The sequence below is a fragment of the Nerophis ophidion genome, linkage group LG09 (assembly GCF_033978795.1).
Source record: "Nerophis ophidion isolate RoL-2023_Sa linkage group LG09, RoL_Noph_v1.0, whole genome shotgun sequence".
In the NCBI taxonomy this organism is placed as follows: Eukaryota; Metazoa; Chordata; class Actinopteri; order Syngnathiformes; family Syngnathidae; genus Nerophis; species Nerophis ophidion.
In genome coordinates, this window is record NC_084619.1 from 69,064,936 (window position 1) to 69,121,838 (window position 56,903).

General features: G+C 40.5%; 2 protein-coding genes across 6 annotated transcripts in view; one reads left to right on the top strand and one right to left on the bottom strand.

Moving 5' to 3' along the window:
- The window catches only part of LOC133559676 (C-terminal-binding protein 2-like), a 127,337-nt gene extending 118,808 nt beyond the window's left edge, over positions 1-8,529 (top strand). For all 3 annotated transcript variants that reach the window (XM_061911666.1, XM_061911665.1, XM_061911667.1), the window contains 2 exons: positions 1,239-1,319; positions 7,811-8,529. In XM_061911666.1, coding sequence (XP_061767650.1) covers positions 1,239-1,305 — 67 coding nt within the window. In that variant the 3' untranslated portion in view covers positions 1,306-1,319; positions 7,811-8,529. The remainder of the gene's footprint in view (positions 1-1,238; positions 1,320-7,810) is intronic.
- A 6,945-nt stretch (positions 8,530-15,474) lies between these two features.
- Positions 15,475-54,236, bottom strand: LOC133559688 (ubiquitin thioesterase Zranb1-like). Of its 3 annotated transcripts, none has more exons than XM_061911683.1 (10): positions 53,948-54,236; positions 46,102-47,091; positions 35,714-35,901; positions 31,754-31,907; positions 29,505-29,576; positions 25,286-25,484; positions 21,781-21,901; positions 21,543-21,672; positions 19,315-19,544; positions 15,475-16,668 (listed from the first exon to the last, which is right to left on the bottom strand). In XM_061911683.1, exons 2-10 carry the CDS (start codon positions 47,024-47,026, stop codon positions 16,450-16,452), a joined length of 2,238 nt encoding a protein of 745 aa, XP_061767667.1. In that variant the 5' UTR covers positions 47,027-47,091; positions 53,948-54,236; the 3' UTR covers positions 15,475-16,449. The 3 variants fall into 3 exon arrangements, with proteins under 3 accessions (XP_061767667.1, XP_061767669.1, XP_061767668.1); XM_061911685.1 differs by having other exon boundaries at positions 15,475-16,702; XM_061911684.1 differs by lacking the exon at positions 53,948-54,236 and adding an exon at positions 52,622-53,427.
- Between the last annotated feature and the right edge of the window lie 2,667 nt (positions 54,237-56,903).

A 56,903-nucleotide genomic window follows, 5' to 3' on the forward strand; every position in this document is an offset into this window, starting at 1 on the left:
TATAAAAAATAGAGGCAGCTCACTGGTAAGTGCTGCTATTTGAGCTATTTTTAGAACAGGCCAGCGGGCGACTCATCTGGTCCTTACGGGCGTTGGTGACCCCTGCTCTGTATCACCTTGAAGTTGATATAAAGTAAAACAAATAAGGTTTTATGCCTTTTCTGTCAAAGACAACTTTGTTTTTTTTATAGTAACACTGAAATATGCAGTATTTAGATCGATCGATAGATAGATAGAAAGATACAATAGTAAAGTATTTAAACATGATGTTGTGTAGTATATAACACACTACACTGTGGTGCGTGTTAGTCAACACAATAGTCAAGTATTTAAAGGTAATGTATGTTATAGTGTATATTATTCAACACAATAGTCAAGTATCTAAAGGTAATGTATATTATAGTGTATATTATTCAACACAATAGTCAGGTATGTAGAGGTAGTGTATATTATAGTGTATATTAGTGTAGACAATAGTCAAGTATTTAGACTAGGTAGTGTATATTATGATGTATATTAGATAGATAGATAGTACTTTATGGATTCCTTCAGGAGAGTTCCTTTATTTAGCAATTAAAGCCCTCAAAAATCAATAATGCAGGACACCATTGATTTTAATTATTTAATATTTTTGAGTAATCACAGTGAAAAGTTAAATAAAATCCTACTAAATATATTTGAGATCCGAAAGGTTCCCCACTCATAAAGTGATGCATTTTTATTAGTTTTTTTTTTTTACTTTTAACACTTAAATTTCAAGATCAACTTCCGATACATCTGTCGATTTTTAACTTTTAACTATTATTTTGTTTGTTTTATGCTCTTTTGTCAAAACTTCGATGTTTTTATATGGCAACCACACAACATATGCAATATTTTTTTCCACATAAAACATTTTAAAGTGATCATTTTTAAGTAATAATTGATTATATATATAGATTTTTTTTTTTTTGAGCAATGGAAAAAAAAGAAAATAAAGACAAAACGGGAAAAAAAAGAGTCAACATTTCCACTTTTTCTCATTAAATTTCCCCTCATTCCACTTTTTTTACATGTTTTTATTTTTTTTTATTTTTGCAATAGTATCAATTATGCAATTTTTGCAGAATGTGTGGCGGGCCGGTACAGGATTATCTGCGGGCCGCAAATGGCCCCCGGGCCTCACTTTGGACACCCCTGACCTAACGTGACTTCCTGTGATGTTGACAGAAGTGATTGTAACTACTTCTCTCACACAGCCGAGTCAACCAAACCATGGTGCACGCCATAGCCACAGGGGGCGTGCAGGACAAATTGTATTCCTAATTCCTCTCACGCAGGTAAATCTATGATGATGATGATGATAAAGAATTAAGTAGTCGCTCCTAAAATATAAGTGCTTTCCCTCACCTTTTGTTCTGTGTATGACCTTTCCCTGCTTTGTACTAGTAGTAGTAGTATTGGGACAACTAGCAAATGTCCTTGAATTAGCCGCCAGGTATGTAATATGTGCCTGCCTTGAATTACTGCCGGTGTCAAACTCGTTCCCAAAATCTATTAGCGCATGCTTACTTTTACCGCCGGGTCAAAGTCGTGACGTCACAACCAAATTTCTAGGTATAATGATTGATGATGAATTGAACTGGAAATCTCATGTAAAAAATATACAACATAAAGTAGCAAGAAATACGTCAATAATGAATAAAGCCAAGTATGTTCTAGACCAAAAATCACTTCATATTCTCTACTGCTCACTAGTGTTACCATATCTGAGTTACTGTGTAGAAATATGGGGAAATAATTACAAAAGTACACTTCATTCACTAACAGTGTTACAAAAAAGAACAGTTAGAATTAAAGCTGCAAGCAGCATTGGTCGGATCCGCCTTTGGCTGCTGCCCCCGAGACCCACGGCCGGATAAGCGGTAGAAGGCGCCTTGGAGCCACTATTTTGAGAATCTAATGCATTGTGAAAGTAATGCAGTTGTTGTATTGAAGTGAAAATATCAAACTTCCTGTTGATTTTTGCTAAAGTATGTTAATTATTAAAATGTAGGTCTAAGTGAGACCTACATAGTGTTTTTTGTTTCATGTCTCTCTGACATTCCTACCGGAAGTTACAAGCAGTTTTGTCTGTTTACTTCCTAGGAGCAGTTTGTCCGTGTTGTATTCCTAGGGGGGCGGTAGAGCACAATTTTGAGTTTTGAGGTTAGGTTTTTTCATCAGATCGCAATTTTTGCCAGACCTGATGTGTGTGTCAAGTTTGGTGAGTTTAGAAGCATTTTAAGGGGGTCACATAACAGCTTAGAGAGGCAAAAATGACATTTTTTAGGAAACTTTGCACAGGGGTTCTTTGAAGGCGCGTAAAATCAAAACCTGAGAACTTACCAAAACTCTGTTCTATACTTTTAATCAGAAGGGTTCAATCTCTCTCCTGTGCGAGTTTGAAGCCAAAACAACAAACGCACTCAGAGGAGATAATGTTTGAAGAAAGGTGACCGGTTTTTACAAAACTTTTGTTTTGAAGGGGGGATTGCAAACTTCCTGTTGATTTTTGTTGGGGGTTGTCAATCTATGAAATGTAGGTCTAAGTGAGACCTACATAGAGGTTTTTGTTTCATGTCTCTCCGACATTCTTACCGGAAGTTACAAGCAATTTTGTCCGTGTTTTCTTCCTAGGAGCAGTTTTTTCAGTGTTCTATTCAAAAATAGTTTTGGGGTTTGGTTTTTTTCATTAGATCGCAATATTCGCCAGTCCTTATGTGTGCGCCAAGTTTGGTGACTTTCGCAGCATTTTAAAGGGGTCAAATTACAGCGCAAAGAGGCAAAAATGGCCTTTTTTGCAAAAATTTAATTTTGAAGGGGTTTTTGCCAACTTCCTGTAGATTTTTGCTGAAAGAAGTGAGTGTATGAAAATTGGGTCTAAGTCAGACCTACATAGGAGTTTTTGTTTCATGTCGCTATAACATTACTAACAGAAGTTACATGCAGTTTTGTCTGTAATTTTTTCCTAGGGGGCGCTAGAGCGCAATTTTCTTTTTGGGGGATTGGTTGCTTATATGTTGGGAAGGTTTGCTATACCGACGTGTGTGTCAAATTTGGTGTGTTTTGAAGCATGTTAAGGGGGTCAAATTACAGCGCGTAGGTGCGGAATAATAATAAAACACAGCCGTTTCAATAGGGTCCTTGGCCCATGGCAAAGGACTCCTGTGGAATCCTTTGCCATGGGCCAAGGACCCTAATAATACATCATGTTGGATATAGAGAAGATACAAACCCTTTATTTATTGAATCAAAGATACTGAAATTCCACGACATAGTGGAATTGCAAACAGCTAAGATTATACACAAAGCAAACTATAACCTGCTTCCCAAGAATATACAAGAATTCTTCTCAACAAAAGAAGAGAAATATAATCTTAGAGAAAAATGTAATTTAAAACATTTGTATGCACGTACAACACTTAAGACCTTCAGTATATCAACATGTGGAATTAAATGATGGAATGGATTAAGCAAAGCAATCAAAGAACGTACTAATATGATCCACTTCAAGAAACTCTTCAAACTGGAAGTGTTTACACTATGATAAACATTCTGATATTACTCAGCCATTCATTCTCAAAATAATCTGACTTATCTCATCGTATGGAGTAAAACTTGCTTCACCAATTATTTATTTATTTATTTTTATCGTGATTACTTATTACTTAAGGAGTATACATTGTGAACACATTGAGAACAGGAAGTGAACAAAAGTGTTATGTAAAAGAAAAGGGGTAGGATTAAATAGGCTCTGCTTCTTCCTACTCCTTTTCCAACATGTTGAAAAGAGGAACTGGAAATTGTGATGTATCATGTTGGATGCTTGCATGTTCCAAATAAACTCAAACTCAACTCAACAAGTGACGCTTCCCCTGTCGTCATCTCCAAAAAGGCAGAGGAGTTTTATTTTGCTTTTATTCTATGTAAACCAGGGGTCTTGTTCCACAGCCATACAGGTCACACTGATGGTTGTGATATAAGACACATTTTTGCAACTCAACGCCAAAAAAACGGAAATGCTGATTATCGGTCCTGCTAGACACCGACCTCTATTTAATAATACAACTCTAACATTTGACAAGCAAACAATTAAACAAGGCGACTCGGTAAAGAATCTGGGTATTATCTTCCACCCAACTCTCTCCTTTGAGTCACACATTAAAAGCGTTACTAAAACGGCCTTCTTTCATCACCGTAATATCGCTAAAATTCGCTCCATTCTGTCCACTAACGACGCTAAGATCATTATCCATGCGTTTGTTACGTCTCGCCTCGATTACTGTAACGTATTATTTTGGGGTCTCCCCATGTCTAGCATTAAAAGATTACAGTTGGTACAAAATGCGGCTGCTAGACTTTTGACAAGAACAAGAAAGTTTGATCATATTACGCCTGTACTGTATATACCTATTCATACATATATACTTATACTGTATGTACCTAATATACATATATACCTATACTGTATATACCTTTATATACATACATATATACCTATACTGTATATACCTAATATACATATATACATACATATATACCTATACTATATATACCTTTATATACATACATATATACCTATACTGTATATACCTTTATATACATATATACATACATATATACCTATACTATATATACCTTTATATACATACATATATACCTATACTGTATATACCTATATATACATATATACATACATATATACCTATACTGGCTCACCTGCACTGGCTTCCTGTGCACTTAAGATGTGACTTTAAGGTTTTACTACTTACGTATAAAATACTACACGGTCTAGCTCCATCCTATCTTGCCGATTGTATTGTACCATATGTCCCGGCAAGAAATCTGCCTTCAAAGGACTCCGGCTTATTAGTGATTCCCAAAGCCCAAAAAAAGTCTGCGGGCTATAGAGCGTTTTCCGTTCGGGCTCCAGTACTCTGGAATGCCCTCCCGGTAACAGTTCGAGATGCCACCTCAGTAGAAGCATTTAAGTCTCACCTTAAAACTCATTTGTATACTCTAGCCTTTAAATAGACCTCCTTTTTTAGACCAGTTGATCTGCCGCTTTTCTTTTTCTCCTCTGTCCCCCCCTCCCTTCTAGGAGGGGGTCCGGTCCGATGGCCATGGATGAAGTACTGGCTGTCCAGAGTCGAGACCCAGGGTGGACCGCTCGCCTGTATATCGGTTGGGGACATCTCTACGCTGCTGATCCGTCTCCGCTTGGGATGGTTTCTTGTGGACGGGACTCTCGCTGCTGTGTTGGATCCGCTTTGAACTGAACTGTGTTGGATCCACTATGGATTGAACTTTCACAGTATCATGTTAGACCCGCTCGACATCCATTGCTTTCGGTCCCCTAGGGGCTGGGGGGGGGGGATTCTCCAAGGTTCTCATAGTCATCATTGTCACCGACGTCCCACTGGGTGTGAGTTTTCCTTGCCCTTATGTGGGTTCTTCCGAGGATGTCGTAGTCGTAGTGGTTTGTGCAGTCCTTTGAGACATTTGTGATTTAGGGCTATATAATTAAACATTGATTGATTGATTGAACTTTAACACTCTTACTAAAATGCGCCTCACTCTGTGAACCCACACCAAATAAGAATAACAAACACGTTTCGGGAGAACATTGGCTCTGTAACACATTATAAACGCAACATAAGAATTACCCAGAATTCCAATGCATCCATGACTCGTGGCTATATTATACACCCCGCTAGCACACAGAAGAATTACCCAGAATTCCAATGCATCCATGACTCTTGCCTATATTATACACCCCCCCCTTCGCCTACACTGTGGGTCGGTTGAGGTTGTCGGGGTTGGGGGCGCGTGTATAATATAGCCAAGAGTCATGGATGCATTGGAATTCTGGGTAATTCTTATGTTGCCTTTATAATGTGTTACAGAGCTAATGTTCTCCAAAAATTTGTTTGGTGTGGGTTCACAGAGTGTGGCGCATATTAGTTAGAGTGTTAAAAATGTTTATATCACAACCATCAGTGTAAAAGGTATGGCTGTTGACCAAGTATCCATTGCAATCTCATATGAGAAGCAGCGATATGCATGCGTCCGGCCGGCACGCAGATAGCGTTGTGTAAAGGTGGACGTGATGACATTTTGTAGAGCAGTGCTCGCCAACCTCCGGACCGTGGCCGCATAAGATTTTTAGTTTTTTTTATCACACTCATTTTTTTACTGCATGCCATTGGTAAGCGCAGGGTGAGAAGAGGTTTTAAAATTATTAGCGCCTGCTTACTTTTACCGCATTCCTTGATTAAGTGCAGGAGTGAGAAGATGTTTTAAATTAATTAGCGCCCCGGCGGCTATTCAAGGAAATACGGTACCCTATTTTTCCGACTATAAGGCGCACTTAAAGGCCTCCTGAAATGAGATTTTCTTATTTAAACGGGGGATAGCAGGTCCATTCTATGTGTCATACTTGATCATTTCACAATATTGCCATATTTTTGTTGAAAAGATTCAGTAGAGAACATTGATGATAAAGTTTGCAACTTTTGGCGCTGATAAAAAAAAAACCTTGCCTGTACCGGAAGTAGCAGACGATGTGCGCGTGACGTCACGGGTTGTGGAGCTCCTCACATCGGAACATTGTTTACAATCATGGCCACCAGCAGCGAGAGCGATTCGGACCGAGAAAGCGACGATTCCCCCATTAATTTGAGCGAGGATGAAAGATTTGTGGATGAGGAAAGTGAGAGTGAAGGACTAGGGGAAAAAACAAAGACCATACAGTGGGAGCGATTCAGATATTATTAGACACATTTACTCTGATAATTCTGGTAAATCCTTTATCTGCTTATTTTGTTACTAGTGTTTTAGTGAGATTATATGGTCGTACCTGTACAACCTGAAGGTCGGCCCCGCACCTTTCTTCAGCACCAGTCGACGGGTGGTGGCGATGCCCATTACTGCCCTTCGCAAGGGACCCTCTTCGAAACACGATCTTTCGAAACGATGGCTGCATAAATACACTGTACTTTATGTGTGTGGTCCAATCCAACCGTGTTCACTTGACCGCTCTGTTGAATGAATGAATGAATTATATTTATATAGCGCTTTTCTCAAGTGACTCAAAGCGCTTTACATAGTGACACCCAATATCTAAGTTGCATTTAAACCAGCGTGGGTGGCACTGGGAGCAGGTGGGTCAAGTGTCTTGCCCAAGGACACAACGGCAGTAACTAGGATGGCACAAGCGGGAATCGAACCTGCAACCCTCAAGTTGCTGGCACGGCCACTCTACCAACCGAGCTATGCCGCCCGGTTCCATAGTAAAGCTTCACCGTCATCTTTCGGGAATGTAAACAATGAAACACCGGCTGTGTTTGTGTTGCTAAAGGCGGCCGCAATAGGATAGGGGGCGCTAGAGCGCAATTATGAGTTTTGGGGTTTGGTTCTTTTATTAGATGGCAATTTTTTTGCCAGTCCTGATGTTTGTGTCCAGTTTGGTGAGTTTTGAAGCATGTTAAGGGGGTCAAATCACAGCTCAAAGAGGCGGCGGTATAATAATAATAAAACCTTAGAAATACAATAGGGTCCTCTGTCCCAAAGAGACATTCGGTCCCTAATAATAATAATAAAGTGACTCCTTTAATGCGACTTATATATGAAAAAAGCTCGGAAATTGCCCATCCATCAACAGTGAGTCCTATGGTCCGGAAAACACGGTAATTGATTGATTTATTCGTGTGTCCCAATATTTTAGTATTATTTGTGATTCTTAATTTTAGAACAAAAATCCCTAATCATTTGTCTTGGCTCTCAACAGGTTGGTCCCCAGGCCGATGGAGGGCCTGCTGCCCGGGGGGGGGCCCACGGTCCACGCCCCCCAGGCCGCCTCCCCCAACCGGCCCTCCTCCAAGCACGGCGACCCCACCAGAGAGCACACGAGCGAGCCGTGAGGGCCGAGACCCCACCGGCATGGTCCCCCCCCCCCTCCTGGGGACGATGGAGGACACACAGATGAGACTGTCAAAGCCCCTCCCCCCCCCCCGTTCTGTCTTCTTGGACTGACGGGAAGTCCTTTTAAGGCTTTCCTCCCCCTTCATTGACAACGTGTTGTTATTTTTGTTGTTTCTGTTCTCTCTGCTAATGTTCCATGTTTTAGCTGCTGTGTCTCCCTCTAGTGGACGGATGCGTCATTGCACTTCCTTACTACAGCAAGTCAGCCTTTAAAATCCATAATGAAATGACGGCATTTGTTGGTGACGTCACGTCATGACGCGTCACGTGTTCTGGATATTACGCCAACCTGGATTTATTTTGTCTTCCGTCGTTTTCTTGTTTTGTTTTTTTTTTGTCCGTTTGTGTTGACGTCCCACATTTTGAGTGCAGTTTGAGTGTTGAATGTTCTCGTTTCCTTCTAGTTTCTTCAATTCTTAGCACTTTTTTTTTCTTTCTGTGTTTTGTTTCTTGTACAAGAAGGTGAACATTAAATTACACGTGCAGCTGGAACAAAAACAAATAAAACGTGCTGTCTTGATTGATGTTTTGTAGCTTAGCACTTGTGTATTATTATTATCTTTATAAAAATAATATGTTTAATGTACAACTCTGGTATTGCATCACTTTAATATGGTAGAGATGTAACAAATTACTCAATATTACCTCAGTCAGACAATTAGGGCCCAAAAAAAAAAATCAGCTCTGGAGTACAGTACTGGACAAAAAAATTAAAAATAAACCACATAATTATTAGTAGCTTTAAAAATGATAGTAAAAAGTACCATTTTTGAAGCTACTAATAATTATTGTGCGGTTTATTTTTGTTTTTGATCAGTACTTAGGACTACTGTGCTCATGTATATTAAGGGTGGTCAATATGGTGGTAGTTTGAGGACCAAGGTTATTACTTGAATCATTAATCAATTTTTAAAAAATCAGCTCTGGAGTACAGTATTGGACAAAAATAAACCGCACAATAATTATTAGTAGCTTTAAACATAGTAAAAACTACCATTTATAGCTTTAAAAATGATAGTAAAAACTACCATTTTTGAAGCTGCTAATAATTATTGTGCAGAAACAAAAACACGCTAATTATTAGTAGCTTTAAAATTGATAGTAAAAACTACCATTTTTGAAGCTACTAATAATTATTGTGCGGTTTATTTTTGTTTTTGATTAGTACTTAGGACTACTATGCTAATGTATATTAACAGTGGTCAATATGGTGGTAGTTTGAGGACCAAGGTTATTACTTAAATCATTAATCAATTTTTTAAAAAATCAGCTCTGGAGTACAGTATTGGACAAAAACTAAAATAAACTGCGCAATAATTATTAGTACCTTTAAAAATTATAGTAAAAACTACCATTTATAGCTTTAAAAATGATAGTAAAAACTACCATTTTTGAAGCTACTAATTATTATTGTGCAAAAACAAAAATAAACCGCACAATAATTATTAGTAGTTTTAAAAATGATAGTAAAAACTACCATTTATAGCTTAAAAAATTATAGTAAAAACGATGATATTTAAAGGTACTAATAATTTTTGTGCAAAAATAAACCGCACAACAATTATTAGAAGCTTTAAAAATTATAGTAAAAACTACCGCTTTTAAAGCTACTAATAAATATTATGCTGTTTATTTTAGTTTTGATCATTACTTAGGACTACTATGCTAATGTATATTGACAGTGGTCAATATGGTGGTAGTTTGAGGACCAAGGTTATTACTTGAATCATTAATTAAAAAAAAAAATTTCAGCTATGGAGTACAGTATTGGACAAACACAAAAATAAACCGCACAATAATTATTAGTAACTTTAAAAATGATAGTAAAAACTACCATTTATAGCTTTAACAATTATAGTAAAAACTACCATTTTTGAAGCAACTAATAATTATTGTGCAAAAACAAAATTAAACCGCACAATAATTATTAGCTTTAAAAATGATAGTAAAAACTACCATTTATAGCTTCAAAAATGATAGTAAAAACTACCACATTTGAAGGTACTAATAATTATTGTGCAAAAATAAACCGCACAATAATTATTAGTAGCTTTAAAAATTATAGTAAAAATACAATTTCTAAAGCTACTAATAAATATTGTGCGGTTTATTTTTGTTTTTGATCATTACTTAAGACTACTATGCTAATATATATTAACAGTGGTCAATATGGTGGTAGTTTGAGAACCAAGATTATTACTTGAATCATTAAACAATTTTTTTTTAAATCAGCTATGGAGTACAGTATTGGACAAAAACAAAAATAAACCGCACAATAATTATTAGTAGCTTTAAAAATGATAGTAAAAACTACCATTTTTTTAGGCTACTAATAATTATTGTGCAAAAACAAAAATAAACCGCACAATAATTATTAGTAGCTTTGAAAATGATAGATAAAACTACCATTTTTAAAAATGAGCTTTAAAATGATAGTAAAAACTACCATTTTTGAAGCTACAAATAATTATTGTGCGGTTAATTTTTGTGTACTTAAGAACACAGTATTTAATTTGGAACCATGTGGATTTGTACAGAAATAAAAAAAAATGGGTTTAGCAGCCCTAAATGGCAAAAACTAATTATATTTATTTACATCAATTGACACTACTGATCAATTAAAGCACCGATATAATACGTAAATATAGAGTTAAGTGCCTCGTTTAAAAAAATCATGACATAATATGGACAGTGGCGCCCCCTCTGCATCACGTGACAAGGACCAAAAAGTGAAATTGTGGCGATAATAATGCCTGATTTTTTTCAAATCTACTTCTTTTTGCTTTGTATAATTTTGTTCTTTTTCACCAAGAGGTTAGTCATTCTTTTTTTTAATACAAAATGTTAATAAATACATTCAAACGCGACGTCGTAAAACTAAAAAAAAAAAATTGCTAGAAAGGAAGTGACGTAGTCAGGTCTTCCTTTATTGGACAGGCCAATCGGGCCAAATCTCGCGAGACTTGAGTTTCAGGCACTTGAAGAAGGAGGGAAAGTCTTCACTTGGCGGGCAATTTAAAAAAAAAACAATTAAAAAAAGCGACACGGAAACAAACTGGTAAGTCTTTGTGAAATACATCTATTTAATATATTCAGATATCATCACCTGGTTGTTATAGTATGACTGAATGTCAACTTTGTGAATTATGGCCGTGCCCTGGAAACTTAAGTGCAGTAACACATAGTCTGGCCGCCATTTTGCTCGCCAGTAAAACGCAGTAAATGTTCGCTGCCAACTGCTAATTAACGTTGGATTTAGCGCGAATACAAGCGGTAGAAACAGAGTTGAGGAGTGCTCCACGGTTATGTCCACTCGGGTATTCCACCCTGTGAGGGAATAAGCGGTAGGAAATGGATGGATGGATGGACTTTAAACAGGCGTCGTGACAAATTGTTTATCGCTGAAATGTTTTGTAGCTGCGGGAGCGCGCATGGAGGCGGAGCTTTTTGCCTTTTTCTTAATTGAATAAACCTTTATTTAAAAACCGCAACATTTACAAACAATGGAGAAATAATTATATACAACATAAGTACAAAAACAATACAAATCAGCGCCAAGGGGTTGTAAGCTCAATAAAGTAACTAATATATATATATATATATATATATATATATATATTTTAGGGGTGTAACAGTACACAAACATTTCGGTTCGGTATGTACCTCAGTCACGGTTCGGTTCAATATAAATTGTTTGGTTATTTATTTACCAAATTTGTAAACAATGGCTTTATCCTTTTAACATTGGGACCACTATAATAATTCTGCCCACGTTAATCCACATTAAACTGCCTCAGCGTGTTGCTCAGATTAAATAAAATGACAAAACTTTTCTTCGAAATATAAAAAGTGCAACATTAAACACTTTCAAGTCAACTCATCATGCTTAATTTATTACAGCATTTGGGAAGCCTGTAATTGATTTTTATTATGCAAATGTTATATTTGTATCAACATGTGATAGCAGGGACCCTGCCATTCAAACTAGGCTGCTACATTACTAATGATTCATGTAACTATAGCTGGAAAAATATAGTACAGTAGAAATAGGAGAGACTATTCATCCCTGAACACAATGGAGTTCATGTAGGCTTAATGATGCACTTACATTATTATATACACTATCACAGACACAAACTCTTCATTTGACATAATGTCCTTTTTTGCTGCTTCAACACACCTCAATCAACACTGTCCGTAACACACACACACAGCAGAATGAGCTAACGTTACGCTAAAAGCTAATTAGCCTTCACCTCAAGCCAGGACTGCGAGCGAGCAGAGCTGCAGTTTGTTTCCAGAACGTCAACAGGCTCATGGTGATGTTTAGAAAGTAGTTGACTTAGAAGTGTTAAGTATAATTTGGGGAGAGTCCGCTGACCACATGCGGTCTGAATACGCACTGCTGATTGGTTTGTTACCACTACGGTTGTAACCAATCAGATGGTTGTGTGGGAGGGACAATGCTGGGTGCTGTGCAAGAGGCAGAACGGAGCGGAGCAGCTTATTAAGACTTTAGCATAGGCTGCTACTTCATATGTACTCGTTCGGTACTACTCCGCACCGAACCGTAACACCCGTACTGAAACGGTTCAATACAAATACACACATATATATATATATATATATATAATCAGGGGTGTGGATAAAAATCGATTTGAATTTGAATCGCGATTCTCACGTGCGATCCAGAATCCATTCTCATTTTTAAAAAATCGATTTAAAAAAAAAAAAAATTTTAGCATTCCAACAAAACAACACACAGCAATACCATAACAATGCAATCCAATTCCAAAACCAAACCTGACCCAGCAACACTCAGAACTGCAATAAACAGAGCAATTGAAAGGAGACACAAACACGACACAGAACAAACCAAAAGTAGTGAAACAAAAATGATTATCAACAACAATATCGATATTAGTTATAATTTCAGCATAGCAGTGATTAAAAATCCCTCATTGACATTATCATTAGACATTTATAAAAATAAAAAAGAAACAATAGTGTCACTGTGACTTACACTTGCATCGCATCTCATAAGCTTGACAACACACTGTGTCCAATGTTTTCACAAAGATAAAATAAGTCATATTTTTGGTTCGTTTAATAGTTAAAACAAATCTACATTATTGAAATCAGTTGATAAAACATTGTCCTTTACAAGTATAAAAGCTTTTTAAAAAAATCTACTACTCTGCTAGCATGTCAGCAGACTGGGGTAGATCCTGCTGACATCATATGTATTGAATGAATACAGAATCCTTTTGAATCGGAAAAATATCGTTTTTGAATCGAGAATCGCGTTGAATCGAAAAAAATGATTTATAATCGAATCGGGACCCCAAGAATCAATATTGAATCGAATTGTGGGACACCAAAAGATTCGCAGCTCTAAAAATATGGTAAATTGCAATAATTTAATCTTAAAATGTAGTGTATATTACTGCAAATGGAAAAACAGTACTGCTGTTATGGTAAAACAAAAAAGTTACCATAATTTTACTGTAAATTACATTTGTTTTTTTACTGTAAGTTAAAAAAAAGCTAATTTACAGTAAAATTTGGCACGTGAGCTGCCTTTTATTTATATATATATATATTATTTATTTTTATTTTTACCGCAAATCAACAAGTGTAGATTTTTGGGTGTATTACTGTAAATGCCAAAACGGCCCCACAGTTTTACAGTAAAATAGTTTTTTTTTTATTTAGAGAAAAATGCTTTCAAAACCACAGTGAATTTCACTATTTTACCAAGAATTCTATTGCTACTTTTACATTACACAATTTGATGGATAACTTGCTCTGAAATCATTATTATTATTTATTTCTATTGAAATAAATGGTTTGAAAATATATTTGTGCATACTTATTTAACATTTGCGGTTACATGGAGTACATATATATATTTTTTTCTAAAAATAGAAAGAATATATTTAATAAGAACATTTGCAGTACTTTGATAGATATTATTTCTTTTGGCCCTTTCGAGGGCCAAAAGAAATGAGCCGACCCTGGGCTTTGAGTTTGACACCAGGGGCCGTATTTATCAAGTGTCTTAGAGTGCCATTTTACACTTAAGTCCTGAGAATTTGCGAAATTTAGTCCTACTCTCAAACTTAAGAATAAAAGCTATTTATCAACTTTCTTAAGTCTAAGAATCACTCCTACTCTCCACGATATTTAAGAGACTTTCAGAGGTGTCCTACTGTAAGTGGTTAGGAGTTGCCAGCGGGGGGTATGAGAGACGTGCGCGAACATTCAGGGAGTGGAAGGATATTAATATTTATAACTATTTATAAATATATTCAACAATATAAAACATATCAAAATAGTTAAAATATTCCACAACTAGAAAATTCAGTTGGAAAATTTGAATGGACTGTTTTTGTATTGTGAGACTTTTCAATCTAAGGTTGAATACTGACTTCTAGGCACTGACATTTTAAGAATTAAACGCACATGTTAAGTGTGTTAAGTGCACCAATAAAGTGCACATGTTATGTGCACATACTGTATATAAGTGTGTAAATCAAGTGTAAATATATAAGTGTGTACAATAAGTGCATAAGTGCACAAGTAATGTGTAAATACATAAGTGTGTAAAATAAGTCCTCCAACAAAGTGCACAAGTTATGTGCACTTGTATAAATGTGTAAAATAGGTGCACCAATAAAGTGCACCATTATAACTGTGTACAATATGTGCATTATTACATTTTAGAAGTCATGTGCACATATATAAGCATGTAAAATATTTGCACAAGTTGTGTGCTCATATAAGTGTAAAATAGGTGCACACGTGTGCTCACATATGAGCGACAAGTAAGTGCAAATGTGTTCATATAGGAGTGCAACATTAGTGCACAAGTTGTACGCACACAAATATGTAAAAAAAAATTTAAAAAGTGCACAAAGGAGTGCTAAAACTCCTAGCTCTGAGATTTTTAGGATAAGTTAGGAGCTCTTTGAGAGGATTCTCAGAATCTTTCATTTTGTTTTGTATTATTTTGTAGTTTATTGTCAAAATATACACTCCCATTGTCCACTTAAATATTTCTAAGATATTTCTTTATTCTTAAACAAGGTATTCCCTTCCGTGATTGGTCATTTCTCTGGACACAGAAATGACGTCACCTAAAATTCCGCTTACGGTACATAGTAATGTCGTAATTCAGCTCTTAGTGTGACACTTGAGATTCAGTCCCACACTTTGCTGAAAGTGTGAGTAAGACGCTTGATAACTAACTGTTAAGTGCAGCTTTCAGCGAAGAATTTCTTTACTCATAAGTCAACTCATAGCAGACTTCTAAGGAGTAATTCTAACAAGCTTGATAAATACGGCCTCAGAGTTTTACTTTGTAGCCCTCAGTGATGAGTTTGGGTGGCTAAAAGCGTGATTGTGGTGGTGTAGGACACACAACGTTCGCTGGAGGGTGCATGGAAAAAAGAGTAATTGAACAGTTGAAACATTGAAAAATGTTTTATTTTTGTCCTTGATTTTTGCCACGTCTTTGTTACATGTCGTATAGTCAGGCCTCAAGTCCCAAACAAAAATGCAACTATTGCATAAATACAAAGCAACATGAACCAAATAAAAGGACATTATGCTACAAGATGGCGACAACAAACCAAACTTTCACAGCAAAACCCAAAAAAACTGAAGTGTTTTAAATCTGCTTTGGTTTTTTTTATGTGTTGAAGAGAATTTTCACACAAAAAGACAGATGACCTTTAGTAGAAGATTAACATGGGCCTCCGGTTCCCCTCCAAAAAACCGAAAGAAAAGCACCGAGTCGCAGGCTTGAGGTACGAATAAGACGCAAAAGTAAAATTTTTACCTTCTTTCTGTGCAACGTGTCTTCATAAAGATCGAGTCAACAAAAGAAGCAGGAAAACAAACAGGAAGTAGGTCAAGTACAAACAATAAACAAACAGGAAGTAGGTCAAGTACAAAAAATAAACAAACAGGAAGTAGGTCAAGTACAAAAAATAAACAAACAGGAAGAAGGTCAAGTACAAACAATAAACAAACAGGAAGAAGGTCAAGTACAAACAATAAACAAACAGGAAGAAGGTCAAGTACAAACAATAAACAAAAAGGAAGTAGGTCAAGTACAAACAATAAATATGTGGAATAAAAGGAACAAGATAGGACGTCCAAAAATGACAACTAGTGCGAGTCCACTTATGAATAAAAAAAAAAAAAAGGGAAATTGTCCCTTCTTCAAAATCTCCATTTTAGATTTGATATTGAATAATCCATGTGCAGAACAACTTTCCCAAAAATGGCTTTGTCCAAAAGACGACAATTTGGAAATGTGCTTTGTATTTGGAGTCAGTGCGCGTACGACCTCATGTATGCTGCTGGTAGAAACATGCTTGGTACATTCTCTCTTGCATCTCACCACTTTGTCTGTGTCAGGGAAAACAACAACCCGGGTCACTCGTCCTCGTCCTCCTCCTCCTCCTCGCCGTCAGACAGCGAGGCGCAGGCTCGGATCTGCCGGTAGCGGTCCAGCCACTTCTCCACCATCTGCGTCACCAACGGGTGGTCACGGCGCCGCGAGCTCTTCTGCAGCGCCACCAGGATGCCGCCGTCCGTCACGCAGCAGTCCAACCATTCCCTCAGCAGCTTCTCCTGCTGCTCCTCGTTGCCCATCTGGACAAACACCACCGTCAGGTGCGTGCCCTCTCTATTCACACACTTCCACAAGTCAGTGCACTTACACACTCAGCATGTGGCGTAAATATGTTACCTTTGAGTACACATTATTCAGTCAATGCATTTTCACAATCTGCACTTTGAGTACGTTCTATAAGCAAATATTTGAAGTCTATGCACTTCCATACTTGTACACTTCCACTCTTACGTTTACATTTTTCGCACATACTTAACTACTCACAGTTACACACTTATGTAATTTCATACTCAAACAAAGCATTTTGGGTACATACTATCAAGTGAATGCACTTACAATCTGACTTGCGTTTTGAGTACGCACCAATAAGTCAATGTACTTACACACTTATGTTTAGAGTACATACTATTAAGTGGATACTTATTTTTTGAGTACATACTATTAAGTGGATACACTTACACATTTATGTTTACATTTTTAGTACAAACTTAAGTACTCACAGTGACGCACTTATGTCATTTCATACTTAAAGCATTTTGGGTACATACTATCGAGTGAATGCACTTACAAACTGACTTAAGTCAATGTACTTACAAACTTATGTTATGGAGTACATACTATTAAGTGGATACACTTACACACTTATGTTTTGAGTACATACTATTAAGTGGATACACTTACACACTTATGTTTTGAGTACATGCTATTAAGTGGATACACTTACACACTTGTGTTTTGAGTACATGCTATTAGGTTGATACACTTACACATTAAAGTATACATTTTTAGTACATACTTAAGTACTCACAGTGACACACTTATGTAATTTCATACTAAAAGTATTTTGGGTACATACTATCAAGTGAATGCACTTATATACTGACTTCCGTCTTGAGTACATACCAATAAGTCAATTTATTTACAAACTAATGTTACAGAGTACATACTATTAAGTGGATACACTTACACACTTGGGTTTTGAGTGCCTACTATTAAGTGGATACACTTACACACTTGGGTTTTGAGTACATACTGTCAAGTGGATACACTTACACACTTATGTTTTGAGGAGTGAAGTGAATTATATTTATGTAGCGCTTTCCTCTAGTGACTCAAAGCACTTTTACATAGTGAAAGCCAATATGTAAGTTCCATCTAAAACAGTGTGTGTGGCACTGGGAGCAGGTGGGTAAAGTGTCTTGCCCAACAACGGCATTAACTAGGATGGCGGAAGCGGGGATCGAACTTGGAACGGTTGCTGGCATGGCCACTCTACTAACCGAGCTATACCGCCCCATTTTACATAGAGTACATACTATTAGGTGGACACATTTACACACTTTTGCTTTGAGTACATACTATTAAGTGGATACACTTACACACTTATATTTTGAGTATATACTATTAAATGGATACACTTACACACTTGTATGTTGAGTACAGTATCTGCAGGTACACACCAAACGTGTATACACTTGCTTTACATGCTTATGTTTTGGTTTTGAGTGTATACTTAAATATTCAGTGATGAACGTATACACTCATACTTGCATTAGCGTTTTGACAACATACGTAAGAGAATGTACTTTAGTACTCAAATGTCAAGTTTTAATATGGAAGGGAATTCACTTACAGTATGCACTCAAATACTAAGTGGAAGTATGAAAGTGTATAAATATAACTACTTACTATGTACTTAAATGCCAAGTATGTATTCAATTGTTAAGTGTAAGTGTATTTACTTACAGTATGTGCTTACATGCCAAGTATGTACTCAAATGTTATGTGTAAGTGTATTTACTTGTAAAGTATGTAGTGTAAGTAAATACACTTTCATACTTACATGCTAAGTATGTACTCAAATACTGTGTAAGTATTAAAGTGTGTAAGTGTATTTTACTTATGTGCTAAGTATACTGAAATGTTAAGTGTAAGCATAAAAGTTTGTAAGTGTATTTACTTACAGTATTAGATGTTAAGTAGGTACTCAAATACTAAGTGGAAGTAGGAAATTGTATAAGAGCATGGACTCACATGTTAAGTATGAAAGTGCATTTCCTTACAGTATGTACTTACATGCCAAGTATGTACTCAAATGTTAAGTGTAAGAGTAAATGTGTGCAAGTGCATTTACTTACAGTATGTACTTATATGCTAAGTATGTCCTGAAATACTAAGTGGATATACAAAATTGTATACAAACATTTACTTACAGTATGCATTTACACTTTACATTTTAGTATACTTAGCATGTAACTATAAAAGTGTATTCATGCATTCACTTACAGTATGTACTTAACTGTTAAGTATGTACTATAATGTTAATTGTAAGTATAAAAGTATGTAAGTGTATTTACTTGTGTGCATACTTGGCATGTAAGTACATACTGTAAGTCAGCGGCGGCGGCGATGACCAAGAAGAACGCGGAGTAGGAAAATAATTACAACACTTTATGTACATATTTATATAATATTTACATATTTATATAACATGTAACTACAAGCTCCATTCACAGACAGAGTCCCATTGCTTTTATGAGCGGTCGAGCGAGTCAAAAGCCGGGAAAAAAAATATATATATATATATATTTTTATTTGTGGCGGCCGTAATTCTTTGGTGGCGGGCCGCCACAGAATGTGTGGGAAACCCTGGAGAGAGTTCTTACCTCCTGCGCTGACAGGAAGTGAATGTGAAGCAGCTTCCTCTCGCTGTCCACCAGCGGCAAGAAGGTGACGGTGACGTCGTCGTCCGTGTTGAGGTTGGCGCCCGCGCCGCGATTGTCGAAGCCGTCGTTCTCCATGGCCACCAGCGCCGAGAAGTGTCCGCGCGTGTAGCCCAGGGCGATGGGACTTTTCCAGCAGAAGCTCTGCTCCCACAGGAGGGGCAGGTACACACCTGAACACGTTGGAAACACTTTGTTTTTTGCACCACCTTGGATGGAGATTAAGTGCAAATCTCTCCTTGGAAAAAAAAACTATAAATCTATCAGAAGCCTGAAGAAAGTCAGTTTGGGAAAATACGTGAAATTCTGTTTGTTTTATTTGGAATATTGACGTCTTTTGGATGAAGGTGGCTAAAGCAAAGTAGTTGTTAGTTTTAGCTGCGATAATAAAAGGTCTTAGCATCACTAACTGTTTACTTTTCAACTGATATGGCACCAATTCCCGGTACCTGGGAATTGACACCAGTACCAATTTGATACTTTTGAACATACAAGCAACTAACTTGTGCAAACATGGTATCACTGTGGCTATTACATTCATAGTACAAACCCTGTTTCCATATGAGTTGGAACATTGTGTTAGATGTAAATATAAACAGAATACAATGATTTGCAAATCCTTTTCAACCCATATTCAATTGAATGCACTATAAAGACAAGATGTTTCAAACTCATAAACTTTATTTTTTTTTTTGCAAATAATAATTAACTTAGAATTTCATGGCTGCAACACGTGCCAAAGTATTTGGTAAAAGTCATGTTCACCACTGTGTTACATCACCTTTTCTTTTAACAACCCTCAAAGAATGTTTGGGAAGTGAGGAAACTAATTGAAAGTGGAATTCTTTCCAATTCTCTTTTTATGTAGAGCTTCAGTCGTTCAACAGTCCGGGGTCTCCGATGTCGTATTTTACGCTTCATAATGCGCCACACATTTTCGATGGGAGACAGGTTTGGACTGCAGGCGGGCCAGGAAAGTACCCACGCTCTTTTTTTTTTTTTCGAAGCCACGCTGTTGTAACACGTGCTGAATGTGGCTTGGCATTGTCTTGCTGAAATAAGCAGGGGTGTCCATGAAAAAGACGGCGCTTAGATGGCAGCAAATGTTGTTCCAAAACCTGTATGTACCTTTCAGCATTAATGATGCCTTCACATATGTGTAAGTTACCCATGCCTTGGGCACTAATGCACCCCCATACCATCACAGATGGTGGCTTTTGAACTTTGCGTCGATAACAGTCTGGATGGTTCGCTTCCCCTTTGGTCCGGCTGACACGATGTTGAATATTTCCAAAAACAATTTGAAATGAGGACTCGTCAGACCACAGAACACTTTTCCACTTTGCATCAGTCCAACTTAGATGATCTCGGGACCAGAGAAGCCGGCGGCATTTCTGGATGTTGTTGATAAATGGCTTTCGCTTCGCATAGTAGAGCTTTTACTTGCACTTACAGATGTAGCGACCAACTGTATTTAGTGACAGTGGTTTTCTGAAGTGTTCCTGAGCCCATGTGGTGATATCCTTTAGAGATTGTTGTCTGTTTTTGATACAGTGCCGTCTGAGGTATCGAAGGTCACGGTCATTCATTGTTGGTTTCCGGCCATGCCGCTTACGTGGAGTGATTTCTCCAGATTCTCTGAACCTTTTGATGATATGGAGCGTATATTTTGAAATCCCTAAATTTCTTGCAATTGCACTTTGAGAAACGTTGTTCTTAAACTGTTTGACTATTTGCTCACGCAGTTGTGGACAAAGGGGTGTACCTCGCCCCATCCTTTCTTGTGAAAGACTGAGCATTTTTTGTGAAGCTGTTTTTATACCCAATCATGGCACCCACCTGTTCCCAATTAGCCTGCACACCTGTGGGATGTTCCATATAAGTGTTTGATGAGCATGCCTAAACTTTATCAGTATTTATTGCCACCTTTCCCAACTTCTTTGTCACGTGTTGCTGGCATCAAATTCTAAAGTTAATGATTATTTGCAGAAAAATAAAGTTTATCAGTTTGAACATCAAATATGTTGTCTTTGTAGCATATTCAACTGAATATGGGTTGAAAATGATTTGCAAATCATTGTATTCTGTTTATATTTACATCTAACACAATTTCCCAACTCATATGGAAGCAGGGTTTGTACATTCAACACACTCAAACAGGAAGTGCTCACCTTGAAAGCGAGTGTACCCCAGCGTTTCCCCACGGAAACTTTTGTAATACTTCACTCCGTAGACGATGATGGGCCTGCGAAGAATGTGTGCAAGAACGAAGATGTGCGTCTGCTCCAAGCTGGATCCTGGCTGTGAAGGAAAGCATATTAAAAAAACTATCAAACTAAAACGGGAACTTATTAGTGAGTGGCTTCTTACGTCGTGACGACGGCCACTTTGTAGCACACGTGAGCTCACCTGACTTGCCAGCGAGAGGATAAACGCCCAGTCTTCCTGCCACTGCTCCTCCTGGAGAGAAAAGTGCAAACCGAAACTTTGGGAATACCAGGACTCCCACTCCTTCCAGCGTGTGTAGAACCTGCACACACACACACACACACACACACACACACACACACACACACACACACACGTCATCTCTTGTCACTTGCCTTCATTTGGCTCTTTAGCACAGCACTAATCAAGGTGTTTCATGGAGATCAGTAGTCTTCTAACCTTCTGACTTGGGGGCCACAGATGGATGGATTAGATCTTCATACATGTATTTTAGATCCATGTACGTGTTTTAGATCTTCATACGTGTTTTATTTCCACGTATGTTTATTTTAAATCCACGTACGTGTGTTTTAGATCTTCATACGTGTGTTTTAGAACTTTATACGTGTTTTAGATCTTTATACGTGTTTTAGATCTCCATACGTGTTTTAAATCCACATACGTGTGTTTTAGATCGTCATATGTGTTTCAGATCTTCATAAGTGTTTTAGATCTTCATACGTGTTTCAGATCTTCATAAGTGTTTCAGATCTTCATACGTGTTTTAGATCTTCATACGTGTTTTAGATCTTCATACGTGTTTTAGATCTTCATACGTGTTTTAGATCTTCATTCGTGTTTTAGATCTTCATAAGTGTTTCAGATCTTCATAAGTGTTTCAGATCTTCATACGTGTTTCAGATCTTCATACGTGTTTTAGATCTCCATACGTGTTTTAGATCTTCATACGTGTTTTTGATCTTAATACGTGTTTTAGATGGTAAATGGGTTGTACTTGTATAGCGCTTTTCTACCCCTTTTTAAGGAGCCCAAAGCGCTTTGACCTTCATACGTGTGTTTTAGATCCATGTACGTTTGTTTTAGATCTTCATACGTGTGTTTCAGATTTTCATACGTGTTTAAATCTTCATACATGTGTTTTAGATCTTCATACGTGTGTTTTAGATCTTAATACGTGTATTTTATATCTTAGATCTCCATACGTGTTTTAGATCTTCATACGTGTGTTTTGGATCTTCATACGTGTGTTTTAGATCTTCATACGTGTATTTTATATCTTCATGTGTGTTATAGATTTTCAGCAACACAGTTGTCCAGAATACTGTGGAATTATGCGATGAAAAGAGACGAATTATACCTGTGAACGGTGCTGGAACAAAATGTCCTCTACAATGCGTGACGTCATGCGTCATCATACCGCGACGTTTTAGCATTGTACTTCCGCGCAAAATTTAAAATTGCAATTTAGTTAACTAAAAAGGCCGTATTGGCATGTGTTGCAATGTTAAGATTTCATCATTGATATATAAACTATCAGACTGCGTGGTCGCTAGTAGTGACTTTCAGTAGGCCTTTAGACCAATCAGAAACAAGGTAAGACGGCTCTTGGCGTCTCTTTCACGCACCTCAGCTCTACCTTGTTTCTGATTGGTTTGAATTCTGTGGTTGGTTAAATGTAGGCACACTTCATATTGTATTACACGCTCACAAATCTGGATGCGCTCAAATCTTATACAGCAGAGGTGTGACAGAAGTCAGGTGTAAGTAGACACGAGGGTTCTTTCTGGTTAGGACAGACAGACAACTTAAAACACACTCAAATTCATATACAGACACACAAATTAGTACACACGCACACAAATATATGTAAAAGACAAGTATTCTGTTGTGCGTCCTTTTCTACTGATGTTTTCTTCAAGCATACTGACAGATTATGAGGAAACAGGCTCTGGTGTCTACGTGAAGGGAAAACTATTATATGACTTTTCTACTCTTTATGTTAACCATACCAAATTTGACATACTGTATTTCCTTGAATTGCCGCCGGTGCGCTAATTAATTTAAAGCCTCTTTTCACTCCGGCGCTTACCAAAGGCCTGCGGTAAAGGCAAGCATGCGCTAATTATTTTAAAACCTCTTCTCATTCCGGCGCTCACCAAAGGCATGCGGTAAATTTAGTCCTGCGCTTAAAAATTTGAGTGTGATGTAAGGATATCATCATGAAAAGCACATTTAATTAAAAAAAAAAAAACTTTATTATAGTCTTACCTTTACTTATAAATTAAGTCTGTGCACTGCTCCTTCTGATCAAAAGCATCGATAACTTGTTTATAGAAGTCTTCCTTATCTTTCTTCAGTTTTAAAAGTCTCTCTGTCTCGATGGAGATCTTCCTTTATTACCTCCTGCTTCGATTGAAAGTCCTGTTTAGAAAACTGTTTTATTTTAGATATGTAATCCTCCATGTTAAAAGTGGAAGCGAGAGGAAAAAATAAACACACGCTACTCACTCTTGCTGGTCCAGTTCATGGTCGGTAGGTGTGTAGCCATAGAGCGCTCTCGTTTGAGTTGCTCCCGACGTGCAGACTGCTGCTATCAGTTACCTCACGTGAAGTGTGGGCGATGACAAAATTATGCTCGGACAACTCCCCCTCTCGTTCTGCTCCGTGGGTGATCTCTATCCCACCGCTGCCACCATGACGTGTTATTGTATAACTAATACACTGGGTATTTAGGACTGGAACATGCTTTATTTCAGCCCGGTTGTTTACATAGCCAGCATAAGAGTAGTGGTGTTACATCCTAAAAAGGTCCGTAGTGCTCCCGCCGCGTCATATGCGTTCCCAGCACATATCACTTCTTCTGCAGCCGAGTAGTCGCAAGAAGGATCTCTAGCGCCCTCTACCACCAGGAGGCGGGAGTCATTTAATGACTCATATTTGACACACGCAGCTACGGTATATTAATAAAACATAGCTGCTTACTGTTCTTTTTAGCATATTCAATAGCTTGGACCTTAAATCCTACTGAATAGCTCTTAATCTTCTTCCCTTTATGCGATTTCAAATATATTGAAATCAGCCTCCTCCATTTTGAAAATGATGACAGGTGAAGTGTCACTCGTGATGTGACGAGTTTGACCCGGCGGAAATTCTAGGCATATGCTAATTATTTTGCGAAACAAGTTTGACCCGGCGGAAATTCTAGACATGCGCTAATAAAAATAATATTTTGCGAAACGAGTTTGACCCGGCGTTAATCCTGAGCCGGCGGTAATACTAGGCATGCGCCGATTATTTTGCGAAACAAGTTTGACCCGGCAGTAATTCTAGGCAGGCGCATACTATATACCCGGCAGCAATTCAAGGAAATACAGTAATAATGGACCAGGGGACAAAAACAAAGAATAGTATGACGTGTGTGTGTGTGTGTGTGTGTCACACCAAGAGCGGGTCTGGCCATGGAAATTGGGCGTTGGTTAGTTAACGAGACATTACTGCAACACCAATTGATCTTATGGAAAATGTCTGGCAGAATCATTTCAGTAGCAAAAAGTACACAGAGAAGTTTTTAGTGATGCTTGAAGTATTATCGTAGCAGAAAGAAGTAAAAAGTCTCCTGAGTGAACTGTGGCACTTTCCTCACACCACAGAGGTGTGTCTCCATACTTTGCTTGCAGGCGCTCACCAGTGGGAGCAGTCGTGCAGGCTGTCGTGCAGCGTCTTGCGCAACACCGAGTCCTTGTCGTAGATGCCCCAGGTGGCCTGCAGCACCGAGTCCAGCAGGCAGTCCCCAGCCGTGCGGTTCCACAGGGCGTACAGCCGGCTGTCCAGCCTGGTGGCCAGCTCCAAGGACCAGTTGATGATGGGCGACTCCTCTTCCAGTTCTAAAAACAAGGAGGGTGACGCAAGGACAGGTCAGGGTACTTTCAGGCACACGTGGTCTCACCCTGGCTGCCTGACTCTAACCAGCATGTACAAGTACTGCTAGATCACCAGCATGTACAAGTACTGCTAGGTCACAATCATGTACAAGTACTGCATGATCACAATCATGTACAAGTACTGCATGATCACCATCATGTACAAGTACTGCATGATCACCATCATGTACAAGTACCGTATTTCCTTGAATTGCCGCCGGGTATATAGTACGCGCCTGCCTAGAATTACTGCCGGGTCAAACTCGTTTTGAGAAAAAAAAATTAGCGCATGCTTAGCATTACCGAGGATTAACGCCGGGTCAAACTCGTTTCGCAAAATACTATTCTTATTAGCGCATGTCTAGCATTACCACCGGGTCAAACTCGTTTCGCCAAATAATTTGCATATGCCTAAAATTTCCACCGGGTCAAACTCGTCACGTCACAAGTGACACTTCACTTGTCATCATTTTCAAAATGGAAGAGACTGTTTTAAATAATTTGAAATCGCATAAAGGGAAGAAGATTAAGAGCTATTCAGTAGGATTTAAGGTCCAAGCTATTGAATATGCTAAAAAGAACAGTAAGCAGCTATGTTTTATTGATATACCGTAGCTGCGTGTGTCAAATATGAGTCATTAAATGACTCCCGCCTCCTGGTGGTAGAGGGCGCTAGTGATCCTTCTTGCAACAACTCGGCTGCAGAAGAAGTGACAACAAGCAGAAAGAGTGAGCAGGGATCATTATATTTTTTCCTCTCGCTTGCACTTTGAACATGGTGGATTACATATCTAAAATAAAACAGTTTTCTAAACTGGACTTTGAATCGAAGCAGGACGTAATATAGGAAGATCTCCATCGAGACAGAGAGACTTTTAAAACTGAAGAAAGAGAAGGAAGACTTCTATAAAAAAGTTATCGATGCTTTTGATCAAAAGGTGCTGCACATGCATGGACTTCATTTAAAGGTAAAGGTAAGACCATAATAAAGTTTTTTTATTTTTATTAAATGTGCTTTTCATGATGGTATCCTTACATCACACTCAAATTTATAAGTGCAGGCCTAAATTCAACGCATGCCTTTGGTAAGCGCCGGAGTGAGAAGAGGTTTTAAAATAATTAGCGCCCCGGCGGACATTCAAGGAAATAAGGTACTGTTAGATCATCATCATGTACAAGTACTGCTTGAGACAAGGGAACAGCAGCACTTGTTTAGGTGACAATAGACAGTAGTGACAATAGACAGTAGTGTCATGTAGAACAGACTATTCCAGGTGATGCTGTTGCCGTGGCGATATGTAGTGCTCAGTACATGCCAAAAGTTTGGACACACCTCATTCAATGCTTTATTTTCGTGACTATTTACATTGTAGATAGACACATCAAAACTATGAATGAACAAGTGGAGTTATGAAATAACTGAAAACATGTTATTATATTCTAGTTTCTTTAAAATAGCCACACTTTGCCCTGATTACTGCTTTGCACACTCTTGGTATTCTCTCCATGAGCTTCAAAAGTCTCGCTCTCTCTCATTTATTCACTGAATGTCTTTTAGCAACACATGGGTGTGCCATGTGAAATATCGGATTTTTTAACAATTAATGAGTTAATTGGTGTGATTAATCACCCAAAATGTTGCATTTGTCACATGTGCAGGCAGGTTCATCATGTATGAGCCCACATGCTTCTCTACCTTAACCAGGGGGTGGTTAGCTGTTATATAACCAGTGATTTAACTGCTAGCAAGTGACACATTTAAAACATTACCTTTTGACCATAAAAGTCCATTTATGACCAAATAGTGGGCTCTTTATTTTTAATTAATTTAGATTATGCCAGCTGTGATTAATCCAAATTCCTAAATATGATTAAAAAAGGTAATTAGTTTTTCATGGACAAAAATATTTATCCTTCTTAATACAGATCATGTTATAAATGTATTGTTTATTAGAATAAAAAAATTAAATGAACAAGGTAATAATAAGCTAAGTGTTACTCATGGTAAAAAAAAAAGGTTCACTTAATATTAAAAAAAAGTATCAATTTCTTTAACAGCCACTTGTTAAAAGGTGGTGGAGCATGTGGCCTTGGAGGAAGACAAGCAGCACTTTGTGTTCGTGTTTGAACTTCAGTCGTGGCTTCATTCCAGCAATGGCTGACCTTTGGGAGGTAGTCTTTGTGACCACCGCTTCTTCTGGGCATCAACCTTGAAACACATGCCTACAATGTGGCGCTGGGGGCGGGGCTTGTACCGTGCAGAAAGACTGCGAGTGGTTTACAAGGCCATGTGATCAGATTTAAATCTTAATCCATTAATCTAAAAAAAAGGGGGGGAGAGGGTAATGTTTGCAGTCCAAATCTTGTTTCTGCCAAAAGTGAAATGAGCATTTTAAAGGACGCCGAACTCAGTCAAATCATGTGTTGCCTAAAAGTCATGACTTTTCTAAGTGTGTTCTTGTATTTCCACCCTTTTTGAGACGTGAAGAAGGAAAAGTATCGTCCATATGAGGAGGTGTGAACAAGTGATGATATAAATCATGGTCCCAAAAACATTGCTTCTAATAGAGTATCTCATTTGCACCCCTGCTGGTGACATCTATCAAAATGAGGGTGGTCCCAAAAAGAAGGGATTTTTCTATATAACTGTGTGTCGCTTTTAAAAGGTCAACATATGAAATAAGAAGTGTGTGAAAGAAATTGAAATGCGCCCCCTTTGGCTAAAATTAATACAAAATAAATATGTATATAGAGACATAATGTAATTACTTGAAGTAAATGTCAAAGATTAAAAACCAATTACAAACAAAACATTTACGAAAAGCTTACCTTTTTAATATTTGCCTAGTATGTATATATTATTCATGTAGTAAATACACATCTTTATATATCTAGAAAGGCTGGTCCTAATGAGGCAGGCACTTTTTCGGAGGTCTCCAGAAGGTAAAAAATACAAGAATGTGTTTGTGTGTTTCTACCCTACTTGAGACATGAGGAAGGAAAAGTATCTTCCATATGAGGAGGTGTGAACAAGTGATGACATAAATCGTGGTGCCAATAACATTGCATCTAATAGACAATGTCTCATTTGCACCACTGCTGGTGACATCTATCAAAATGAGGGGGTCCCAAAAAGGAGGGATTTTTCTAATTGAATGTGTGTCGCTTTTAAAAGTGCTCCCCCTCTGGTCAACATATGAAATAACAAGTGTGTGAAAGGAATTGAAATGCACCCCTGTTGGCCAAAATTTATAAAAATAAATGTACATATACATACTGTAATGGCGAAACAACAAATGATTAAAAACCAATTACAAACCAAAAATATCTAAAAGCTTACCTTTTTTTATATTTGCATAGTATAAATAAATATCAATCTTGTAAATACAAATCTTTATATATATCTAGAAAAGGTGGTCCTAATGAGGCAGGCATTTTTTTGCAGGTCTCCAGAAGGCAAGAAATACGTGTGTGTGTGTGTGTGTGTGTGTGTGTGTGTGTGTGTGTGTGTGTGTGTGTGTGCAGAAAAGCACCATCTTGGAGTGGTTATCCAGTGTTTCACAGAAGTGGGCACACCCCTTGTTTCATGTCAGCAAGCATTCTTGTGTCTATTTAAAAGGACAATAGCACAGGAATGAAACTTTAGAGTAGTCAATACACAACTGGTCCAGCACGAGAAATGGCTCAGCAGTAGTTTATAGCTGTCAACCAAAGTGAGACGCTAAATAATTCTGCATAATTGGGTCACAGGTAGGGATGGGTGTTGTTGACATTTGAACCATGAGAGTGTGTGCACTGGACAGCTGCCTGGTTACTTCTTTAACGTTTAATCAATGTCAAGTTCTGATGTTGATTTGACCATTGAATTTTGGTCATTTTTTTACAAGCTGTACACTGACTACTCCGTTACATCCAAGTTTCATTGCTCTAGTATTGCCCTTAGAGAAGTACAACATTTCAACTTGATGACCGCAAATATTTTACCTTTTTGCACATCTCGGTCCAAAACCTCATCGAAGAGTTTTTCTTGAACTGCTGGTGGCAAGTCCTCAATGTCTGAAAAGCCAAAAAAAGCAAATTATTGACGGATATATTTCACTGCTATTTCAAGACCGTTTTAACTGACTAGCACACACCACTGAGGGGGGGAAACTAGCAACGCTCATTTCAAGTCCAGCCAGTTTTGTTTCTGCTCATGTTAGCTCCAACACTGGCTAACTCTTCCTCCAAGAAGAAAGGACTGCTCTGAGCCAAGGTCCTTATTGTCCTGCTTGGCTTACCATGAATTGATTAACGTGGACCCCGACTTAAACAAGTTGAAATACTTATTGGGGTGTTACCATTTAGTGGTCAATTGTACGGAATATGTACTGTACTGTGCAATCTACTAGCAATAAAGGCTTAAGACAGCAGACGCTGCAAGTTGAGACGATTTGAAAAGGAGACAAGACAAAAGCCCAAAGTAGGGCTTTTTCTTTTTGTGGTGGACCTTCTACAACAGGGGTCGGCAACCTTTACCACTCAAAGACCCATCTGGACCCGTTTCACAAAATAAAGAAAACAATGGGAGAGCCCCAAGACTCTTGAAATTTAAAATGAAATAACACTGCGTACAAAGTTTTTTTGCTTTGTGCTATGCATAAACCAGGGGTCTCAGACACGCGGCCCGCACCTTAATATGAAAATGTAATGTTAGTGCAGCCCACGAGTTTTATATGAATGCCGCATGACATCACATTTTTCAACCCTCCCAATTATTCTGGTAACTCCCAAATTTCAGGGCATCTATTCTCACGAATGTCTGATGATTTACACCAAAACAATAATTAGGGCGTGCTATGAAGACAATGCGTTTAGTGACTTCTGCAAACATATCAAACAGCTTGTCAGCCCAGTCACATGTTGTATGTTGCTTCGTCAGACGCACGTGAGTGACTGCAAGGCCTATTTGTTCAACAGCCAGACAGGTTACACTGAGAGTTGTGATATAAACAACTTTAACACTCAAAGCGCTTTGAGTACCTTGAAGGTAGAAAAGCGCTATACAAGTACAACCCATTTATTTATTTACTAATATGCGCCACACTGTGAACCCACACCAAACAAGAATGGCAAACACATTTCGGGAGAACATCCGCACTGTAACACAACATAAACACAACACAACAAATACCCAGAATCCCATGCATCTCTAGCTCTTTCGGGCTACATTATACACCCCCGCTACCATCAAACCCCGCCCCCCACAATCCCGCCCACCTCAACCGACGCGAGGAGGGGAAGTTGGTGGTAGTGGGGGTGTATGATGTAGCCCGGAAGAGTTACAGATGCATGGGATTCTGGGTATTTGTTGTGTTGCGTTTATTTTGTGTTAGAGTCCGGATGTTCTCCCGAAATGTTTGTCATTCTTGGTGTGGGTTCACATTGTGGCGCATATTAGTAAGAGTGTTAAAGTTGTTTATATCACAACTCTCAGTGTAACCTGTATGGCTGTTGAACAAGTATACCTAGCAGTCACTTACGTGTGTTGATAGCAGCCGCACACTATGGGGGACTGGCCAGCGCGCAGATAGCATGGGGTGAAAGCTGACGCGACTACATGCTCTAGAGGAAGTTAAAGGCATTGCCATCACGGCACAACCTCAATGTTGTTGTCTGGGTAAAAACTTGTGAATATTAGCCCCGGGAGTTTTCCGGGAAATGCAACAAAATTCGGGGTCCTCCCGGAAAAATCAAGGGTTCGACAAGTATGCAGCTGAGCCACATCGGAGTGATCAAAGAGCCGCGGGTTGCCGACCTCTGTTCTACAAGAACAAGAACACAACCCTGTTGCATGATGCCGCTTCATAAACGTTAAAGTAGCAATGATTGTCTCACACACACACACTAGGTGTGGCGAAATTATTCCCTGCATTTGACCCATCACCCTTGATCACCCCCTTGGAGGTGAGGGGAGCAGTGAGCAGCAGCAGTGGCCATGCCCGGGAATCATTTTTGGTGATTTAGCCCCCAATTCCAACTCTTGATGCAGAGTGCCAAGCAGGGAGGTAATGGCTCCCATTTTTATAGTCTTTGGTATGACTTGTCTCGGGTTTGAACTCACAACCTACCCATCTCAGGGCGGACACTCTAACCACGAGGCCACTGAGGCCAGCAGTGATTAAAAGAGCCACCAAATACTCCTGCCAAATAGCCTTTTGGTGTTTTAGCTAAACCGCCAACATGTCACTCACCTGCAGGCAGCGTGAAGGTGAGCAGGTCGGTGAGGAAGTAGCAGGTGAAGTCTCCTTTGCGCTGGTGGAGGGAGGCGGCCACCTCGCGGCGGATCTGCTCGGTCAGCTCGGGACACACCATGGCTGGGATGCACTTGGCGGCCTGTTGGGACACCTGCAAAGAACCGAGGATACTTGGTAAGCGATGGCTTCGCTACACGTCTTCAAATAAAGTCGAAAGATGTATGTTTGATTGTTTAGTTTTTTTGCCAGTGGGGCTGGGAATAAATGATTTTTTTCATTCAATTTTTTATCCATTTCATTTGCTAAAAGGAAAAAAAACGCTTAGTGAAAAGTACACAAACCCAACAGTGAAGTCTTAAGAGGCCCGCGGCCTACGTATGGTTCCCCCCTGGGGTGCTAGAGGGTCCCCAGGAAAAAGAAAAAAATAACTATATACCGTATTTCCTTGAATGGCCGTCGGGCATATAGTATGCGCCTGCCTAGAATTTCACAAAATAATTAGCACATGCTTAGCATTACCGCCGGCTCAGGACTAACGACAAACTCGTTTCGCCAAATAATTAGCATATGTCTATAATTTCCGCCTGGTCAAACTCGTCACGTCACGAGTGACACTTCACCTGTCATCATTTTCAAAATGGAGGAGGCTGATTTCAATCATTTGAAATCGCATAAAGGGAAGAAGATTAAGAGCTATTAAGTGGGATTTAAGGTCCAAGCTATTGAATATGCTAAAAAGAACAGTAAGCAGCTATGTTTCATTAATATACCGTAGCTGCGTGTGTCAAATATGAGTCATTAAATGACTCCCACCTCCTGGTGGTAGAGGGCGCTAGTGGCAGCAAGGGTGAGCAGCGATCGTTTATAATTTCCTCTCCCTTGAACTTTTAACATGGAGGGTTACGTATCTAAAATAAAACAGTAGGAGGTAATAAAGGAAGATCTCCATCGAGACAGAGAGACTTTTAAAACTGAAGAAAGATAAGGAAGACTTCTATAAACAAGTTATCGATGATTTTGATCAGAAGGAGCTGCGCATGGACTTCATTTATAAGTAAAGGTAAGACCATAAGATCTTTTTATTAAATGTGCTTTTCATGATGGTATCCTTACATCACACTCAAATTTATAAGCACGGGCCTAAATTAACTGCATGCTTTTGGTAAGCGCCAGAGTGAGAAGAGGTTTTAAAATAATTAGCGCATGCTTGCCTTTACCGCATGCCTTTGGTAAACGCCGGAGTTAGAAGATGTTTTAAATTAATTAGCGACCTGGCGGCAATTCAAGGAAATACGGTAATAATAATAATACAATATTTTAATATGTATCTTTTTTTATTACCAATACAAAAATACTACTAATAAAATAGGCCCTGTGATGAAGTGCCAACTTGTCCAGGGTGTACACCGCCTTCTCCCCCCAAATGCAGCTAGGACCACCCCTATTACCCCGAGAGGGACAAGCAGGAGAAAGTGGATGGACGGATGGGTACTAATGAAATATTGTTCTGTCTAAAATCCAACATAAATGACATAGAAACATGTGGGACATTTGTGTCAATGAAAAGGAAGACGATCAAAGTGTCAAACACAAGCCAGTCAAGTCTTATAAAAGTCTGCATTTTGCAAATGAACCGTCTCCAAATTAATTATTATTTCAGCAAGAAAATGAGCATATCTTCTTTTTCAGGAAGGACTTACCACTTACGTTTTGTATTTGAACTCCTGAGGTGAGCTTCTATAAATAAATATCACTATTACTTTGTACAAAATATTACATTAAAACATTTACAGTAACTTAGCATTACATTCATAATAATACTAAATTAAAAATTAAATAACCGTATTTTTCAGACTATAAAGGCACACTTAAAAATCTTTTCATTTTCTCAAAACTCGACAGTGTGCCTTATAACCAGGTGCACCTAATGTACAGAATAATTCTGGTTGTGCTTACCGACTTCAAAGCTCTTTTATTTGGTACATGGTGTAATGATAAGCGTGACCAGTAGATGGCAGTCACACATAAGAGATACATGTAGCCTGCAAGATAATGCCAGTAAACAACACCAAATCTGGGACTGCAATATGACGCCAGTAAACAACATCAAAACTTTAAATGTTCCATTGAAAATATAGAACATTACACACGGCGCTCAAAAATCTGTCAAACTGTTTAAATATGACTTTAGTAAGCTATGAAGGCGCACCACTTGATGAATTGTCAGAGCATTACGGCTACCATAGTCAGACGTACTGTGCTTCAACATACAGTATTAGTTTTAGTTTGGTGTGTGTAGAAGGATTGCGAAATGGCACCTATTAGCGGCAGTGCACATTATAATCCGATGATAATTGAATATTATATCAACAAATGTTAGAAAGGGACAATGTTGATGATTTGAATGAGCAAATACAAGGCTGCAATAGTGGAATAAGAATGTGTTCAATGTTTCTTGCTAAATTGCTCCATCACTGACCCTCCTTGCAAGAAAACTAAAAGAATGCAAGAAATGTTCTTGTCAAATTTATTTAGAGGCATGTTGCAACGTCTCACTCACTCACCCTCTGACAGTGAAGTGTGCCAGCGAGGTGTGTGTGTGTGTGTGTGTCTACACATCATCTGGGATAACTGCACTGTCTGTCACAAGGCAAGCTGCCCTCAGCCACCAAAACACACTCAAACGAACACACACAAACAAACACACAAACGAACAAACACGCATGAACGAACACAAACACACGACTGAACACACAGACCCACGAACGAACACACACACAAACAAACAAACACGCACAAACACACACTTGTTAACAGACACACACAAACGGACACCAAAACACACACGTAAACACACATGAACGAACACAAACACACGGACGAACACACGTCTCACTGCATACTCACTCACTCGCCCTCTGACAGCAAAGTGTGCCAGTGAGGTGTGTGTGTGTGTGTGTGTGTGTGTGTGTGCGTGTGTCTACACATCATCTGGGATAACTGCACTGTCACAAGGCAAGCTGCCCTCAGCCTCAGCCACCAACACACACACACAAGAACACAAACAAAGACACACATGAATGAATATAAACACACACACACGCGAACACATGAACGAACACACACACAAACGAACACACACACACACAAACGAACACACACACAAACAAACACCCACGCACAAACACACACACACGTGAACACAGACACACACACAAACGAACACAAACACACATGCACACAAACAAACACATGTAAACACACATGAACGAACACAGACACACACGAACAAACACACACACAGACGAACACACACACGGATACCAACACACACACGAATACCAACACAAACACACACGTGAACACACATGAACGAACACAAACACACGGACGAACACACGTCTCACTGCATACTCACTCACTCACTCGCCCTCTGACAGCAAAGTGTGCCAGTGAGGTGTGAGGTGTGTGTGTGTGTGTGTGTGTGTGTGTCTCTACACATCATCTGGGATAACTGCACTGTCACAAGGCAAGCTGCCCTCAGCCTCAGCCACCAACACACACACACACACACACACACGAACGAACACCCCCACACACACACATGAACACAAACAAAGACACACATGAATGAATATAAACACACATGAACGAACACACACACGTGAACACATGAACGAACACACACACACACACAAACAAACACCCACGCACAACACACACGTGAACACAGACACACACACAAACACACGTGCACACAAACAAACATGTAAACACACATGAACGAACACAAACATACACAGACACACACGAACAAACACACACACACGAACGAACACACACGATATGAACACACACACACGAATACCAACACAAACACACACACGAACACAAACACACATGAATGAACACGAGCACACACACACACACACACACACACACATAGAGCTGACTGACCTCAGTGAGCAGCAGGGCCAGCATGTCCTGGCGGTGGAAGCGTATGGCGAGGTGGACCAGGGTGAAGCCCAGGTCGAAGGCAGAGGGGCGGTTCAACAGGTGCACCTCGTCTGAGGTCAGCTGCCTGGCGATGTCGCCTCCTGATGTTTTGTACACCTCCACGGCCGCCAGCTCGCCCTCCACCACACCTGGGGGGCAGCATGACACAGTAGTTGCAAACATCTGCTTGGGACTCACAGCAACGTCTGGAATGTGAGGAATTCCAGCTGCAAGAATAGTAACTTCTAGAACATCCACTGTGTGCCAGCAGTAAGACTTAGATGGTTGTCTACAAGAACTGCATGATTAGTGGGAGTGCCTGCAGCCCACATTACTGCATACTTGCACTCTCCACACCACGTGGATGGCGGAGGGTGTGTCAGTCCATCGCCAGCCAGGCATTAAAAAAATAGTCCTCAATGATTGTTTATAAATCTTCACCATTTTGGTCACAGGGATGGGAATGAAGATTTAAGAAATCAGCTGAAAATGTTTTAATCCTAAAACACCGCTTTGCAAAAGGCTGCACAGCGGCCGCACCCGAGTCCACACAGAACACTCGCCTGCTAGGGAGGTTTGGGGGCATGCCCCCCCAGAACAATTTTGAAATGTATGTTAGCTTAGTATACATTTTAAGTCAAAATCTAACAATATTCTCCTGACCAAAAGTTCACATTTATTATCAAATATTTTCATAAAAATGTATCATGTGATGAAATTTATGTATACAAGCTTACACATGTATCAAATTATTGCACACTTTTGGATTATTTGGAATTATTTGCCTTGTACTGATAACTAGGTCAACGCAGAGTAGAGATGTGCGGTTTGCGGTTTTGTCTGCGGACGCAGGTCGGGAGGTTGACATGACAAAAAAATTGATTTTAAATAGATTCAGGCGGGTGGCGGTTGAACCATTGGGAAATATATACACATAGTTAAATGTTATGTTGAAGAGGTTCATTTAGCCTACTGACGTGTATTTATAAATGGTTGATTTATATAGGCTAGCAGGTAAAGTGTTGTACCTGACAACACTTGATGGTACAATCCATATAACACGTCACGCTAACATCACGTGACACCTCTGATGAAGGCTGCAGAAGCAAGGTAGCCCAAACTTGTCAGGTACAACACTTTACCATTTCGCCGATATTTTCATATTTTTTTAGTAAAATAAAGTCACACCGACGCCCACTATCCATGCTTGACTGACTCGCTCGGCTACATAGGCTCAGCTATGCTAACACTTCTGGCAGTGGGCGCTTCTTCGTTGGTGTTCAGCTGCTTCTTCTTCCGGGTCGGCGGACTGGGTATCGAAACTAGGAATCGATATTTAAACTTTTGAACGATCCCGGGAGAATCGGAAAGTTAGTCCCGGTTCCAATCGATACCCAATCCTAATGCATATATATATATATATATATATATATATATACATATACATATATACATATATATATATACATATATATATATATATATACATATACATATATACATATACATATATACATATACATATATATATACATATATATACACATATATATATACATACATATATATATATACACACATATATATACATACACATATATATACACACATATATATATATATATGAACATATATATACATACACATATATACACACATATATATACATATACACACACACACACATATATACATATATATATATATATATATATACACATACATACCAGAGATGCGCGGTTTGCGGTCTAATCCGCGGGTCGGGCGGGTAACATGACAAAAAAATAGATTTTAATTAGATTCGGGAGGGTGGCGGTTGAACCATTCGGAAATATTTGATATACATGGTTCAGGGACCGGTATCTTTTACCATTCAAGGAGCCAATTAGGGGCCGTGTCACAAAGCGAAGAAGATAATAGGAGACGCAAACATTCTCTAGAATGACTGCAGACAGTCACCCAGTTAGTAAGTATTAGGGCGTGCTATGAAGCCATCGGCTTTCTCGCCTTCTACAGCATGTACTATCTGCTTGTCAGTCCAGCAACATGTTGTGTGTGGCTTCTGCAGACACACGCACATGACTGCAAGGCATACTGGGTGACACAGAGTACACTAATGGTTGTGATATAAACAATTTTACCACTCTTATTAATATGCGCCACGCTGTGAAGCCACACCAAACAAGAAAGACAAATACATTTCGGGAGAACATCCTCCCAGTAACACAACAAATACCCAGAATACTTTGCATCCAGGACGCACCCTGACTATTTTATACACATACATACATACACACACACACACACATACATAGCAACAGTAAATTGGCACTAGTGTGTGAATGTTGTCCGTCTGTCTGTGTTGGCCCTGCGATGAGGTGGCGACTTGTCCTGGGTGTACCTTAACTTCCGCCCAATGCAGTTGAGATAGGCTCCAGAACCCCCGCAACCCCGAAAGGAACAACCGGTATATATATATATATATATATATATATATATATATGAAGAGTTCATACGCAAAAAACGATAAACGCCATTTTGATAAAGTTTAGCCCAGCCTCGGTAATATATAGTCCGCCACTTCTATTGTGGTATACCAAAATCAATTTGCTTGCAAATGCGGACAACTGCCGCTTTTAACGTCATTTAGTTCAGCGATTTATTGCAACGGCCGATAAGCGCCATGGATCTTCTACCACAAAAGCCGATATCCGTTTGCCCAACCAGCGCTGCAGTACAGGATCACGTGACAAACAAAATGGCCGCGCGCACGGACTCACTCAGTGTTGTTATCCACGCATGAATAATTTGGAAGCTTCTCCTGTGAACACTGTTAAGCCAGCGAAAAAAACTGACGTGTTGAAGTTATTATTTGATGTTGGCGCTAGCACGCGTGTCCGTGAGTTTTACACCGCTGCGTTAAACGATGTCGTCGAGCATGGAGCTAATGTCGATAGCGATGATGAGTGAGCTGTTATCTGCACAGGAGTGTTTTTGATAGGCAAACCAGGTTGAGCATTTGTGGTTGTTTTATTAATAAAACATTGTCTTCATTGCAACACTGTTTTTTTTGTTTTTTCATTTTGTGCTGAAAAGCACAAGGTAAATATGTGAGGTCACAGTTCCAAAAAAGCATGTCCGGTTAGCAAGTACGAAAAAACAATGTTCGCAGGGACAGCTAGATTTATACGTACCAAGGGATCGAAACTGTTAAATAATGAAGTAAAGAAATGTGAACAGTTGTTGCGTTGAAATGTGGCTTTCGATACATTTCACGTTCTGTTCTTCTCTCTTTATCTTGAATATTATGCGAAATAACAACCGCAAAGAAAACGATTTTGGAGATATGTTTTTGCTACATATCATAATTTAGATATATCTGCTTTTGACGTAAAACCACATCAAACACTCTTACTTGAAAGCCATTCATTACATCAGCATTTCTTAAAAGTTTAGGCTTTCATGACTTGCTTATGTTGATATTAAATAAACCATTGTACGCTTGTACATGTACCGGCAACACCAGCAGGCAGACAATCGTTAATATACAGAATCGGTCAAAATGGATTTATCTGCTTTTGCATATGAACTCTTCATATATTTTATATATATAAACACACACACACAGTACACACAAACGTTCATCCTTTGATTGTTCAGTGTTTTGTCGTCAGCGTTGTGTAAGAAATGTCCAGTCCAGCTGACATGGAAGGTCAAGGTCAAGCTCCATGGTTTGATAGAAGCGCCACAAGGCGGTGTATTTGTCAGGAAAATAAAAGTGCAGTTAGGGTGCGCTTTTGACAAGTGCTCACCTTTTCGTATGCTACGCTTCAGGAATCATTAGCTTACACAGATGTTGTTTTTCCCCACTGAGGATGCACAATCACACTTGCAAATGTTAATTACAAGATAAGTATACATATTTACAGAATGTACACATAACACCCGTGCAGTGTCCTTTCTGTACAACAGAGAGGACAGAGTGAAAAGGGCCACACAACAAGTGGCTGCACACAAGACAAGGGTCAGTGTGGGTGTGCCAGCCACACAACAGCAATGCAGTGTGATGTTACAACAACAACATGCTGGCTGCCAGCCTCCAGAAAACACAGACAGCGTGCGCTCACCAAAGGACAATTTCAGACATTCACGTTCCGTGTCAAAGTATAAACCATGGGTGTCAAACTCTGGCCCGCCGTGTGATTTCATTTGGCCCTTGAGGCAATATCAAATGAACATTAGAGCTGGCCCGCCGCTTAACACCGCATTCACCACTAATACTCATACTTGCCAACTCTCCTTATTTTCCTGGGAGACTCCCAAAGTTCAGTGCCTGAAAACCTCCCGAGGCAACAATTCACCCAAATTTCTCCCGAATTCCACCCGGACATCAATATTGGGGGAGCGCCTTAAAGGCACTGCCTTTTGCGTTCTCTACAACTTGCAGTCACGTCCGCTTTCCCTCCATACAAGCAGCTTGCTGGCCAAGTCACATAATACATGCGGCTTGTACACACACACACAAGTGAATCCAAGGCATACTTGGTCAACAGCCATACAGGTCACACTTGAGGGTGGCCGTACAAACAACTTTAACACTGTTACAAATATGTGCCACACTGTGAACCCACACCAAACAAGAATGACAAACATATTACGGGAGAACATCCGCACCGTAACAAACGTAAACACAACAGAACAAATACCTAGGACCCCTTGCAGCACTAACTCTTACGGGATCCAGATTTTTATAGCCTGTGGAAAAAAATTATTTTTATATTTAACCTTGAAGGCTTCAAAGGGAAAAGAGGCATTCAATATTAATTTAAATTTTTTCATATGCCATTAGTATTTTTAAATTATTATTATTATTATTATTATTATTTGAAACTGGATTTTGCATGTCACTATAAAGTTACACAAGCCTCGCTTGTTCAATATTCAATGCAAAACTTGTTTGGGTCCCTATTAAAAAGGTTCATTTGCTCAACCTTGGCCCGTGGCTTTGTTCAGTTTTACATTTTGGCCCACTCTGTATTTGAGTTTGACACCTCTAGTATAAACACTTCCATTGCTCTTCAAAAAGGTACATGACATAATAATAAATTACAGCACATGTCACAGTATAACACTTATTGCTATTAATAGTACATACACTTCAAAAGGTACATGACATAAATACAGCACATGTCAAAGTATAAACACTTATATTGCTATTAATAGTATGTGCACTTCAATAGCTACATGACATAATAATAAATACAGCTTTCATACGCTGCAGTAGAAACTATTTTTAAAGATGGGAGTTTAAGGATTGGACAGAAGACGTCTTTCTTCCCAAAAAGGTAAAAATGTTGCTCTTTGTCATTTCTAGGCAACCTACAAACCCCGTTTCCATATGAGTTGGGAAATTGTGTTAGATGTAAATATAAATGGAAAACAATGATTTGCAAATCCTTTTCAACCCATATTCAGTTGAATATGCTAAAAAAAAGACAACATATTTGATGTTCAAATTTATAAACTTTTTTTTTTTGCAAATAATCATTAACTTTTGAATTTGATGCCAGCAACACGTGACAAAGAAGTTGGGAAAGGTGGCAATAAATACTGATGAAGTTTATGAATGCTCATCAAACACTTATTTGGAACACCCCCCAGGTAGGCAGGCTAATTGGGAACAGGTGGGTGCCATCATTGGGTATAAAAGCAGCTTCCATGAAATGCTAAGTAATTCACAAATAAGGATGGCGCAAAGGTCACCACTTTGTAAGCAAATTGTCAAACAGTTTTAGAACAACATTTCTCAACGAGCTATTGCAAGGAATTTAGAGATTTTACCATCCACGGTCCGTAAAATCATCAAAAGGTTCAGAGAATCTGGAGAAATCACTGCACGTAAGCGATAAAATTACAGACCTTTGATCCCTCAGGCGGTACTGCATCAAAAACAGAGATCAGTGTGTAAAGGATATCACCACATGGGCTCAGGAAGACTTCATAAACGACTGTCAGTAACTACAGTTGGTCGCTACATCTGTAAGTGCAAGTTAAAACTGTACTATGCAAAGCCAAACCCATTTATCAACAACACCCTGAAACGCCTGTGGCTTTGCTGGACCCGAACTCATCTAAGATGGACTGATGCAAAGTGGAAAAGTGTTCTGTGGTCTGACTGATTGATTGATTGATACTTTTATTAGTAGATTGCACAGTACAGTACATATTCCGTACAATTGACCACTAAATGGTAACACCCGAATAAGTTTTTCAACTTGTTTAAGTCGGGGTCCACGTTAATCAATTCATGGTAACGAGTCCACATTTCAAATTATATTTGGAAACTGAGGACGTGGTGTCCTCCGGAAGAAATGGGAAAATAACCATCCGGATTTTTATAGGCGCAAAGTTCAAAAGCCAGCATCTGTGATGGTATGGGGATGTATTAGTGCCCAAGGCATGGGTAACTTACACATCTGTGTAGGCACCATTAATGCTGAATGGTCCATACAGGTTTTGGAGCAACATATGTTGTCATCCAAGCAACGTTATTATGGATGCCCCTGCTTATTTCAGCAAGACAATGCCAAGCCACGTGTTACAACAGCGTGGCTTCCTAAAAAAAAAGTGCAAGTACTTTCCTGGCCCGCCTGCAGTCTAGACCTGTCTCCCATGGAAAATGTGTGGTGCATTATGAAGCGTAAAATACGACAGCGGAGACCCCGGACTGTTGAACGACTGAAGCTCTACATAAAACAAGAATGGGAAAGAATTCCACTTTCAAAGCTTCAACAATTAGTTTCCTCAGTTCCCAAATGTTTGACTGTTGTTAAAAGAAAAGGTGATGTAACACTGTGGTGAACATGCCCTTTCCCAACTACTTTGGCATGTGTTGCAGCCATGAAATTCTAAGTTAATGATTATTTGCAAAAAAAAATAAAGTTTATGAGTTTGAACATCAAATATGTTGTCTTTGTAGTGCATTCAACTGAATATGGGTTGAAAAGGATTTGAAATCATTGTATTCAGTTTATATTTACATTTAACACAATTTTCCAACTCATATGGAAACGGGGTTTGTAGTTAGTAACACAAGTGACTGCTTAACTCAGTATTGTGCTAAATGCTGCATGACACGCTAAGTAAAGCTCTCCTGTGTGAGCAATGGCCAGTCCATGGTCAATCACGCAGGCTGAAAGTCAGCTAGTATATATTTGACAACAGCTCTATTTTTAAAGGCGGCAGGTCCCTGTTGAAGCCTCACTAGCCGGCACGACAATGTGTCTCAGTAACCTGCCTAGCAACAACTAATGTGACCGATTGTCTACAGCACAATTGGGCGATGACCTCCTTTCCGCTCTAAGTCCCCTTGGCCTGGAAGCGTCCATCAGGGTGGGGGGACTACAGTATGTGGATCCAGGCTGACGTGAAATACTGGGGGGTGGACTCCAGACGGAAAGAAACCGCAGTCATCGTAACCGGGCGTAAACAATCTTTAGATTCTTTTTATAGAATGTTCATCCTCTGACTGCACAAGTGTACAGTGTGGGTGGTCCCACACTCACAAGCTGATAGCACAGAAGTGCAGTACACTAGTGGCTCTGCATTCTAATTATATATATATATATATATATATATATATATATATATATATATATATATATATATATTCCCCATACTTTAGTATGGGGAACATATTCACCGTTAATTAGTTGCTTCTTAACATGCAAATTAATAACATATTGGCTCTTAATTAGTCGTTAAGTACTTATTAATGCCTTATCCTGCAAGGCCTTATTATAACCCTAACCCGAACAACTCTAAATTGAGTGAAGTGAAGTGAATTATATTTATATAGCGCTTTTCTCTAGTGACTCAAAGCGTTTTACATAGTGAAACCCAATATCTAAGTTACATTTCAACCAGTGTGGGTGGCACTGGGAGCAGGTGGGTAAAGTGTCTTGCCCAAGGACACAACGGCAGTGACTAGGATGGCTGAAGCGGGAATCGAACCTGCAACCCTCAAGTTGCTGGCACGGCCACTCTACCAACCGAGCTATACCGCCCCACAAGTCTTTGTTACTTACAATATGTTACCCATACTAAAGCGTTACAAACTCCTTCTCATCTCAATGCATAATCTTTATTTTCATGACTATTTACATTGTAGATTGTCACTGAAGGCATCACAACTATGACACCTGGGAAGTGAAAACCTTTTCAGGTGACTGCCTTTTGAAGCTCATGGAGAGAATGCCAAGAGTGTGCAAAAAAAGTAATCAGAAAAAACTAGAATGTAAAACATGTTTTCAGTTATTTCACCTTTTTTTTGTTAAGTACATAACGCCTCATGTGTTCAGTCATAGTTTTGATGTGACTATCTACAATATAAATAGTCATGAAAATAAAGAAAAAGAACACATGAATGAGGAGATGTGTCCAAACTTATATATATATATATATATATATATATATATATATATATATATATATATATATATATATCCATTTTCTACCGCTTATTCCCTTTTGGGGTCGCGGGGGGGGCGCTGGCGCCTATCTCAGCTACAATCGGGCGGAAGGCGGGGTACACCCTGGACAAATCGCCAGCTCATCACAGGGCCAACACAGACAGACAGACAACATTCACACTCACATTCACACACTAGGGCCAATTTAGTGTTGCCAATCAACCTATCCCCAGGTGCATGTCTTTGGAAGTGGGAGGAAGCCGGAGTACCCGGAGGGAACCCACGCATTCACGGGGAGAACATGCAAACTCCACACAGAAAGAACCCGAGCCTGGATTTGAACCCAGGACTGCAGGACCTTCGTATTGTGAGGCAGACGCACTAACCCCTCTGCCATCGTGAAGTGTGCATTTTTTAAAAGTAAAACCAACAATTTTAGACTATAATAAGTCTGTAATTATTTTTAATAACATTGGTATTTCTTGAACAGGTGTGGTAGAAAACGGATGGATGGATTAAAATGCATGAGAATGTTTTATATTTTGAACATTATTTTTAACATTGTGACTACCAGCGGAATTATTTATTACTTAGCGTGTTAAGCAATGTCAGCTACGATTTATCTGAGAGCCAGGTGCAGTCATCAAAAGAGCCACAGGTTCCCTACCCCTGATTTAAGGCTAAGGCAAAATACCGAGATATATATCGTATATCGCGATATAAAAAAAAAGCCATATCGCCCAACCGTTGTTGAAATAAAAAAGTGTTTCTCGCCTTCCCGTCGGTCGTTTTTTCTTAATAATGAAATGGCAGCAGCCAGCGTCATCTCACAAGACCCACAGGTGCCGTGAATGTCAATCAAGTGACCGAAGTGACGTCTTGGTGAAGATAGGGGACGGCGTGGCGCAGTGGGAGAGTGGCCGTGCGCAACCCTGGTTCAATTCCCACCTAGTACCAACCTCGTCACGTCCATTGTGTCCTGAGCAAGACACTTCACCCTTGCTCTTGATGGGTGCTGGTTGGCGCCTTGCATGGCAGCTCCCTCCATCAGTGTGTGAATGTGTGTGTGAATGGGTGAATGTGGAAGTAGTGTCAAAGCGCTTTGAGAACCTTGAAGGTAGAAAAGCGCTATACAAGTACAACCCATTTATCATTTATTTAGACCCATAGGTTCCCTACCCCTGATTTAAGGCTAAGGCAAAATACCGAGGTATATATGGTATATCGCGATATGGCCTAAAAATATTGCGATATTAAAAAAAAAGCCATATCGCCCAGCCATAGTTGAAATAAAAAGGTGTTTCTCGCCTTCCCGTCGGTCGTTTTTTCTTAATAATGAAATGGCAGAAGCCAGCGTCATCTCACAAGACCCACAGGTGCTGTGAATATCAATCAAGTGACCGAAGTGACGTCTTGGTGAAGATTGGGGACGGCGTGGCGCAGTGGCAGAGTGGCCGTGCGCAACCCGAGCGTCCCTGGTTCAATTCCCACCTAGTACCAACCTCGTCACGTCCGTTGTGTCCTGAGCAAGACACTTCACCCTTGCTCCTGATGGGTGCTGGTTGGCGCCTTGCATGGCAGCTCCCTCCATCAGTGTGTGAATGGGTGAATGTGGAAGTAGTGTCAAAGCGCTTTGAGTACCTTGAAGGTAGAAAAGCGCTATACAAGTACAACCCATTTATCATTTATTGATGACTGCTCATTTTTAGGATTATTTTTCTAATGCCTGGCTGGCGATGGACTGACACACCCTCTGCCATCCACCTAATGGGCACCCCTGAAAGTGGTAAATAAATGTATTGCCACATAGCGGGGGTGTGTGGTGGCTGCTCAGTACAACATGACGCTGAAGGATGCATTAGACAAAGTGAAACTCACCGACGCAGGCGTTGAGGAACAGCCAGTCCGTTCTCCTCATCCTGTTCTTAATCTGCTTCAGTTTTTTGTAATCCACCTCCAGCTCCTCTTTAATCCCGACTCCGGCCCCCGACGCCACCTCGATCCTTTGAAAGTCCATGGTCACCTCCGACTCACGCTTGGAGGAAGGCGGCGACCTCCTTTGGCTGCCGCTGCAACCGACCACCGCCCCGACTCCCGGACCCCCCGCCGGGCTCCCGACGCCCCGTCTGTTGCTCTGGTCCGCGTCGATGAACTTTGAGGACGGCTGCTGCCGCTCGGGCGCCAGTTGGATGGGCTCGGCCAGCAGGCTGTTGTTGGGCCGCGGGTGGTCACACACCACACACTTGAGCGCCTTAGACCAGTTCTCGTAAGTGCAGGCGCTGCAGGTCCAGTGCTGTGCGTGTGTGTTGAGCCTATTGCGGTCGTTGTACTCCTCACACGGGTCTGTGGTGGTGCACGAGGACGCAGGGCGGCATCCGGAGCCCGAGGTCTGGGGGGCCTCCGTGGGGCTGCGGGCCTGCGGGCGTCCTTGATGGCTAGTGTGTTGCCTTTGACACAGGCACTGAGTGCAGCGGATGGCCCGGGGCCAGTTCAGGTAGGTGCACATGTGACAAGACCACTTGCTGCTAGTCGCAGGGCCGTCGGCGACGCGAACCCGCGGTCTCGCGCTGGAATCGGGGCAAATGAGCAAAGAGGATCCCTCCTGGGACGAGCTGTTGCTTAGCTCCGCCGGATCCCACTGGTGCAAGCTGGCATCCAGAGCCGGGGTGCTCTTGAAGGGCTCCTCGGTGATGATGGCGCCCCCGCTGGGCCTCTGAGCGCGGCACATGGTGCACTTGATGGCCGACGGCCAGTTCTCGAAGGTGCAGTATTCACAGGCCCACTTCACCACCAGCTCGGTCATCGTCGCGCCGAGGCCCAGGAGGCTGGCCGCCGCTCGCAGGAGTTCTCAGCTCGGCGGAGAGTGCACTGGAACAAACCACACAAGGCTTTTTATACACCTGTTTTATGAAAAACTGCTGAACTTGACGGCCAAATGTGGGCGTGGCAGACAATTACATTTAGCATTTATTGCTAATCCTCCACTGTTTTCTTTTCTAATAAGAAGTAGACTTCTAACTTTATCGGTCTGTAGACTCAGCGTGGACTCGCTTTTAAAAACTACAACAGGGCTGACGGGGGGAGACGCAGTCAGCTTGGAGGAGGACTTTGGCCATGGAGGTCTAGTGGTCATGGATGAAGAGCTGGCTGTCCAGAGTCGGGACCCTGGGTGGACCGCTCGCCTGTGCATCGGTTGGGGTTGTCTCTGTGCTGCTGACCGGTCTTCGCTTGGGATGGTCTCCTGCTGGCCCCACTATGGACTGGACTCTCACTATTATGTTAGATCCACTATGGACCGGACTCTCACTATTATTATGTTAGATCCACTATGGACTGGACTCTCACACTATTATGTTAGATCTACTATGGACTGGACTCTCACTATTCTGTTAGATCCACTATGGACTGGACTCTCACACTATTATGTTAGATCGACTATGGACTGGACTCTCAATATTATGTTAGATCCACTATGGACTGGACTCTCACACTATTATGTTAGATCCACTATGGACTGGACTCTCACACTATTATGTTAGATCCACTATGGACTGGACTCTCACACTATTATGTTAGATCCACTATGGACTGGACTCTCACTATTATTATGTTAGATCCACTATGGACTGGACTCTCACACTATTATGTTAGATCCACTATGGACTGGACTCTCACTATTATGTTAGATCCACTATGGACTGGACTCTCACACTATTATGTTAGATCCACTATGGACTGGACTCTCACACTATTATGTTAGATCCACTATGGACTGGACTCTCACACTATTATGTTAGATCCACTATGGACTGGACTCTCACTATTATTATGTTGGATCCACTATGGACTGGACTCTCACTATTATGTTAGATCCACTATGGACTGGACTCTCACTATTATGTTAGATCCACTATGGGCTGGACTCTCACAATATTATGTTAGATCCACTATGGACTGTACTCTCCCACTCGTTGTGGCTTATGCAGCCCTTTGAGACACTTGTGATTCAGGGCTATATAAATAAACATTAATTGATGTAAATAAGACCGCCCACAGAGTAGACGATCAGAAAGCGGCTTGAAGATGATCTGTGGAAGAAACGATGCAACATTTGGACCAAAGTCATTCAAATAACTATAACATATAGAACATGCTAGACCTTTACCAAACAACCTGTCACTCCTAATCCATAAATCCCATGAAATATTACAAGTCTAGTCTCTTATGTGAATGAACTAAATAATATTATTTGATATTTTACGGTAATGTGTTAATAATTTCACACATACGTCGCACCCCCGGCCAAACTATGAAAAAAAAACTGTGACTTATGTTCCGAAAAATACGGTACATGCATTTTGATGACTCATGATTAATCACAGGTTATTACCAGCATGCATCATGTTAATAATATCGCCATTACTGCCTTGTGGCCCTCAATGAAAATGCATTTGATACCCCTGGACTATAGTTGTTCCTAATGTGATGGCCAAAAAGCCCCCAGTCTGGACTACTATTAAAAGCTGACACTGGTAATAAACACATAGAGTAAGGTCAATTTAAAAAGACACCAGGACACAGTGTCCGCCTGGTAACCAGAGGAGGCTGCATGAAAGCTGACACCCAGCAGGGAGGCGCATGACTGCCCGTGACACTGAGATCAGAGTCACCACAAAGACTATTATAGTCCTAGAAAAAGGAATCATCCAAACAGCCTGTTTTTAAGTCCAAGCTAGCTTGGTCTCGGAGTTGAATGAATGAAATGAGTTTATTTCGGTCATACAATCCAGTGTTTTTCCAACCACTGTGCCGCAGCACACTAGTAGGCCGTGAGATACAGTTTGGTGTGCCGTGGGAGATTAGCGAATTTCACTTATATGGGTTCAAAAATATTTTGGGCAAATTAGTAATTATAGTGGAGGAGTTCAAGTACCTAGGAGTCTTGTTCACGAGTGGGGGAAGAGTGGATGGTGAGATCGACAGGCGGATCGGTGCGGCGTCTTCAGTAATGCGGACGTTGTACCGATCTGCTGTGGTGAAAAAGGAGCTGAGCCGGAAGGCAAAGCTCTCAATTTACCGGTCGATCTACGTTCCCATCCTCACCTATGGTCATGAGCTTTGGGTCATGACCGAAAGGATAAGATCACGGGTACAAGCGGCCCAAATGAGTTTCCAGGTCTCTCCCTTAGAGATAGGGTGAGAAGCTCTGCCATCCGGGAGGAACTCAAAGTAAAGCCGCTGCTCCTCCACATCGAGGAGCCAGATGAGGTGGTTCGGGCATCTGGTCAGGATGCCACCCGAACGCCTCCCGAGGGAGGTGTTTAGGGCACGTCCAACCGGTAGGAGGCCACAGGGAAGACCCAGGACACGTTGGGAAGACTATGTCTCCCGGCTGGCCTGGGAACGCCTCGGGATCCCCCGGGAAGAGCTAGACGAAGTGGCTGGGGAGAGGGAAGTCTGGGCTTCCCTGCTTAGGCTGCTACCCCCGCGACCCGACCTCGGATAAGCGGAAGAAGATGGATGGATAGTAATTATAGTCTGCAAATGATGTGTGATTGTTGAGTGTCAGTGCTGTCTAGAGCTCGGCAGAGTAACCATGTAATACTCTTCCATGTCAGGTGGTGGCAGCAGGTAGCTAATTGCTTTGTAGATGTCGGAAAAAGCGGGAGGCAGCGTGCAGGTAAAGAGGTGTTGAATGCTTAAACCAAAAATAAACAACTTTTAATTTAAAAAAAAACCTAAGAATATAAGCTGGAAGGCTGTTTGTTCTTTACTCAAAAAATTATTTCCAGATAAGTTGATTGGCAACACTAAATGGTCCCTAGTGTGTGAACGTGAGTGTGAATGTTGTCTGTCTATCTGTGTTGGCCCTGCGATGAGGTGGCGACTTGTCCAGGGTGTACCCCGCCTTCCGCCCGATTGTAGCTGAGATAGGCGCCAGCGCCCCCCGCGACCCCAAAAAGGGATTAAGCGGTAGAAAATGGATGGTTTTAAAAACACTTGAAAATTTGAACACATTAGAACTCATGAATAATGAATTGGTATGTTCATAGTAGATAGATAGATAGATAGTACTTATTCCGTCAGGAGAGTTCCTTCAGGAAAATTACAATTTTCAGCACAATCCCATTCAAGATCAGACAAACATTACAGGGAGACAGAACAGGATCGCTGACGGGTCTGCCGGCTTCCAGCGCCCCTTACAAAAAAGATTACATACAGGTAAACAAGGGTAGCACACTGTGTATTATTCTAGTTACCCTTTTTTGAAGTTTAATTATTGGCTCTATGTTTAAGTCCCATCTTAAACTCATTTGTGTATGTATGTATATATATATATATACACACACACAGACCCCCTTTTAGACTAGTTGATCTGCCGTCTCATTTCTGCTCTGCCCCCTTCTCCTTCGTGGTTTCTCATTGTAGCCCATTGGGTGGAGTTTTTCCTTGCCCTGATGTGGGATGTGAGCCGAAGATGTCGTTGGTGCAGCCCTTTGAGACACTCCTGATTTTGGGCTATATAAATAAACTTCGATTGATGTGCTTGCCACCCGAACGCCTCCCTAGGGATGTGCTTAGGGCACGTCCAACCGGTAGGAGGCCACGGGGAAGACCCAGGACACGTCGGGAAGACTATGTCTCCCGGCTGGCCTGGGAACGCCTCGGGATCCCCTGGGAAGAGCTAGACGAAGTGGCTGGGGAGAGGGAAGTCTGGGCTTCCCTGCTTAGGCTGCTGCCCCCGCGACCCGACCTCGGATAAGCGGAAGAAGATGGATGGATGATATGCTTGCTTTATAAACATTTCCCCAAACTTCAACAATTTTATATATGGAAAACTAAAATAATAATATAATATATATATAGAATATATATATAGTTTACACACCACGCCTCAAAGAGAAATTCATCACATGAGCGAGACGCGACATGGGCGCCTTTGGTTTTATTTATTATTGTTGTTTTGGGGAAGAGGAACATTCAACAACACAACAACAACCTCGCCCGTTTGGCTTTTAAACGTGCGACGTTCTTGTTTGACAAGTTCGCAGGTGACGCGTTAATCATTTTCATGGCGCGTTCAGGTGCGCAACGAGCTCCAGCGTCAGTGAACGCATCTCACCCAGCGAGCAAAGTTTGGAAACATCGCGAGAGTTGTCACTCGCGTTACAAATCCCGAGCACCGATCACGGCTAAAAAGTAGTCTGTTTTTATCGCATAATTACTAGGGTTGGGTATCGTTTTGAATTCGAACGATTCCGATACTTTGTTTCGATTCCGATTCGTGACGATTCCGATTCTTCTTGTACAATGTGTTTGCCAGGTAGTCCCTGGAAGGTTGTATGTATTTTGGGTTGAGACTTTTCACCATATCCCTGCAAACATAAACAAACATGTAATGTTGCTGTTACTGTTTAGCCCAGGATCAATTAGCTTAGCGCTAACGATATTGCTTAACTAACCTAAATGTTGGAGATCCCACCTCTGAAAAGGGATGCAGTCTTTTGACTATGTGTGGAGTGACCTTTCTGTGGCACCGACATCTTCCCCATTGCCGTTACGGTGAACGGAGTACGCTGAGCACATGGAGCCTGGCTAGCAGGTTGTAAATTGTCTATGAAAAAATATGCGGGCTAATTTGTTAGCTGCCTCAACGTTGGTGCAAAACACATTGTTTATTGCATATATATTGTTTTACTTACCGGATTCGGACTGCAGTGCTGGGCGTCGGAGCTGGAGCCAGAGGAAGAGGCAGAGGAGGACGATCGGCGCAGCGCGTTGAAGACGGGACACGCATTTATTTCTACTCCATGAACTCGGAGGTGCTTCATCATGTTCGACGTGCACCCTCCTGAGCACCAAACAGTCCTGTCGCACGTGTTACATTTCGCCGATATTTCATTTTTTTTTAGTAAAATAAAGCCACACTTTCCACCGCCGACGCCCGCTATCCATGCTTGACTGACTCGTTCGGCTACATAGGCTCGTCTATGCTAACACTTCGGTGTGTGCTTCTTCTTTGGTGTTCAGCGGCTTCTTTTCCGGTCGGTGGACTTATTCTTTGTTCCGGTCCGCGGACTGGGTATCGAAACTAGGAATCGAAATTTAAACTTTTGAACGAATCCGGGAGAATCGGAAAGTTAGTCCCGGTTCTAATCGATACTCAACCCTAATAATTACACAGTATTCTGGACACTGTGTTGCTGAATCTTTTACAATTTGTTCAATCAATAATGGAGACTACAAAGAAGAAAGATGTTGGTGTATTGCGGCCGGTGTTTCTTTGTTTGTTGTGAAGCTTTAATATGGAACAGAGCGGTCAAGCGAACATGGTTCTCTACCACATGTCAACCGGCAGGTTTCGGTGAGAAAATTGTGGTAATAAGTCGGCTCTTACCGTAAACATGAGCGGAGCTTGTGTCGTTCTTCCTGCAGTTGTCAAAGAAGCAGCTGCAACTTTTTTGTCTCCTCCATGGCTTCCCTCTGAGACACTGGTGGTCACCACACCCCTCCGACTTTCAGGTATGACTATATAATCTCACTAAAACTCTAGTAACACAATAAGCAGATAAGGGATTTTCTAGAATTATCCTAGTAAATGTGTCTAACAACATCTGAATCGCTCCCACTGCCCTCGTCTTTTTTTCTTCTTCTAGTCCTTCACTCTCACTTTCCTCATCCACAGATCTTTCATCCTCGCTCAAATTAATGGGGAATCGTCACTTTCCTGGTCCGAATCGCTCTAGCTACTGGTGGCTATGATTGTAAACAATGTGAGGATGTGAGGAGCCCGACAACCCGTGACGTCACGCGCACATCGTCTGCTACTTCAGGTACACAGGCAAGGCTTTTGTATTAGCAACCAAAAGTTGCGAACTTTCACGTCGATGTTCTCTACTAAATCCTTTCAACACAAATATGGCAATATCGCGAAATGATCAAGTATGACACATAGAATGGACCTGCTATCCCCGTTTAAATAAGAACATCTCATTTCGGTAGGCCTGTAGCTTGTTGAATATGAATAAAAACGTTCTTGTTTGACAGGTTTCACACGTGACGTGTTAGTCATTCAGTACACAACGAGCAACGGCGTCAGTGAACGCATCACCCAGCAAGCAAAGTTTGGAAACTTCGCGAGAGTTGTCACTCTCGTTACAAATCGAGTAATTAGAGATAGTCACCTACTGGGTTATGGCTGGCGTTTAGCTTGTTAAATGTGAATATTTTTAGAAACGTTCTTGTTTGACAGGTGTTACACGTGACGTGATAGTCATTCATGTACACAACGAGCTACGGCGTCAGAGAACGCATCAGCCAGCGAGCAAACTTTGTCGACAAAAAACGGAAACATCGCGAGAGTTGTCACTCGCGTTACAAATCCCGACGAGATTTGAAAAATTGCCAGACGAGTAATTAGAGATCGCCGCCTACTGGGTTATGGTTGGCGTTTAGTTTGTTAAATGTGAATATTTTTAAAAAACGTTGTTTGACAGGTTTTACGCGTGACGTGTTAATCATTCGAGCTACGGCGTCAGTGAACGCATCACCCAGCGAGCAAAGTTTGGAAACGTCGCGAGAGTTGTCACTCGCGTTACAAATCCCGACGAGATTTGAAAGATTGCCAGACGAGTAATTAGAGATCGCCGCCTACTGGGTTATGGCTGGCGTTTAGCTTGTTGAGTGTGAACATTTTGAGGAGAAACGAGAAGAAAGTCCTTACCTTGACGACCAGAGTGACCGACTTTGTCTTCCCTCACTTGGCCGCGAGCAGCCGCATATTGACTTGCTTGGATGGCGGAGGGCGAGAGCCTCCTCCCCCCCACAAGCCCCCGTGTCGTCCTCTCGGCTCTTTTAAAGCATTCTTACTCCTTTTTAAAGCATTCCTACGCCTTTTTTTAAAGCATTGTTACGCCTTTGCCTGCTCTCCCAGCGCCAAACTCGCGGGTTTAATGGCGGCACAGCGAGGCAGGGCTACAAACACTCCGCGGGAGAAGTATGGAGTGGGAGGCGGGGCCAGGATTTACTACCTGAATCTGCCGCGCCTTGTGATTGGCTGACTTCCGCGCATCCTCTTCGTCCACCCAATCAGAAGCGACGTACCTCATATTCCACGTTTAAAGGCATACGTCAGAGCAAAACAGTGCAATGTCGTCAGTAATAATCATTTACTGACTTATTATGCTTTCCAACCGACGGGCTCGTTTTAATTGTAAACCCATTTTAATTGGCCTTGTCAAGACACGCACTCTCACCGCGGGGGATTTATGTACGTTTTTTTCAGCAATAACAATTAACCACGTGGTACAGCCTGGAAAGGGATGATGTCATCGTGAAAATACTGCAAGCAGCCTGCAGTGATGCATGACAGCTTCTGTCCTCAGACATGACAATTCCCTGATGCGTGCAAATAACGCAGGCTGATGAATATATTGCTTGAAAAATATGTATTTTAATCATTAAAAAAATATTGTTTTGTATATGATTAATGTGTCACATCCCAGTACTTTATAGTTCAAATATTATATGTGTATTTATATAGATGACACATGCATTTGTAAAAGCCTTGCATTTTTTGTTGATATTTCAGATAGTTTGATTGGCAACACTAAATGGTCCCTAGTGTGTGAACGTTGTGAAGTATATTTATATAGCGCTTTTCTCTAGTGACTCAAAGCGCTTTACATAGTGAAACCCAATATCTAAGTTACATTTAAAGCAGTGTGGGTGGCACTGGGAGCAGGTGGGTAAAGTGTCTTGCCCAAGGACACAACGGCAGTGACTAGGATGGCGGAAGCGGGAATCGAACCTGAAACCCTCAAGTTGCTGGCACGGCCACTTTACCGACCGAGCTATGCCGCTGCTATGTTGTCTATCTGTGTTGGTCCTGTGATGAGGTGGCGACTTGTCCAGGATGCACCCCGCCTTCCGGAGATAGGCTCCAGCACCCCCACGCGACCCCAAAAGGGACAAGCGGTAGGAAATGGATGGATTTCAGTTATTGCAAGGGTGTCCAAACTTTTTCCACAGATAATAATGTGGAGTATTATTATTATTATTATATTTATTATTATTATTATAATAATGCGGAGTCACTATATTTTCATTTTGCAATCAGGCTAAACATGTTTTAAATATTTATAGACAATGCTTAGTTTGATCATTTTCCTGCTTGTTTTCTTTAATTGTCCTTTTTTCATTGTATGCACCCGCCATGACACCAAAAGGGACAAGCGGTAGAAAATGGATGGGATGGATGGATTTGTTCAAACTTTTTCCACGGAGGATTAGATACATAAACATCTAATGATGCGGAGTCACTATATTTTTATTTTGTAATCAGGCTAAACATGTTTTGAATATTTAAAGACAACGCTTAGTTTGATATTTTTAGGGACCGAATGTCCCTTTGGGACAAAGGACCCTATTGTATTTCTAAGGTTTTATTATTATTCTTTATTATTCCGCCGCCTCTTTGAGCTGTAATTTGACCCCCTTAACATGTTTCACAACTCACCATGTTTTACACACACATCAGGACTGGCGAAAACCAAACCCCAAAACTCAAAATTGCGCTCTAGCGCCCCCTAGGAAAAAACACAGAGAAGACTGCTTGTAACTTCCGTCAGAAATGTTGTAGAGACATGAAAAAAACACCATTATGTAGGTCTGACTTAGACCTAGATTTCATACACTTACATCCTTCAGCAAAAATCAACAGGAAGTTGGCAAAAACCCCTTCAAAACAAAAGTTTCCTAAAAAAAAATATTTTTGCTTCTTTGAGCTGTAATTTGACCCTCTTAAAATGCTTCAAAACTCACCAAACTGGACACACACATCAGGACTTGTGAAAATTGCGATCTAATAAAAAACAAACAAACCCAAAACTCAAAATTGCGCACTAGCGTCCCCTATGAATAAAACAAAGACAAAACTGTTCTTGGGAAGAAAACACAGATACAACTGCTTGTAACTTCCGGTAGGAATGTCGTAGAGACATTAAACAAAAACATCTACGTAGGTCTCACTTAGACCTACATTTCATTAATTGACATCCTTCAGCAAAAATCAACAGGAAGTTGGCAATTACCCCTTTAAAACAAAAGTTTTGTAAAAACCCGTCACCTTTTTTCAAACATTATCTCCTCTGAGCGCGTTTGTTGTGTCGCCTTCAAACTCGCACAGGAGAGAGATTGAACCCTTCTGATTAAAAGTTGAGAAAAGAGTTTTAATAACTGCTCCGGTTTTAATTTTACGAGCCTTCAAATAACTGCTGCGCTGCTGCCGTCTCAAGGTGGCCGCTTAAAAGCGGGAAGCACCAGCGTGACCACACAATGCAGAGAAGGTAGGTACTGTGCAGGTAAAGATATGTTGACTGGGTGAAAGAAGGAGGCACCAGTTTGACTCCAGGATATAGAGAAGGTAGCTAATATGTTGTCTGGGTGATGGCAGGAAGCACCAGCATGTATGGGTGACAGAAAGAAGCACCAGTGTGACCCCAGGATGCAGGGAAGGTAGGTAATGTGCAGGTAAAGATATGTTGACTGGGTGAAAGAAGGAGGCACCAGTGTGACACCAGGATACAGAGAAGGTAGGTAATGTGCAGGTAAAGATATGTTGTCTGGGTGATGGCAGGAAGCACCAGCATGTATGGGTGACAGAAAGAAGCACCAGTGTG

What these genes read in the sequence shown, in the direction of transcription:
- LOC133559688 (XM_061911683.1), bottom strand. Translation starts at nt 47,026, where the DNA reads ATGACCGAGCTGGTGGTGAAGTGGGCCTGTGAATACTGCACCTTCGAG. An exon ending in GTTCCTCAACGCCTGCGTCG is followed by an intron (nt 35,902 to 46,101) that starts GTGAGTTTCACT and finishes GCTGCCCCCCAG; the next exon opens with GTGTGGTGGAGGGCGAGCTG. An exon ending in TGGCCCTGCTGCTCACTGAG is followed by an intron (nt 31,908 to 35,713) that starts GTCAGTCAGCTC and finishes GGTTCTTTGCAG; the next exon opens with GTGTCCCAACAGGCCGCCAA.